The sequence below is a fragment of the Lycorma delicatula genome, chromosome 1 (genome assembly GCF_047948215.1).
Source record: "Lycorma delicatula isolate Av1 chromosome 1, ASM4794821v1, whole genome shotgun sequence".
Taxonomy (NCBI): domain Eukaryota; kingdom Metazoa; phylum Arthropoda; class Insecta; order Hemiptera; family Fulgoridae; genus Lycorma; species Lycorma delicatula.
In genome coordinates this window covers 132,492,665-132,544,323 of record NC_134455.1, presented here as the reverse complement: position 1 = coordinate 132,544,323, position 51,659 = coordinate 132,492,665, and the positions used below count along the sequence as shown (strand labels likewise).

At 33.7% G+C, this 51,659-nt stretch overlaps 1 protein-coding gene across 1 annotated transcript; it reads right to left on the bottom strand.

The window, feature by feature from the left end:
• Nucleotides 1–4,135: 4,135 nt before the first annotated feature.
• Nucleotides 4,136–32,699, bottom strand: LOC142322340 (uncharacterized). Its single transcript, XM_075361311.1, has 2 exons — nucleotides 32,622–32,699; nucleotides 4,136–4,972 (listed from the first exon to the last, which is right to left on the bottom strand). Exons 1-2 carry the CDS (start codon nucleotides 32,623–32,625, stop codon nucleotides 4,659–4,661), a joined length of 318 nt encoding a protein of 105 aa, XP_075217426.1. The 5' UTR covers nucleotides 32,626–32,699; the 3' UTR covers nucleotides 4,136–4,658.
• Between the last annotated feature and the right edge of the window lie 18,960 nt (nucleotides 32,700–51,659).

Below are 51,659 nucleotides of genomic sequence, written 5' to 3'. Positions count from 1 at the left end.
CTTTGAGTGGTTTAAAAAAAAAATTCAAAAGTGGCGATTTTAACGTGGAATACCACCGAAAATGTTGGAAGACAGCAAATTGCAAGCATTGTTGGATGAGGATGACGCTCAGATGCAACAACTACTCGCAGATCAATTAAATGTAACACAAGAAGCAGTCTCCATATGTTTGAAAGCCATGGGAAAGATCTAGAAGATGGGAAAATGAGTTCCACATGAACTGAATGAAAAACAGCAAGAAAACCGAAAAACCACTTGTGAATTGCTGCTCACCAGGTACAAAAGAGTCATTTCTCCATGAAAATATTTTGAGAATCGTAAGCGTGAAAGATCATGGGTAACTCCAGGCAACCCATCGACGTAGATTTCAAGATCAAATCGCTATGGTAAGAAGAGAATGCTCTGTGTTTGGTAGGATCAGAAGGGTATGATTTATTATGAGCTGCTAAAACCTGGAAAAACTTCATACTGAATGCTGTTGATAACAAATGCGATTTGAATAAAGCATTGCGTGAAAAATAGCCAGAATATCAAAAAAAGGACACTAAGTGAATTTACTTCATGATAATGCACCATCACACACAGCAAAATCGGTCAAGGAAACAATTGAGGTGTTCAGTTTGGAAACACTTTTGCATGCGGCTTACTTAACAGACTTAGCTCCATCCGAGTACTATTTATTTGTATTGATGGGACATGCACTTACTGAGCAGTGCTTTACTTATGAAAAAGTACAAAAATGGCTCAATGGCATTTGCCTCAAAAGAGCAACAGTTTTTTTGGCATGGCATTCATAAATTCAGAGAGATGGGAAAAATAGGTAGCTAGTGATGGACAATATTTTGAATAAAATATTTTTTTATCATTTTCATACAATAAATGTGTATTTTCTATACAAAAATTCTGGTTTCATATTTACACACCTGGTATTCTCCTAAACTGAAACAAAAAAAATAAAAAAGTCAGTTATTTTGGGTTAATTTTTTTTTAACAGCATTACAAAAACTTACTGTTTATTTGTCTAAAAGATTTTCTGTTTGTAAACAACGCGATTCCTTAAATCCAGATTCAAGTTAGTTACTCTTTTTCAGATAAAGTGTATAGGATTGAAAAAATTATTTGACTTCTGGAATGTTGAACATTAATGAGAATTGTGTAAGATGAAAATTAAATTAAAATTTTATTCTGAATTTTATTCATAAAACGAGGCCACGTTTGGAATATGTAAAACAAATTGTTAGGGATGTAGGATGTAGAGGGTATACTGAAATGAAACGACTAGCACTAGATAGGGAATCTTGGAGAGCTGCATCAAACCAGTCAAATGACTGAAGACAAAAAAAAAATGAATTTTATGGACCTCATCCTTCAATTGCAAACTTTATTATATTTTTTTTACTTTCTACTGCTTAAAATTATGAATAATAGTTTTTTGATCCTGCCCATCCTGTTGTACTTCCTTATCTGTATAGAATTTCTTAGATCACATTGTTATATCTTCTTTATCTTAGTAATTTGGCCAAATGCACCTAATTTTTAGTGCCCTCCAAATTTTCTTTTTTTGTATCCTATAATAAATACCTCAAATTTAATGGTATATACTTATTCATTACCTTGTCTGTTGTTTGTCCCATGTAAATATGATCTGTTTTTTGCCTGCCTCAAGCTCAACTTCTACCAAATCTACATCAGTCCTCAAAATGCCTCTGCAATTCTGTTTTACAGATATCACTTATAAGAAACAAAAAATGTTTTTTTCTTCTAAAATTTATAATACACAGAGCCATGTGATGACAGGACTAGTAATTAATTATTGTTGTAGTCAGGTGGAATGGTAAAAACTAAGCACTTTTTTGTTTAACCTCCATGACCACTGTTAGATGTAACTACATAAGATGAGATGAATGACAATTTTTGTAACGTGTGAAAATGCTATGCCTGACTGCGATTCGAACTTGGGACCTCTGGATGAAAGGCTTGGCAACAACTAAGCACTTGCTCACTGTATTCTTCATTTGCACCCTTATAAAAAATAATTAAAATTTATCTAAGTAAATATTATTATAAAAATAAGTAAATTTCATTATAAAATATGCTGGAGGGAGAAAAGTGAAGCAGAGGGAAATTTAATTTTACCCTAGAAGAAACTTACTTTGTAATATTTATTGAAATGTGAATATACAACTGCTGTAATAAAATGTTTATATTGTACTGGAAAAAATGTTTTAAAAATATTTTTGTGGTGGCCCTAACATTGATAGATTTGATTCCTGAAAATATATGGGAAGGAGCAGCTGAAATATAATGTACACTGGAATGTAAAGGAACAACAAATGTTGCATAAAGCAGTAGATATGCCCATCTTGTAGTTTCATTCCCTTCTACTAACTTACTTAAACTCATTTCATTTTCTGTTACCATGTTTATATAGTTGGTTATACCTGCTACATTGTTTCTATAACAAATGAATTTTTAACAGAGGATAAAGGGTGAGTCCTAGTGACATTTGTTATCATCTAAAAGCCATTTGTGGTGGTGAAACTATTGATTAAAGTAATGTGAGTATGTGGGCATTAAAATTTTCCACTTCAGAAGTTGTTAAAGTAAATATTGAGGTTGAACGATCGAAACTGCAGAAATAGTTTCTGTGACTGATAAGAAACACTAAAAAGAGAGCTGAATTGATTCAAAATGTCAATCACAATACAAAATAAAGCACTGCAACCTAGATAGGCCTATTGAAAGAACAAGTGGACACACAAATATATATAGGCTATTGTAAAATGTGTTAGTGGTGGGTGCCATAAATTTTTAATTTTTGTAGCAAATAAAATGTATTTTTATGCTATACTCTTTTCATTTGCGAATTATAATACAAGGCATGGCTTACAGTGTCAACCATAATTCTACCATGCCTTGTATTATAAACAACTATTAATTAAAATATATTTTGCTAATTTGATAAATTACATTGCTTTCTGTTTTATTTATTTGTATACCTGTACACTAACATTTCTTCTTTGGTACAATTCTAATTTACTGACAAACTCCCTTATATAGACATTTTCTTCATTTTACGCAATGCCTTTTCCTTAGTATATGTATACAGACATTAAAACTTGAGAATTTATATTCTTTAAGAACTACTTGTTTGTTTTATTTAATGTTTTACTAGGTGCTCAGCCCATATTCATCAAGCTTCACAGCCAGGCCCTCCGGGCGTGTTGCCTTGGTGGGCGGCATCTTGGAATGGGATTATTAGGTATACAAAATTGATTACCTCTTGTGTTAAAATATTTTTTTTTGAATGATGAAAAGTTATGTGGGGGGGTCCAGAACTCAGGCCACACTGAAACTTAAAGATCAAGGGGAAAATTGGCCACTTATAAGCAATGAGTCTGTGTGGAGTGAGCCGCATTGTCGGGCCGTGTGGGTGTTCCTTGATGCCGTTGCTTGCTCAACCGGCATCAGTAGATTATTTAAGGGAAAGACTGCTATCTCGCTGCTGTGGGAAGTTACCCGAGAGTTATGGCTGGCCATCAGCCAATTAAAGCTCCAAGCGCTTTAATATTGGTGGACAGGTACTTGCTGGTATTCAGCGACCTAGCCGTGGCAGTAAATTGCTGTCTTGAGATAAATTTAATTTATTGAATGCCATATATTTTAGTAGTTGACGGGATGCGCCTACCCATATTAGAATATGTGACAAGTGAGCGGTAGGATATGAAGCAAGTGGTGTGTGATACCACACTTAATTCGCTCTCGCAATTAGGTTAGCTCTAGGAGCTAGTTAGGACACTAGATGCTAAATTGTTTTGTGGCTCAGTAGCCGTTTGTGGTACAGACATTCAGTCTTAGATGATTTAGGGCGACCAAATAGGTTGGTGGTGGGAGAAATGCCATACAAATTAATAACGAAAGTTAAATTAGAAATTTAACTGCAGAAATTGATACTAACGAATCGGGATTTTCCGCTAGCGATCGGTATATTCCGGTGTCTACTTTTTGGTTATAGTTCATTATTTTATGAAGAAAAACAATCACATAAGTAAAAAAAATATATTGTTATATATTTCGCATATATATATATAATATAACAAGTTTATACCTGACCAACATGAGATGTACTAACGAATCAGGATTTTCCACTAGTGATCAGTACATTACAGTGCTAAGTTAAGGGGGATGGGCACACACACATACAAGTGCGTTTTAGTAGGGTTGATTTTATTGTTTTATATAACAAATCTCCAAGTTATAAATTTAAACAAAAACATTAATGATTTTTCAGAAACCATCCTTTATTTTCAAATTCTGCTGCACGTTGTATTTCTATGTATCTCTCATTTTTTGAAACATCATCCATGAAGTCATAATTTGCTGCATTTTTGAATTCTTCAATGGACATTTCCTTAAAATCAACTACTTCAGCATGTTCTCCTGCTATGAAAAAAGGCAAATAGAGAAACATTGATATAAATTACACAACCTTCGATAGCTTCTTTTAATTCCGTAATATTAAGTCGTTTTTTGCTACAGATTTATTACCCATTACATAACCTCTTACATTTAAATCTTCCAAAATCAATATTTCTTCTTCAGTGGAATAAAATGATTTTGGTACAATATCATCTGGCCATTTATTTCCAAATACTGATTTATATTTCATTATAAATCTGCATTTCTTTTTTGTAAACTCCTTTTTCTGCTACAAATGCATGTAATTCAGTTTTCATTGGTACTTTAAGAATTAAAGAGAATTTTAGCAAATCTTCTTCATCTTTTAATTTATATTCAGCTTGTACTCTATGTATTAAACAACTACCATTATTACCTGGTGCAATTGGATTATCAATTTTCATGGTTTCGATTGATATAATATCTTTTGTTTTTTCATCATGTTGTAATGCAGTTTTTATATAATCTTTGGTCAACCAAGTTGGTGTTTCAACAGTTATTTTATTCTTTCTACCTGAAAACAAATAAAATAATCATTTATTATATTATTTAAGCTTTAAAATTATATACTACTACTAGCAATTGCCCAGAGTTTTTGAATTTGCACAAGAATACATTTTCAAGAGAAGCATTAAATTTTTTCTAATCCAAACTTCATGTAAGAACAAGAGGTGATAAAATTCTGTAATATTGGTATGAGTAATGTACACACCCTTCCCAATGTGTGGTTCTTCTTTACATCAGGCCAACCTTTGACGTAATTTCCCTATTTCCTACTTTTGAATTTGTTATTCTTCCATACAAAATATATAGGAACTTCAGGATACAGAAATTTTTATAAAAGCTATCACTTTTTTGTTGGAAGAAAGCTAAGAGGGTGGTTTTTTGTGGGTTGTTCACTGTATCTGTCAAGTTATTGACGTTAAAATAAACCTGTTTATCATTTGCCAGGTGGAGAGCAAGATGGACAACAGTTGAAATCTCTTATGAATGGGAGACCCCAAAATTTTCCAGTCACTTTTGTAAATCTTTATTTCAACTTTATTTTTTAGGGGTAAAATTTGGCCTGATCACTTTCCTTGCTAATGTAGTGCAAATGTAGTAGATGGTTAAGCAAGCTTAACTAGCTTATTAAAAATAAATTGAGTGACTAAATAACAATACTTCACATCAAATTTTCTCATAGTTGGCCTCTGTGATGTGAGTGGTAGGGTCTTGGCCTTTCATCTGGAGGTCTGGTTCAAATCCTGGTCAGGCATGGCATGATCCTGAAGGTTAAACAAAAAAAAAAAATTTCACATAAAATTCTGGATCATCCCATGCCCTCAAATTGGGTGTTTGAAAATTGGTGTACCTTTATGTTTTAAAAAAAAACATAGAAATACCAATTTTTTAAGACTGTAACTGGGTTGGCTTCATATAGTTTCATGAAAACTAATATGGGGATTCTAATAAGGAAAGTGGCTCCTATTTTCCATCCACAACATTGGTTTTTTGAAAATATATTGAAAAGTTTGTCAATTGTATTTTAAATAAAAGTGTTTATAGTCTTAAATAAATGTCTTTTAAATAAGAGTTTTTACTGTTACACCTTTGATTCCTGAAATGTAGAATTTGTTCACATAAGACCATTTTTTTAGTTGAGTGGAAAATATCTAACAAAATTTATTTGACCATTTCTACGTAAACTAAATTAGCAGTTTTCTCTTCAGATACTAGAATGTTCAGAGAGTTACGTGCAATCATTCTAAAACAGGTTGTATAAAACCGTCTATGAGAAAAGCAATCCTTCCTGTAAATTAATTCCTGCTACCTTCAGAGTCTGTTGTGGACTTGTTAGTTGTCAAAATATCTGTTCTTTTGAAATTAAAAAAAGATATTCTGATGTTATAAGAGGTATTTGCAGCAGAATAAACATTGACTCTCTTGGACACAATCAGATATTATTGGATGATCATTGTCAGCTCCTAGAATACAATTATTATTTATTACATATTGTTGAGATTTAGATTTTTCATACAAAGTTTTGGTCCGTCCTTTTGCTCCCCTAAATTTTGTTTTCCAAAATAGAATTATGAAAAGTAAACATGAATTTTTTTGTTTTCAAAGAAAAGTTTAATATCAATTTTCATGACTGTAATACCTTTGGCTTCATATAATTTTATGAAAAACTTTGTCCTCCAAAATGGATTTTTTGAAAGATGGTGAAATATATGTAATTGTACTTTTAAGGAAGAGTGTAAATATCAGTTTTATGTCTACAAACATTCAATTTCTGAGATAGAATTTCCATTAAAAATATTTCACACCCTTCTGGACAGAATTTTCTAAAATACTTTGCTATTTGATGGTGCTTATAAAAACAATGAATCCTCCAGGATTCATCTACCAGGTTAAGCAATTTGAGCTGTGCATTGATGAGTTAGTCTTCTGCTTCTCCTTCTTCCATCATGGTATAGGTGATTCACCTTTTCTGGTTTAAAAGGGTTACCAGTGCTTTGTTGGCCATCCCACACTTCTTTTGCCCTTTGGTCGATAGTGTATTATTTTCCTGGGGAACCTTCCATCTACTATCCTATTAACATGGCCCTTCCACCTCTCCCTGTTCTCTACTATTGTGTCACCAAAGGTAGAACATTTAACTCTTTTCTGATATCCTCGTTCCTAAAACGATTTTGTCTAGTGCACCCCATTACCGAATGCAGGTATCTCATTTCCGCTGCTTGAATTTTATTGCGCTGTCTCTTTGATAAGACCCAACCCTCAAAGCCATACAACAGAGTAGAAACAGCCATCACTTTATAAAACTTCATTTGAATCTCATTCAGCACCTTCCTGTGCAGTGTTCTTATTGTTCCACAAATGGCTTGAAATCTACAGATCTTCTTATCAAAATCTCTTATCATTTTCTCCTAAATAACATCACAGTTTAAGTAATTAAAATAAGACACCAGTTCAAGAATCTATCTCCTAGAACGATTTTTGATCTAACAGGAAACTTTTTCCAGAAATGCCATGACTTTTGTCTTTGTCAGAATATCTTCATATTATATTGAGAGAGTTTAAAAATCATAATAAAAAATATAGTCATGGAAAAATCCAGATGATACAGCAAGGTATCAGATAGATTATATCATGGTTAAGCAAAGATTTAGAAATCAACTCGTCGACTGCAAAACTTACCCTGGAGCAGAAATTGATAGCAACCATAATTTAGTGTTAATGAAATGTAGATTGGGTTTAAAAACCTGAAGAGAAGGTGTCAGATGAATCGGCGGAATTTAAAGAAGTTTGAGGAAGAGGAGGTAAAGAAGATTTTTGAGGAGAACATCGCAAGAGGTCTGAGTAATAAAGATAAAGTAGAAAATGTAGAAGAATAATGGGAGAATGTTAAAAGGAAATTCTTAAATCAGCAGAAATGAACTTAGACGGAACAAAGAGAACTAGTAGAAAACCTTGGATTTCAGACGATATATTGCGGCTGATGGATGAACGTAGAAAGTATAAGAATGCTAGTGATGAAGAAAGTAAAAGAAACTATCGCCCACTAAGAAATACCATAAACAGGAAGTGCAAACTAGTGAAAGAAGAGTGGATTAAAGAAAAGTGTTCAGAAGTGGAAAGAGTAATGAACATTGGTAAAATAACGGAGCATACAGGAAATAAGGAAAATGTTGGGGGTACATTAATTAAAATCTTGTAATGTGTTAAATAAAGATGGTACAATGATATATAAATACGAAAGGCAAACTCGATAGGTGGGTGGAATATATTGAAGAGTTATACGGAGGAAATTAATTAGAAAATGGTGTTATAGAGGAAGAAGAGGAAATCGTAGAGGATAAAAAGGGAGAAACAATACTGAGATCTGAATTTAAGAGAGCATTAAGAGATTTTAATGACAAAAAGGCTCATGGAATAGACGGACGGAATACCTGTAGAATTACTGCTCAGTACAGGTAAGGAAGCGATTGATAAATTTTACAAACTGGTGTGTAATATTTATGAAAAAGAGGAATTTCCATCAGAATTCAAAAAGAGTGTTATAGTCATGATACCAAAGTAAGCAGGAGCAGATAAATGTGAAGAATACAAAACAATTAGCTTAACTAGCCATGCATCAAAAAAATTAACTAGAATTCTGTACAGAAGAATTGAGAGGAGAGTGGAAGAAGTGTTAGGAGAAGATCAATTTGATTTTTCAGGGAAAGTATAGGGACAAGGGAAGCAACTTTAGTGCTCAGATTAATAGTAGAAGGAAGAGTAAAGAAAAACAAACGAACATACTAGGCATTTATAGACCTAGAAAAGGCATCCGATATCGTAGACTGCAATAAAATGTTTAGAATTTTAAAAAAAATTAGGGTTCAAATACAGAGATAGAAGAACAATTTACAGGAACCAAACAGCAACAGTAATAATTGAAGAACATAAGAAAGAAGCCATAATAAGAAAGATAGTCTGACAAGGATGTTCTCTATCCCCGTTACTTTTTAATCTTTACATAGAACTAGCAGTTAATGATGTTAAAGAACAATTTATATCCGGAGTAACAGTACAAGGTGAAAAGATAAAGATATTACGATTTACTGATGATATAGTTATTCTAGCTGAGAGTAAAAAGAATTTAGAAGAAATGATGAACGGCATGGATGAAGTTTTACACATGAAAATAAACAAGAGCAAAATGAAAGCAATGAAATGTAGAAATAACGAAGATGGACCACTGAATGTGAAAATAGGAGGAGAAAAGATTATGGAGGTAGAAGAATTTTGTCATTTGGGAAGTAGAATGACTAAAGATGGACAAAGCAGGAGCAATATAAAATGCCGAATAGCACAGGCAAAATGAGCCTTCAGTCAGAAATGTAATTTGTTTATATCAAAAATTAATTTAAACATCAGGAAAAAATTTTTGAAAGTATGTGTTTGGAGCATAGCTTCATATGAATGTGAAACTTGGACGATCAGAGTACTTGAGAAGAAAAGATTAGAAGTTTTTGAAATGCGGTGCTGTTGGAGAATGTTACAAATCAGACGGCTGGATAAAGTGACAAATGAAGAGGTATTGCGGCAAATAGATGAAGAAAGAAGCATTTGGAAAAATATAGTTAAAAGAAGAGACAGACTTATAGGCCACATATTAAGGCATCCTCGAATAGTCGTTTTAATATTGGAGGGACAAGTAGAAGGGAAAAATTGTGCAGGCAGGCAACGTTTGGAGTATGCAAAACAAATTCTTAGGATTGTAATATGTAGGGGGTATACTGAAATGAAACGACTAGCACTAGGTAAGGAATCTTGGAGAGCTGCATCAAACCAGTCAAATGACTGAAGACAAAAAAAATAATATTGAGAGCTTAAACCATTCAGATAGAACACAGCGTGAGTTAGTCAAAATACTATATTTTATGTATACATGTAAAAAAGTAGAAGACAAAACTAAAAAAATTTCACAGCAAAAAGGACCAATCCCATGGAATTGCTCCTGTGTGATGGCATGGTTCATCAATGACATATCAAGTAATTTGCTTGGTGAGCAACCTCTAGACAGCACGTCTGCTTGATTATCAAAGGATTTTATGTAATGCCAATTGGTAATTGAAGTGTTTTGTTGAATTTCACAAACTCTATTACCTATAAATACTTTCTAGCTCAAAGAAAGTCCATGAATCCAGCAAAGTGCTATTGTGGAATCCATGTGTAAGTGTATCTTGTCAAATTATATCTTTAATGCTCAATTAAATTTTCTTCTTAAATGCTCAATCATTGTTGTCATTGAATTGGTTTTTTTACTTAAATTTACTTTGGTGGCATTCTATAGTAGAATTTAATTCATACCGTGGATGTAAAGTTACAAAAAAGAGACTTATTAGGTGATCAAAACACCATGTGAATCTCCTTAAATTATATAAAACTTTTAACGAATGAAAGAACCTACAATAGTTCTATCATGAAACGGAAAAGTAACTGGGAAGAAATGGGCTTGGAAAATGCTGAATTTCCAGTTTACAGAATACGCCGAATCAAAATAATGCCGGATAAAATTATTGCAGACTATCTCCGTTGTTTGGAATCACCAGATAAATATCAAATTGGTTATTACGAAACAATAGATGGAATATGAAGTGAATTTGAAGCTCGCGTCTCCGGATTTCAAGAGATTAATGAAGTTTTTGGATTCTTAGACCCGCAAACATTAACATATATGTCTTTAAGTAATCTTGAAATTTACGTTAACACTTATAATAAAATATGGAGTGCTGTTTACGACTAATCTGAAATATGAATTCAAGAGCTCTGCTGAATTATATTTCTCTGGTATAAACCGCAGGCCTACCATACTTCGTCAGCGTAGCCAGCCCCTACTAGCGGGAGCCCCAAATCGAATCTTATACAATACCAATATAACCGTGGCACGATACCAATCCTCCTACCTCCCACCAATCCAAAGCCTAAGCCGGAACCCTAGCCATCTGGGATCCTACCACGGTCGAGTACCTCGATTAAACTTCCTTGAAGACCTACACACCGCAAGGACGCGAAGAAAACCAGCCGCTCTAAACCATTCCTCGCAGATCATCCAGTTGGTACGGAGGTCCAGAAAGGAATGTATTCTCTCATGTTCCCTAACAGCTCGTGAACGTTCGACCTCGTATCGGGACAGACGTAGAGGACGTGGTCCACTATATCATCAGTCCCCCAATCCGGGCATTGACTCGAATCCACCAAACCAAACTCGCCCGAAAGGCACCATGCCCGGAGAGAAACTGTGTGATATACGAATTGGGGGAGACCCATCTAATCGCACCTAAATCAGACACTATAGGAAATATATCATGTGTGTAGCGACCTGTGGAGGATTCGTCCCACCTGACTTTTCCTTTTTTTTTCTGTTTTACCGTTCAGATAATACTTCAGAGGATGATATGTATGAGTGTAAATGAAGTGTAGTCTTGTACAGTTTCACTTCGACCATTCCTGAGATGTGTGGTTAATTGAAACCCAACCACCAAAGAAAACCGGTATCCACCATCTAGTATTCAAATCCGTGTAAAAATAACTGACTTTACTAGGACTGGAATGCTGGAACTCTCGACTTCGAAATCAGTTTATTTAGGAAGACGCGTTCACCACTACATCAGTCCGATGGGTTCGTCCCACCTGACCTGCCAAGACGCAAGGTCCCGGTCTTCAGTCTCCTTTGTTCTTACGTCAGTAGGTTATTTACCTTGGAAATTTAGCAGTCCTTACGCTCAGTAGCAAGATATCCTTTGTAAACCGCAGATCTACGTGAAGGCAAAATTTGATTTATATTTTACTGCTGAAAATGTCTGCCGAGGCATTTATATCGGTGGCATCCCGACCGAGGCGTGGTTGATGACTGTGAGATGTAGTCAGTTAGAGGGTCTAAAGACGACCTCTGGTAAAACCCCTCAGGGCTCGGAACGGAGAGCCACACCTAGGTCAATGAATGCCAGCAAGTACCTGTCCAACATTTTATAGCGCTTAGAGCCACAATAATTGGCTGCTGGTCAGCAATACTCAGGGTTAGCTTCCCACGGCAATGTGGTAAGAGTCTTTCCTTTAAGTAAACTTCGGATGCCGGTTGAACAAAGCAACTGCATCAAGGAATTCCCACACGGGCCGACAATGCGGCTCTCGCCACATTGACTCACCGCTTGTGAGTGGCCAAATTTCCCCTTGACCAAGTTCTAGGGTGGCCCGGTTTCTTCCCCCCTCCCCACTAAGAGAGGGCAGTCAAACATCAGATGTTCATTTGACTGGACCTCCACGCAGAAGCACAGCTCATCAGCTGCCAGGTGGCACCGCCTCTAAAGGATAAAATATTTATTTTTTGTCCTGAATAATAGACAACAAATTGTTAATTAAAACGTATCTCCTTGCCTAAGACACTTTGGCTGGCCTGCACGCAAGAGCGGGGAAATCGGGGTGCTTCCGATGATGGAACGGAGGACCCTGATGGTATGAGAGGGCGTTTGACGGGAAGGGGTGCGAAATGCATGCCTGAAATCCACCGGGTTTGTTCTAGTGGGTAACTCGTCTTCCCAAATTAACTGATTTGGAAGTCAAGAGTTCCAGCGTTCAAGTCCTAGTAAAGTCAGTTATTTTTACACGGATTTGAATACTAGATCGTGGATACCGGAGTTCTTCGGTGGTTAGGTTTCAATAAACCACACATCTCAGTAATGGTCCAACTGAGACTACAAGACTGCACTTCATTTATACTCATTACATATCATCCTATGAAGTATTATCTGAACGGTAATTACCGGAGGCTAAACAGGAAAAAGAAAGAAAGGTTAGGGCTGGGAAGGGCAGCTTCCCTGAGGAGAGGCATCTCAGCTATCCAGAAGCGGAAGTCGGGTTGTTTCTATGATCCAGGGGAGACCCCGATGGAGGTCTTTCGGGGGGGAGGGGGTTAGTCAGGGTGGGCAATCTGCTGCCATGGCACACCAGAGCGATCGAAGTGATGCTTTAAGGCTCTACCGGTCGCTCTGGGAATGTTTAAAAAAAAAAACTAATTAAAACATATCATTGTAAGTCTAATAATGCGTAATTTTTATATGATATGTATTAAATATAATATTAATTAATTTAATTAAGAAGCATAGTTATTAAAATTCTGAGGAAGGAAGTTTTATTTAAAAAAATGGATAAGTTCCTTTTTTTATTTGAACGGCTATCCGTCAGTCGAGTCGTTTAATGAATTGAACCTATAAAATATGTAATTTTTATAGTAAATTATATAAATACCTCGTTTTAAAAACATATTTTAGAAAGGAAAAATGTCGCTTATCTTAAGTTAGAGAAATCTACTAAATTTAAGCCGTTTAATTTTATTTTGTTAATAACATGAAACAATACTAAAAATTATTTTATTTTTTAATGTCGGCCGCTCCCGGTCTCATCAACACTACTTTTTTTTTGATAAATAGAAAGTAGATAAAATAGATATGATTTATTACTGTTATGTTATAGTAAAAAAAAAAAAAAATTGAATAAATAAATAATTCTAATGGGCTTTTGTATATAACTCAACAATTAATACTTAAGATAAGTTTTCAATTCGTGTCGATAACTGTAGTGCGTGTATTATCTGAAGGCGGGTCCGTAGTAGGCTGTGGCATCCTCTCCACTGCTCTTAACATCACACAGTGACTTCTTACACCAGCAGCCAATGTAGTGTTTTCCAAAAGCACACCAATTGATTTGCAATGACTTGCACCGTATATAATTATGACATCACTATTTTAGTAACGAAATATGTTATAGTAATTCGTTATTACAAATAAAATTATCTATACCTAATATTTTGGTTCAAGATATATATGAAGTAATTTATTTATTTATTTCTTGAAAGTATATGTTTTTTTTTCAAGTATTTTAGATTAAAGTTTTGCTGTAAATAAATAGTAACAATGACGTAATACAAAAGTATATGAAATCTGTTGTTTATTATAGGATATAATGATATATTAATTTCTTTTGTAATTAATTTGTGTTACGTACTAGCAGACCCGGCAATGCTAGATTTGAGTATATATATATATATATATATACACGAGTATATATATAACTTTAATATAAGTCTATAATATTAAGTCTACGAGTAAATAAGATATATATCTTTAATGATATATATATATCATCTATTATAAATGGAAGACCATTTAAACATTGATGGGTTCCCTAACCACAATACTGCTCCTATATATATATATATATATATATATATATATATATATATATATATATATATATAGATTAAATGAACACAATTGAAAGTTTAATAAAATATTAACAAAATAAACATTACGGAACTTCACCAAACCAAATTTTATGTTTTTCTTTTTTCCTTTTAAACGTTATCCCTCTTCTCTTTTTCCCTTTCTCTCCTTTCCTTACCCCCTTTTCTTTTTAACATTTTATTTTTCCCAGTTTCCCCTTCTTCCCTTTTACCTTTTTAGATTTTCCCTATTTCCCTTTTCCGAATTTTCCCTTTCTCCCTTCTTCCCCGCGTGTAAATCGGTCCAGTAGTTTTTTAGTCTATAGCGGACACACATATCGGAAACATTGAAATGGAATCGTAAAATATTTAGTATAGCGTATGTTGCTTTTACGTACGTTCAACAGATAGCGCTGTTAACACGAAATTTAGTTTTTAATCGATTTGAACCTCTTAAAATCAAAATTTCGCAAAATCCTTTCTTAGTGCACGCCTACTAAGATACGAAGGTACTCTGAAAATTTCAAGTCTCTACTTATATAGTTTTGGTTGTACGTTGATTGAGTCGGGACATTCTCTTTTATATAAGAGATACATACCAAATTTACAGAAGTAATACAATTCTTATGATTATTCCTTGTTTAACAAATGAAATGGAACCGGTAAGAGTTTTATTTAACATGTATTTTTTTTTAAAGAAAATTCTAAATTAATAACAAATTTTGATAACAGAAATTTAGTGTCTTCCTTTTTTATCAGTATCGTTCTGTTAAAAACGGTTTTATTTATATTACAGAAATTTTTGTTTTTTGAGTGGATAAATGATATCTGCGAGACTTTTATCGTACGGTTTACAATTTCATTGTAATTTGTTTGGATCTAGAATATAAACATATGAAATAATATTAAAATAATTATTTGTAGATATTAAATGTGAAAGATATAGTACAATTGGTAAACTGATATAAAGAATTTTACAGCTGTTAGACAGCTATAGGCTTTCCAGCAGATACAGCTGCTGGATATGTAAAAGCTATAGGCACAAGTCCAAAAAAAACAACAGTTCTTTATACTCCCGATGAACAGATATATTAGAAAAAAATTTTCTTTAAAATGATGTCACAACTTTGTCTTTTCAATGTCAAATGTTTGAATATTTTCTATATGTAGGTGTAGTTATCTATTTGGTAATTCTGATATAGTAATTTAAATTTTATTAATATTCTATATAATAATTATTATGATTTTATCAATTCAATGATACAATGTAATGCGCTCTAGTGGAAACTGAAATAATAAGTAGGTATTTAAAGTTTAAAAAAATCCTCTCATGGGTACTTATAATTTAATTTATCTATTCAAACATATTTTTCTTTTTTAAATTTTATTGCTATTTATTAAATTTTTAAATCATAAGACAATAACATTTGATTTATAGTATTTAGAATATCTTAAGTGTTTAACGTATTTAAAAAAAAATAAAGAAATGTAAATAAAAGATAAATGAGAAGTAAAAAGTTGAAAAAAAGATTACAACCAGAAAAAATAAACACTCATGGATGTAGGAGGTATACCGAAATGAAACGACTAACACTAGATAGGGAATCTTGGAGAGCTGCATCAAACCAGTCAAATTGCTGAGGACAAAAAAAAATTATACCTTAATGTGAGTCAAATGAATTATAGTCTGACTTAATGTAACCGAGGGAAATAAAGGCAAAATATTTCCGAAGGAAAGAAATCAGGGTGAAATCTTTTCCCCTGATTTTCGTTATGATGTTCGTTAGCAAATTGCTATTTTCTAACGAAGCGTTTTCGAACCTATGTTTATATATGAACTTTCTTCTGTCTTTCACCAGTAAAAAAATGTTCTTAAAATTAGTTATATTCTTCATGGCTAACTCTGTATATATACAATACATACACGAATTTGTATCTATTGTAAATGTTTTTAAAAAATCATACGAAAGATTAAATTCTTAAATTAATTCTTTTTTTAAGGACTATTGTTTTACACGAATGCCCAAAAAGGAGTGTAATGTTTTTAGGGTGAAGTATATAGTTTCTTTTCCGTAGCAGCTCAACGGCCGAACCGATTTAGATGTATGACCCCGCGTTGGAATCCTTACATTTCCGGGAGTGACATACGATATATAAATAGGTTTGTATATTTTGTATATATATATATATTTATATATATACACAAAATTAATTATATAAATCATTAATTCACTTCATTAAAGTTTGCGCTTCAACCGGCAAAACTCCCATTACTATATATATATATATATATATATATATATATATATATATACTAATGTAATTTTTCCGTTCCACGTCGAGCCGTCTGGTGCTGCGATCTAATGGGTGCTAGCGCTCACCGGAGAGTTCCGCCGTACTAGCATTCGGCGCTCGAATCTGATCCAAGGCGGTCACGTCATACTCTTAGTCCGGATGGACTCCATTCTTGGTTCTGATGAACATTAGCTTTAATATTTTATTTAATTTTATATTTTTTATTTTTATATGTCAAGTTATACAAGACAATAATTCATTAAACCATTATTCAACAAGCAACAAGGCGTTGTCTTCATTCATCAACTATAAACATACAGTCCAACCTCGCTCTAAAATCTACCAGTAATATATATATATATGTATAGTAATGTGAACTGTGAGCTTCTATCATTGTGTGAGATGGATTTGAAGTGAATGATACAAATCAATCGAATGAATAAAAACAATTATAAGAATTAAAAACACACGACTGCTAAAGAATAAAAAAGTGAAATAATATTGAACTAAAAAGACGACAATAAATCGAAATAAAAAAAAAAACAAGGTAAGGAAATAATGAACTAACATTGTTTTGCAGTATTTAATTAAATAAAAAAATAAGTGACTATCGATTAGAAAATTTTGCCTTTCAACCAAAGTATTTAAATGCAGTCGGGGTTTCTGAATAGTAATTGTATATTAAAGAACTCCTCGACTGCATTTAAATATTTTGGTTGAAGGAGAGCGATGTAAGATCTGGTGAGGGATTTATTCCTTAGACAACCTGCTATTTCTACAACATGAAAAATGTATTTAAACAAATTAAAACTGTCTGAAAGTTAAAGTCACTCATTATTTTATTTATATTTATTTCCAAACCTTGTTTTCTTTTTTTTTTAGTTTAATTAATTAATTTTTTTTTGCAGTAATGTTTTTTAATTTTAGTTATTGTTTTTATTATTATATATTATATAGTAAAATTAAGATAATCTATTACATTTTTTCTTCTTAACTTCACAACTTTTTTTAAAGTATATTTAAATACGCCAATTTATTAAAATAACCTTTCAGTTTTTTATTATTATAAAAAAAACAATATTCATTTTATCTACGGACATTTCTTTGTAATCAATTATTTAATTTTTTTTCGATTCGCTAATACAAAAGGCAAATAAATTTTATTCTGTAAGAAAAAAATTTCTGATGGAAAATTGCGTAGTCACAGAGAGCCCTTTTTCAATTCCATTATATAAAGTCTTTATTCACTTTTTTTCTCTGTTTATCTCCGGGACCACCTTTAGATATTGCTTCAGAGGATGTGATGAACGATTTTTTAGCGTGTGTGAAAATACCATGCTTGACCGGGATTCGAACCCGGGACCTCCGGATGAAAGACCGAGACGCTACAACTTGCGCCACGGAGCCCGGAAAGTCTTTATTCACTTAGAAAAATACAATAGCACAGAAAGAGAACAACACGTTCTCTCACTATAACCATCAACGATTGCTTATGCAGTGGCAAGAGAGGTGGCGTAGAGCAAAAGAGGGCAGCTGTAATTATATATTGATACCTGATGTTACAGCCCAGGTTACCAGAATGCATGCGGAAATGGACTTCTGGACGGCTCAGTGGCTGACGAGTCACGGGTCATTTGGGGTCTACCTCCGCAAAATTGGCGACAGACAGACGGATAGCTGCCAATACTTCGGTATGGTGAATTCTGTAAGGCATACATTTTTTGACTGCCCTAGGCGGCTGGAGGGGAAACAATGTTATCATTTAAATTGATATACGATAAAAATAAAAATCATTGAAAATGAAGTATACAATTTAAAAAAAATGAACAAAAAAACAGACATATCAAAAAGGATTTTAAAAAAGTGCATGAGAGAGTGAAGTGTGAAGACTTCAAGTGTTCTTGATGTTTGTCATATGCTTATATTTTCATCTTGAAATAGAAAAAAAAAACCATTGATAAGCAAAATATCAATTTAAATGAAATCGTTAGAGGATTATAAAATTGATTACATGATCAAATTAATAGTCACTATAACCATCAATTAAAGTATGCTTAAATACGCCAATTTATTAAAATAACCTTTCAATTTTTTATTATTATAAAAAAAATATTCATTTTATCTACGGACATTTCTTTGTAATCAATTATTTAATTTTTTTTCGATTCCCTAATACAAAAGGCAAATAAATTTTATTCTGAAAGAAAAAAATTTCTGATGGAAAATTGCGTAGTCACCGAGAGCCCTTTTTCAATTCCATTATATAAAGTCTTTATCACTTTTTTTTCTGTTTAATCTCCGGGAATGTTGGTTTTTTGCAGGTTGATGGTTATAGTGAGAGAACGTGTTGTTCTCTTTCTGTGCTGCTGTATTTTTCTAAGTGAATAAAGACTTTCCGGACTCCGTGGCGCGAGTTGTAGCGTCTCGGTCTTTCATCCGGAGGTCCCGGGTTCGAATCCCGATCAAATTAATAATCTTTGAATTTTTTTATGAAGCGAATAAGGACATTTTAAACTCATCGGAAATGATATAATGCGGCTACTGTGGAGATGTATCTTTAAATATAGAAATTTATTTAGTGTTTAAAATATATTAGTCGTGAAATACCATTACTAGTGAGTTTGAATATCAATAACTAGCTTCGTAATAGCAGTAAAAAACCAAGCCTGATCTTATATTATTCCTAAATCAGCTTATTATTTATTTGCAGCGACGCGTAAGACAAAGGAGATGCAGACAAATTGCTCCTTTAACCCATCAGGTTGGTCTAGTGGTGAACGTGTCTTCCTAAATCAGCTGATTTCGTAGTCGAGAGTTCCAGCGTTCAAGTCCTAGTAAAGTCAGTTACTTTTATACGAATTTGGATACTAGATCGTGGATACCGGTGTTCTTTGGTGGTTGGGTTCAATTAATCACACATGTCAGGAATGGTCGAACTGAGACTGTACAAGACTACACTTCATTTATACTCATACATATCATCCTCTGAATACCTGAACGGTAATTACCGGAGGCTAAACAGGAAAAAAGATAGAAAGAGACAAATTGCTCCAAACAAAATTAAACCAAAACCGGATTGGAGAGAAATGTTTTTATTTTATTTTAATGTATATAAATATATATAAAAAAGAATGTTTGTCTGTCTGTATGAATCTTATGCCTTCCTAAAACGTTCATCCGATTGCGATGAAACTTTGGTAAGTTGTTGTGGGCACGCCTGCGAAGGTTTTTGAATTAGTTTGGACCCGCTAGGTGGCGCTGGGGTCGATATATTTCGAAAAATTTTATTTATGGTCCGATTTGGCTCATATTCAGAATATATATTACTTACATGGAAAGAAATGCTTCTGCAAAAAATGGACCCGCAGGATGGCGCTGGGGTTGAGATTTTTGGAAAAATTGTATTTATGGTCCGATTTGGCTCATATTCAGAATATACATTAGTTATGTGAAAAGACAAATTTTTGCAAAAAACTGTAACCGCTAGGTGATGCTGGTGTCGAAATATTTACGAAACAAACAAATATACAAACAGACTTTCTTCTTCTATACATACGAGGTGCGACAATAAAATAATGAGACTGATTTTTCTTTGCAAGATGTGGCAACCCTGCAGCTTGCGTAGGCACACCATCTTTGACCTTGGTCTATAAGCTACTTCTAGTCCAAGCGGCACATTGATGTAACTGCTCAGTTGTGAGTTGTGCTGTAAAAGTGAACACGTATTTGTGTCTCTCGTCACAGAAATGAAACCGCAAAATATTGCGCAACGGTATGCCATTTCTTTTTGGCAATTGGGTGAAAACGCGACGAAAACTTATGGTAAGCTTCAGTAGGCTTTTGGAGAGGAGGTTATGTCAAGAGCTCAAGTTTTTCGGTGGCATAAAATTTTTATTGAAGGCAGAACGAATGTTGAAGATGAAGACCGCGGTGGACGACCATCAACCTCACGGACAAATGTCAACTTGACCAGGGTGCGTGAAATCGTACGATCTGATCGAAGATTATCCGTGAAAATGATTGCAGAAGAACTCAACATCAATCGAGAAACGGTTCGTCTAATATTAACTGAAGATCTTGGTACGAGAAAGATTTGTGCAAAAATGGTCCCCCAAAAATCTCACAACAGCAAGATACACGGAAAATGTGGCAGCCGATCTGTTAGACCAAACGGAAATCAATCCAGATTTGTTGAGCCGTGTTATCACTGGTGATGAAGGTTGGTTTTTTCAATACGATCCAGAGACAAAACGCCAAAGTTCGCAACGGTGCTCAAAGGGATCACCCACACCAAAAAAAGCTCGCATGTCAAAGTCAAAAGTGAAATGCATGCTTGTGTGCTTCTTCGATTCCAAGGGAATTGTTCATAAAGAGTGGGTGCTTCCTGAACAAACAGTTAACCAATATTTCTAATAAAATTTAGAAAGACTTCGTAAACGAGCTCTTCGTGTCCGTGCCAACATTGCTAACAATTGGATTCTGCATCACGATAATGCGCCATCCCATACTGCTCTGTCAGTACAGCAATTTTTAACCTCAAAACAAATTTCAGTACTACCACAGCCATCTTATTCACCAGATAACGCTCCGTGCGATTTTTTTCTACTTCCAAGAGTCAAAATGGCGGTCAAGGGACACCATTTTCAAACAACACAAGATGTCCAAAAAGCTGTGACGAGGGACACAAACACGTGTTCACTTATTACAGCACAACTCACGACTGAGTAGTTGCATCAATGTGCCGCTTGGACTAGAAGTAGCTTATAAACCAAGGTCAAAGATGGTGTGCCTACGCAAGCTGCAGAGTTGCCACATCTTGCAAAGAAAAATCAGTCTCATTACTTTATTGTCGCACCTCGTATAAAAGGTGATGTTCGTATATATGTCCGCTATAAAATATAAATTGCTGGACCGATTTACATGAGAGAGAGAAAAAGGAAAAAAGGGAAATAGCGACAAAGGGGAAAAAGAGATAAAGTGAAAGGTTAAATTTTGTGAAGTTCCGTAATTTCATTTTTTTAATGTTTTATCAAATTTTCAATTGTGTTCATTTAATATATATATATATATATATATATTATATAGCGAAGCATTGCCGGGTCTGCTAGTATATATATGTAAAAGTGAATGTTTGTTTGTCCCGTATGCGTTCCTATGCAATTCATTCGATTGCGATGAAACTTTCGTGAGTAGTTGTGTGCACGCCCGCGAAGGTTTCTGAATTAGTTTGAACCCGCTAAGTAGCGCTGGGGTCAAGATATTTAGAAAAAAATTATTTATGGACCGATTAATTCATGACAGTTACTCTTTTAAAATAAAGCTGATAAATCTACAAGAATCATCCCAAAAATGTGGTGGTATTCAATCTCAAATTGAGGAGCTCGGGTTTGAGTCCCAGTCAGGCATGGCATTTTGACACACGCTACAAATCATTCATCTCATCCTCTGAAGCAATACTTAATGGTGGACCTGGAGTTTAAAATAAAAAAATTGAGGAGCTGGATGGTGATGAAAATGTTTCAGATGACAGTATTCAGATTGAGAATAATTCATGCAATTTAGAATGTAAATTAAATACAGAGTGTCCCATATAAAACGCAATACATCAATCACTCATCCATGAAATTTCGAAAAGTCAAGCTTACTCCCTTACTCGTTACTGAAATGGACTCGTCCAACATCTGAACATCGCGGCGAAATCAGTGGTTGCAGTGCAAGATTTGTTTCGCCATAAGTACCCAGATAAACCAGCTCCTAACAAAACATCAGTATTAAGGTTAGTTTAAAAATTTAGAGAGACCGGGTCTGTTAATAACAAGGAACACAAAAGATCTGCGTCAGTGTTGAATACAGATACAGTCACTGAAATCAAAGACCGGTTACTCGCCTCGCCAAATAAATCGATCAGATGTTTGTCTGCTGAAATTAATTTGTCTAAATCAACTGTTCATCGGGCGACCAAACAATTACAATTACGACCTTATCGCATTCAAACGGTTCATCAACTTCTTGAGCCCGATAAAGAAAAACGGCTACAATATTGTCAACGGTTCCGTCGATTTCTGCGTGAGGGAATTAATGTTATGGATTCGTTATTTTTCACGGATGAAGCACGGTTTCATTTGGATGGCTACGTGAACAGCCAAAACAGTAGAATTTGGAGTGCTGAAAATCCCCACGTTTATCACGAAAAACAATTACACCCGCAAAAGTTGGGCGTGTGGTGCGCGATATCGCGGAAGAAAATAATCGGTTCTATTTTTTTCGAGTACACCATTAATGCAGAACGACATAGGATATTTTATTTCAGTTCATTGCACTCTTAGAAGAGGAAGACAGACACTGCTGGCTACAACATGACGGTGAGACATCGCACTACGCAGGTTCAACTTCTGATTTCGTTGAGGAATTCTTTGGTAATCGTGTTATCGGTCGAGGCTTGTGGCCACCAAGATCTCCAGATTTGACTGCGGCGGATTTTGTTCTATGGGGTTACCTCAAAGAAAAGGCCTACAGCAACAAACAACGAACACTTGAACAATTGAAAGTCAATATTGAACAAGCTGCATTAAATATCCAGCCACAAACTTTGAAACAAGTTGCAAGAAACGCTGTAAAAAGAATTGAAGCTTGTATTCAAGAAGATGGCGGCCACTTCCAACATTTACTCTAAATGTAAGGTAATGGATGGTAATAATAAAAATTACATTTACATTTACGCATGCCTTTTTATTATTTCAATACCTAGCAATATAAGGTTGGGTTGCGTTTTATATGGGACACCCTGTACATTAATTAATAATTGTTTTAATTTAAATGATTCAAATACAGATAAAAATATAAGTCTCAGTGCAATTAATCAAATTCAGTTATCATTCATTAAATTGCCATCTTTTGATGGAAATATTTTTGAGTAGAACATTATTTTTCACCATTCATCTTCAATGACTTCGAGCATTCCAGAAATGATTTTTTTTTTAGAGTTGGAGGAACTCCATTTACAGGCGCCTAAGCAGTGTTGAGCTTGCTAACAGGTTCTGCAAGATGTTATTAAGTGCGTATGTATACCTGCACACTACCGACTAACCTCCACCTCTGGCAACCCTCCCCCCCTGGAACAGTTAGTAGAGCTTTACTTCAGGGAGAGGTTAATGCCTTCACACACACAATTGGTCACCAGAAGGAAACATCAAAGCCATATCATCATACACATCACAAAATACAGCACATCACAAAAGGACATCAAACACAGTTTCTACCAAACACAAACACTCCCACAGGCACATGAGACCTCTTCAAAAACACACAGCACATGCCCACACACACAGGTACAGATCCTGCCAATGCGCAGACACAGACATCACAAGAACTCAAGTAGAGAGAAACACCAAGCTTGAAAGGCACCCTCGGAAGAGGCGCCCATCAACCACACATGCACTCGCCGCTCACACGCCTAGCAAAACATGCATTCAATTCACATAAGTACTTCTACCATAGATTTGCTTACGGCATGAATTTACCAGTGGATGTCTTTGAACCTATTTTTAGACAATCGTTAATTTCCAATCTAATTCCTATCAGAGGTAAACAGTGGAAGGAAAAATTGGTGTCTGTCACAGAATTTCCTGATTCTCATGAAGCTAGAAGACAATTGATAGAAAATGTGGATGGTAAAATGGAAATTAACAATTATGAGTATATCTCATTCATCAGTCAGTACTTCATATAAGTTTGGTACTAAATCATCAAATATTCAAAACAGCCCATAACAATATTCCAGTAAAATTCGTAAAAACAATTCACTTAATTATCATATATTCAAAAGGTATTTTTTGTGACATTTGAAAATCAAATCATTACTTATGTACATGTGAAAAATTCTTAAACCTAAATAATGACAAATGTAAAGAATTTCTGACAAAAAATAAATGCTATTTAAACTATTTTTATCCTGATCATTTTGTTAAGGACTGTATCAATAAAAATCTGTGCAAAACATCATTCATTAATCCATGAAAAATTTACTTGTCAATGTATATTCACTTGTCAATGCCAAACAAAGATTTGTAAGTTTGGAACATAGACTTAATCGTAATCGTATTCTTAAGTCTGATTACTCTCATTTTATTCATGAATACATAGATTTAGGTCAAATGTCTGAACTTAATGTAAATGACTGGTCAATTTCTGATTCTAATGTGTTTTATCTACCGCATCATCAAAAATATATGCCAAATAATTTTATTAAGGCTCTCTAATTGTGAATTATTTTTTATATTTAGTATTTACCACAACATTATATCATGTGTTTAGAATTTTAATCACATCTACTTTTTATAAGCTTTTATTTAACTTGCTTTAGTTATAATCAAATCTTGCAACTGCTATATCTTGTGATCTATCATATGAAAATCAATGAAATTTGGAACACGTATGTAACTTCGATGACAATACAATATTACGGTGTTAGAATTTGGATATGACCGCCCCTCCCCCACGCTATACCCCTACGCTAAATAAAGGCATTTAGTTAAAAAATTTTCATTTCACATGAACTATCGTATGAAAATGATTGAAATTTGGTACACGTATGTAAATTCTATGTGTAAAAATAAATATTTTTACTTTTTTTAGTCTTAAAAAAGATACAAAAAACAAAAGAAATTACAAAAATATATTTGATTACATATAAAAAAATATATTTTAAAAAAGCTTTTATTTAACTAATATTAATATTAACATTAATAAAAAAAGGAAACAAATTAGAAAAACCCTCTAAAAAGTAAAAAAAATAAGAATTAAATCAAATTGAGAATTTTAAACAGAGAAATATAGTATATTAACAAATATAAAAATGCACTGAAAAGTAAAAAATAAATTATATAAATATCGATAAATAAATGTAATAATTATTAAATTTTAAAATTCATATTTAGTTAAATAAAAGCGTGGCGCAGTTTTTATAATTTATTTAAAACAACACAACATTTATTTTTACAATTAATCTTCATTTTCATTTTCAATAACGACGCGAGGAGACGGAATGGGAGAGGAAAAGGGAAACGGGAGAAAACGGGTAGGGGCGAAGTGAGCCATGACCCTCTGATCGTGACAAGAAGCTCAAGTAACCATAGAGCACGGGCGAAGCCGCAATGGGGATGCTAGAATTGTGATTATAATGAATTTGTTGTTTATCTTTATTGGACTTTTATATTGAACTATTTTAATTCATCATAAATTGGATCGGTCTAACAAATATTGTTCAATTTTCTTATCTTCTTTTTTTTGTTTTCCTTTATTTAAGTTTTCGGCAACAATTGATTGTTTATCGTATATTCCTTCAGTATTTTTCATAAAAATTTTTATTTACCGTTTTATCAGGATTTAAAGAAAATCTAAATATAATATTGTTGATTAAATATTTGTTATTTTTAAAAAAAAAAAGCATTACGAGTGAAGCTACATCTATATTGTGGGCGTAGTCGTGACGTGGTACGCTAGTATATATATATATATATATATATATATATATATTGATAAAAACATAATGTATATTTTTATACATGTATACTTCTATTGATAAAATACAAGTAATAATGTCTACAATAATGAAAAATATACGATATATTTTAGACCAGTTTAGTAAAATATTTCAATCGCGCTAAAATTTATTTATGTAGTGCAATTAAATTATTTAAAGTATAAAAAAATATACATTTTGCTGGTAAAATTAACATATATGAACTTTGAACTGAGATATTTAAAACATTTGTGAACATAATCTGCCTGAATATTCATACAATTAAAAAATGCAGAAAAGAATTTTAATTATTAGAAATAAACAACAAACATGAATATTTAGTAGAATATTACATTTACAAATATAAACATAAATATCGGAAAATAAACGGAACGGAACGCAAGAATGGCGGGAGTTTCAATATTTCTCCCTACAGATCGCAGAGCCTGGACAATGTCCCTTGCTGCTGTATCTTTCTATTATCGGGCGGATTTCATCGGTTATTTAGTGGCGGTTATAAATTTTAAGTTTTATTTATGGACGGATTTGGTAATTTGCGTTCCTATCCGTATGGACCAGCGTGAAATTTATTTACTGGTTCTGACCGTGGGAGACTAAGCTTTTGAGTCTAGTACTTCCGGCGTGATTCCCCTTCAGTCGATCCGCTGAAGTACCCTCGGTACCAGCACCTATGGGCCAGCAGGAGTGCGCCTACCGGAGCTCTAGTTATTTTGAGGGAGAAATGCGCCCCGAACTCCGGAGCGAGTCGCATATGCTGACTAAATGAAATTGTGGTCTATTTGTGGGACGGTGTGGGGTGATGTCTAGCTTTTTTAGTTTAAAAACAAATTTAATTGCGAAAATGGTCACTTTCGCGGCCGGAATTTTTGTGCGGTTTCCATTTATAGGTTACGCAATATAGAGGCTCCTAAGTCTGGTTTGTCATTTTTTGATTCTCGTACTGCCTCTTCACGGTGGTTCGTTAAATACGGCATGAGGGCGTTTTCTTATACCCTGTGGAGTACGGTCCTCTCGGCAGATGTCCCGGAGATGGCCGTGTTCGGACAGGGCCGCTCTTCCGAACAGTCTTCGTGCCTGCGCCGCTCCCACCTCGTCGGATATGGTGTGTACTCCCGCATCGTAGCGAAGAGTGTCGTTTTTGACAAAATATCACTTATAAGTGAAAAGGTAAATTTTTGATAATGATGAATTGTTTAAATTGGCACAATCTTTCATAGTTGGCTTAGTTTTAACCAATTTTAATTCATTTGATCACAAGTGTTATGTAAATAATAACAAAGGCAATGCATTTTCTAATTTTACATTGTACATGTTATATGTTAATATTATTGGATTTATGATTAGGTTTTGTTAGTAATTATAAGTTCATTATTTTTTTTTGTCTTCAGTCATTTTACTGATTTGATGCAGTTCTGCAAGATTCCCTATCTAGTGCTAGTCATTTCATTTTGGTATACCCCCTACATCCTACATCCCTAATAATTTGTTTTTCATATTCCAAACGTTGCCTGCCTACTCAATTTTTTCCTTCTACCTCCCTCCAATATTAAAGCGACTATTCCGGGATGCCTTAAAATGCGGCCTATAAGTCTGTCTCTTCTTTTAGCTATATTTTTTCCAAATGTTTCTTTCTTCATCTATTTGCCGCAACACCTCTTCATTTTTTCACTTTATCCACCCATCTGATTTTTAACTATAGCATCACATTTCAAAAGCTTCTAACCTTTTCTTCTCAGGTACTTCGATCGTCCAAGTTTCACTTTCATATAAAGCGACACTCCAAAGATATACTGTCATATACTTTCAGGTTCCTGACATTTAAATTAATTTTTGACGTAAACAAATAATATTTCTGACTGAAAGCTCGTTTTGACTGTGCTATTCGGCATTTTATATTGCTCCTGCTACGTCCATCTTTGGTAATTCTACTTCCCTAATAACAAAATTCTTCTACCTCCATAATCTTTTCTCCTCCTATTTTCACATTCAGTGGTCCATCTCTGTTATTTCTACTATATTTCATTAATTTATTTTGTTCTTGTTTATTTTCATGCGGTAGTTCTTGGATAGGACTTCATCCATGCCGTTCATTGTTTGTTCTAAATCCTTTTTATTCTCAGCTAGAATTACTATATCATCAGCAAATCGTAGCATCTTTATCTTTTATATCTTTTAGCATATAAAATGCCGAATAGCACAGGCGAAACGAGCCTTCAGTCAGAAATATAATTTGTTTACATAAAAAATTAATTTAAACGTCAGGAAAATATTTTTGAAAGTATATGTTAGGAGCGTAGCTTTATATGGCAGTAAAACTTGAATGATCACAGTACTTGAGAAGAAAAGATTAGAAGCTTTTGAAATACGGTGCTATAGGAGAACTCTAAAAATCAGACGGGTGGATAAAGTGACAAATGAAGAGATGTTGCGGCAAATCGATGAAGAAAGAAGCATTTGGAAAAATATAGTTAAAAGAAGAGACAGACTTATAGGCCACATATTAAGGCATCCTGGAACAGTCGCTTTAATACTGGAGGACAGGTAGAGGGAAAAAATTGTACAGCGGACAACGTTTGGAATATGTAAAACAAATTTTTAGGGATTTAGGATGTAGGGGCTATACCGAAATGAAACCGCTAGCACTAGATAGGGAATCTTGGAGAGCTGCATCAAACCAGTCAAATGACTTAAGATAAAAAAATTAAATTTAATATTTATTTTTTAATATTTTTGGGTCTAGTCCAATTGATAAATAAATATCACACTGATACAAGACTAATCTTCCAAGGTCGTGAATTACTAGCGCACTCTATAAGTACTAGAGAGTAAATTATTGAGAAAGAGAGAGATAATCACGTAAAAAGTGATACAATCATCTTACAAAACATTGTAATAAAACAAAGTTTTTATTTATAATTAAAATTCATTTATATAATTAAATAAATTAAATTATTTTTAATATAATTATTACAAAGCGTTTCTTAAAGACAATAATGAACATTTTAAAATAAATATTTAAATTAGAAACGACTAAATATAGTTTTTAAAGGAATCACTTAAAAAAGGATTGTATAATGGATTATTTATCAGGTGAACATAATGTACTAGTGACGTCATTTTTCATATTCAAAAGTACAGTTCTCAAAATAATCAGTTTATTAGTTTGGTATTACCAGTAATGCTGGATTCTGTACTACTTTAATTGGTTATTCATACAATAATAAAATAATTTTTAGTGACTCACACATCTACATAAAATATAATATAGAATGTTTACTTTATTTACAAAATTTCGAATATATTCTTTGTATCAAACTGAAAAAAACAATCATTAAACAAACATAGGAAAATTGTTTCTTTATCAGTATATTGCCTTTGCTTTTATCTTTATAAATAATTAATAGATTTCTCATGAAGTAAGATAATGAATCTTTTTAAGATACAAGAAAGAGCTTGAATATTCAAGCAATATCATTGCTTGAATCAAGTGACCAACATTTAAAAAATTAAAAACTTTTAACTTATTCTTCATGAATTATTAATGTAATACATTATGAATTTTCAGTTGTAAAATAAAACATAATAAATATGAAAAAAAGTAGTAATTTATTATTTAACAACATAATGATATTCATTTTCTATAAAACCAGATAATGGAAATGTTTTTCCTATAAATCAACGTAATACTTTGACAGGAAGAATAGGATTTATTATGCTACGTTATCGTTTTTGATAAATTACCGGACGATTAAAAATTAATCTTCCAATCAGTTTGTGTTACAATATAATTAAGAAATTATCTTTTACATAAACATTATAAATCATTCAATGAATATTTAAATAATAAATTTTTTTTAAAAGACCATGAATTTTCTGCATTTCATTCGATATGTACTTAAATAATTTTTATTAACATTTTCTAAATTTGTGATTTATTTTATAACTATTTTTCAGAACATATTACCTTATTATGCATGTATTTACTTAATATTGTTTCATAATCTATACCATTATTTAAAAAGAAAGACTTATTTGTTTGGGATAAACAAAAAACCTACTCAATCAACCCCAACCAAATTTTTACTTATGTTTCTTGGCATAATCGAGAAAGTTTTAGATATATTTTATCTCTGACCTGCTAATTGCTCACAGAAGGAAGCGTAGAGAATTAAGGATGCTTCCTTCTTCGGAGAAGAAGAGATTGATTTTGGCCAATCTACAAGAGTTGATGAATACTTGGCAAGAACGTTGGGATGCGGGAGAAAAAGGTCGATGGACTTACCGTCTGACTGGGAATATAAGGAGTTGGGTGCGGTAGGACTCACGGATCAATTGATTATAGTCTTAACCTGGGCGGGTATGGTGGTTACAGATCGTATCTGTTTAGGTTTGCTCTTGACCACTCAGACCGCTGTCCGGCCTGCGATGTGGAAGAAACTCCGAACCATGTCAATTTCTGTTGTACTAGGTTCCAGGATGCACGGAGGTGCATGATGTACGTCCCGGGTCCGGTGAACGTGTTCAGACCTGAGGATTTTCAGCAGATAATGTTTCAGGGTATGAAGCAGTGGACTATTATTGAAAATTATAATAGAAAAATTTTAGAAGAACTTAGTAAAACAGAAAAAACTCGTTGGCGAGCATTGGCACGGCCTGCAAGGGAATGAGGGGTCGGAGGGTGCCGGGTTGGACAGGTCTGCGGCTGAGTGCCTTGGGGGCCCACTCGAGCATGAGGGGGGTTGCTTTGTTGTGGTGAGGCCGTGTAAAGATGCTACGATTTGCTGATGATATAGTAATTCTAGCTGAGAGTAAAAAGGATTTAGAAGGAACTATGAACGGCATGGATGAAGTCCTACGCAAAAACTATCGCATGAAAATAAACAAGAACAAAATGAAAGTAATGAAGTGTAGTAGAAATGACCAAGATGGACCACTGAATGTAAAAATAGAAAGAGAAAAGATTATGGAGGTAGAAGAATTTTGTTATTTGGGAAGTAAAATTACTAAAGATGAACGAAGAAGGAGCGATATAAAATGCCGAATAGCACAGGCGAAACGAATAGCATATTCCACACCCAGTGCCTGAGGGCATTACTCACGTTTTCAATCATTATAGCTGACGGTCGCGTGGGTGAGTGATAACTTGGTAAATAGTTGAGTTGTGTGTGTATGTGTGTGTTAGATGGTGGGTATGTATTTTGTGTACTCTGGATGAGATTGTGGAAAACCTTTACCCATCACAGTGATCCGCGGTTGATTAGCGCTCCGAGAAAATGTTGGTATCTGATTGCCTCCCTTCATAGTCTTATGCTACCCTCTTGTGAAAAAATTTTCAAAAAATTACAGTATATTAAAGAGATTTAACAGATTCTGACAAAAATAAACCGTTACGATAGGATATTTTTTATGCCTATAACAACAACAAATATTGAAACAGCACAAAAATTACGATAATTTAATTGCAGAATTTTTTTGCGCATTTCTACCGCGTTTTTTATTAGCGAAATTTTTTTTTTTGCTTTGTGTTTATCAAACAATTTGCTGATTTTAAAAATAATACTTTCAAGCAAATCGGTTAAAAATTGGGCAAAATATGATGAAAAACCCGTGTCATAAATCACAGATTAGTAACATATGTTAGTATAAATGAAAGTAGATTCAGAAAACTACGTTTTATAAAAATTCCCACCACTCAAAAGGCTATTCAGATTGACAAAAAAGTTTTTTACTGTATATTGTTATTCATTACGAATCGATGTGTGTTACATGTTTACCGATATCATTGGTCAGAAAAGATATTTATAGACCTCAAGTAAAAGTGACGTATATATGACCACAAATTCCTTTTTTTTGTGTGCCGTATATCATAATTTATTATGTGTTTCAATACATCGATATGTTACTACTAAGATAAGCTCCTCCTCAAGATCCGTAATCCTCATAGCAATTATAATACACAAGTCACACATCCACACACACACACACTCACACGCGTGCGCCCACACACACACACAAAATTTCTGAGAAAAAAATGGTCATATTCTTTCTAGTCTAAATAAGACATTTTGCATCGTATAAACGTCGTTCAAATTGTCTAATAAAACTGATTCCTTTGTGAATATAAAAAAAAATAACCGACTTAGATCCCATATAAAATGATTTTGTAACAGCGTTTTAAAACTGACGCCGCACATAACCAGTTCCAAGGCTACATGATCTGAAAAGGTTTTAATTTTTTTTTGAGAGTGCTTTGATGGATAAGTTATTCCTGTGACCATGTCTTCTTGATTATTGTGCGCTTGTCTTATGTTGTCTTGATTGCATGAATGTATAAATGTGTGTGGTACGTCTTAGTACCTGTTAGGTGTTCTATTTTTTCTGAATGTTTTCCTCTTTAGGTATTTGTGGTGTGCAGCAAGTGCGTATAGTGGCCTGGTATGGCTGATGTTTGCTTGTGGAGACCGAATGTGTGAGTGGGCGCTTACCCCCTCCTGAAGTAATGCTTTATTAGCGGTTTCCCAGGAGGTGCGGTTGCCAGGGGTGGAGGTTTAGTCGGTAGTGCGCAGGAATACATACACATTTTCTTTAACAGCTTGTGGAACCTGTTAGCGAGTCCGAAACTGCTTCAGCGCCCGTAAATGGGGTTCCTCCACCTTAAAAAAAGAAAAAAAAGATATATTTCATCTTGAAAAAAATATGTATACTAGCCGACCCGGCAATGCTTTGCTATTGTTAGATTTGAATATATATATATATATATAAATTGAATGAACACAATTGACAGTTTTATAAAACATTAACAAAATGAACATTGCGAACATCACAAAATTTAACCTTTCCTTTTTTCCCTTTTACCCTTTCTCCTTTTCCCATTTTCCCTTTCTCTCTTTTTCTCCGATTTCCTTTTTCTATTTTTCCTTTTTCCCATTTTAATTTTTACCATATTTCTTTCCCTTTCCGGCATTTCCCCTTCACTTTTTCCCCATTTTCCATTTTCCTTCTCCCATTTATCTTTCCCTTATTTTCTTTCCCCTCCTCTTTCCTCCTTTCAACTTTATTTTTCTGCTTTCCCCTTTCCATTTCCATTTCCCATTTTTATTTTCCTGGTTTTCCATTTTTTTAAATATTTTTCCATTTCCCCCTTCTTCCATTTTTATCTTTTTTTCGATTTTTCCCTTTTCCAATTTTTCTCTCTTTTCCTTTCTCGATTTTCCCCGCTCGTAAATTGGTTCAGTAGTTTTTTAGTCTGTAGCGGATACACATGTAGGAAACATTGAAATGGAATCGTAAAATGTTTAGTATAGCGTGTGTTGCTTTTATTTCCAACAGATAGCGTTGTTTTCCAAAAAAAGTATGTTTTTACCTGTCACAGGTGTGACATCTTAGGTATATAAGTAGTAGGTATATAAAATCACGCGCGTATTCGAATGCAACGTTGTGTCAAAATTTCAAAACAATCGGTGAAGAACTTTCGGAGATTTAAAATTTTGAACAAACGAACATTTAATTTTTATTTATATACATGTAGTAGTGGAGATTTTTCGGTCGAAGCAAAACTTTAATGAATTGAATTAATAAACTGTAAACTATGAGCCTTTATCACGGTGTGAGCTGGATTTGAACTGAATGATTCGAACAAATCGAATGAATAATATTATAAAAATAATACTCGTAGAATTAAATTGCCGTTAAATAAAATAATATTATATAAATTAAAAAAAAAAAAAATCTGTTTAATAATAATGAGTTTCCCGTGTGAATTGCATGTGAGGTTACAGTGGAGAGGTATGCGAACACCTCGTGGGAGATTAGTCCGATCATCACCATCAACTGATAATAAACAGTTTCGATTCCAGTTGGTTTCGATGAATTTCGGTGTAGGTTCACTTTGCCGCTAAGCCGAAATCATGGTAAAATTCTTTGTTATTCCTAATTTAAAAACAAATCCTTTTCCGGATACATGTTAATTAAGAACTTTTTTCATTATTTTAAACAGAGAAATACAGCTGTAAAATTTAACGGTATTCTTCACGACTCACACACTCATTCTGTCGCTTTGCGGGGCACACGATGTATTATTAATATTACTTATTTGACAGATGTAATGGATTACTTCATTTTCATACTCTTTACCTACGCCTTTAATCCCAACCAATTTATTCGCGTATTCAATTATTTGCTTTACATATTCTAATTTTTAATTCCATTTTAATTTAATTATTTATTTTAAATTAAATTTAATATATTTTATTTCATTTTAATTAAATATTTAATGCTCTTCCTCTTCTCTCATTTTCCTTTCTCCTTTCCTCTTTTATTTTTTCTGTTTTCCCTTTCCATTTCATTTTCCTATTTTTCCTTTTCCCCGTTTCCCCTTTTTTCTGTTTTCCATTTTCCCCTTCTTCCCTTTTACCTTTTCCGATTTTTCCCTTTCTCCCTTTTTCCCCGCGCGTAAATTGGTCCAGTAGTTTTTTAGTGTAGGAAACATTGAAATGGAATCGTAAAATATTTAGTACAGCGTATGTTGCTTTTACGTCCAATAGATAGCGCTGTTAACGCGAAATTTAGTTTTTTATCGATTTGAACCTCTTAAATCAATATTTCGCAAAATCCTTTCTTAGTGTTCCTACTTAAAGATACCTAATCCTACTTATTATGTTCCTACTTATTAGGATGTTTCCTAATCCTACTTAAAGATACGAAGGTATCCTGAAAATTTCAAATCTCTACCTATAATAGTTTTGGTTGTACGCTGATTATAAGTCAGTGAATCAGTCAGGACATTCTCTTTTATATGAGAGATGCGATATATGTTTAAAAACAAAATATGAAAGGACCCCCTTAAAATTAGAAATTAATTTAATTCCAAAAGCTAATAAACCATTACAAGTATTACGTATGGATAATGTTTCGATTGACAAACAACAAGTTTAAACAATTATTGATAGCTTTTCAAGATATGCTGAAGTGTATTTAATTACAGGTCTACAAGCAATGGAAGTAGCAAATAAATTATTATTGAATTATTTTACTCACCTTGGAATTCCCGAAATAAATATTCCAGATAACGGTACTGAATTTAATAATAATTTTATTAAAGAATTGAAGAAGTCACATAAAATAAAAAAATATATTTTACAAGCACACAGCATCCACAATCGAATAGCAAATATGAGAGATTCCACGCCACATTAAAAGAAAATATTAGAATATTTAATAATAAGGAAGAATTTAAAAATGAAAATATAAAAACTAAAGTAAAAACGCTGTTCAATATAATAATTCAATTAATAAGCTGATTCTTTATGAAGTTTTGTATGGCCATATTAATCCCAACTCGTTATTAGAAATAAATATACAACAATAAGTAATGAATGAATATGTGAATACGCTCAAGGAAAAGGTTAAAAAATTATATGAACATGCAAAGGAAATAAATGAAAAAACAAAACAGAAGATATAAGAAAAAGTGAACGTTAACAGAAAAGAATTACCCGAAATACCACAGGAAGTATATGAAAAAACGGTCCAAAAAAAAGTAAAACGAAAAATAAATATAATAAAGAAAAAATTACGTCGATTAATGAAGAAAGAAAAACAGCGGAGTTTGAAGGAAGACATAATAAAAAAAATATTTATCAAATATGAAACGTCCTAGAAAAATTAAGAAAATTCGACGAGAAAACTAATCTTCCAATACAATAACTAATCCTTATTTAAATTCTATTGCTGGTTCTACCCATTCCTAAGAGCAGAATCCATATCATAATTATATATAGTATTATTATGGAAACAAGTTGTTTTATAATATAGAATTTGGATAATATTTATGTGATTAAAGGGATTTATATGAACTTGTATTGAAATATCAAGTAGAAATGAACTGTATAATGTTAATAATATAGAGTTATGTAATAGACGTTAGGAATATGTGAAAAAAAAAAAATAATATTGTTAAGCAAAATAATATGGTTGCCAAATAATAATGAAGTTAATATTGAAATAAAGTGATAATGAAATAATGAATAATAAATAATTATGAAATAATTGATTATGCATTTTAATAAAACGATATATATATATATCGGTTTTATATATATATATATATAAATAATAAAATAAGTTTTAATACAGATGATTTAATAATGTGAAGATATATATTGATTATTATGAGAATTGTTTAAAATATTTTAAAGTATGTATTAAAATAAGATGTATTATGTGTTGTTATAAAGAAATATTACTATAAGGACTATTTAAAACATTATGTATTATTTGTAAAGGAAAACGGATGTAATAACTATTAGTGACATTGAATTTAAACCACACTAGATATATTTAAATGTTACTAACTGTAAAATATATTATTAAAAAAAATACAAAAAAAGATTACATATAAAAAATTATTTTTTAAAAAAGCTTTTATTTAACTAATATTATATTAACATTAATAAAAAAAGGAAACAAATTAGAAAAACCCACTAAAAGTAAAAAATAAATTATATAAATATCTAATAAATAACCGATAAATAAAAAACAAATAAATGTAATAATTATTAAATTTTAAAATTAAAAGTAATGAAAATATTTAGTTAAATAAAGCGTGGCGCAGTTTTTATAATTTATTTAAAACAACACAACATTTATTTTTACAACAGTTAATCTTCATTTTCATTTTCAATAACGAGCGAGGAGGCGGAAAGGTCTGCTGGAACCTCTCCAGTTGAGACTGACTAGCTACAAGTAACAATCTAAGAAAATGCACCCGCTCGCTTTCTTTGTACGTGTTATCACATAGTTGAAGTTCATCTTCGAATTCTGCTTGTAATCTAAGCCACATTGAACGCACTCTTTCCGTTAAAAGTTTCATTTTAATTAATTATGAATTTTTATTTAATGAATTCATAATTACGATTACGATTATAATAATGATAATAATTAATAATTTTTCGGATTACCGTCAAAATGTAATAACTTTGTGCAAGATTTCTAAATTTAATTTTTATTTTTAATCTTATTAACCCTTAAAGGTCATCTCGGTGCAAATTTGAACCGTCAAAAAATTAAAATTTGAGTTATTTTATTACAGAAAAATAAAGTTTTATACATATACTCTAAACTACCTCATTAAACAAAAAATATATTTTAAAATACAGCAAATGTCTATAAATACTAATTCGAAAAGATTGTTATAAAAACTGCGCCACGCTTTTATTTAACTAAATATTTTCATTACTTTTAATTTAAATTGAATAATTATTACAATTATTTATTGGTTATTTATTAGATATTTATATAATTTATTTTTTTACTTTTCAGTGCATTTTTATATTTGTTAATATATATATATATATATATATATATATATATATATATATATATATAAATGTTAAGTTCGTTTGTGTGCGGCTTCAAAAACTCAAAATGTTCTGCACCGATTAAGCTCAAATTTTATCACGATATATAACCCGCATCAAAGATTGTTTTCATCTATTTTTAATAAATTTATCTATCTATTTTTAATTTGTACATTTTTAATTTGGAATTGTAAACAAAGGAAAACCAATCAGATCAATGCAAGATGGCTGCTGTCAAACACAATGACCAATCACAAAGAGCCCGTATGGCCGTTGCCAATGTAAACAAAATCACAACTGATTAAGTAACAAATTTCTTTGAATTATATTTAACAGCTAAAACATCTGTATTTTATTAAAAAACAAAAAACACCAAAACAAGAAGAAAAGCCACCAAGAAGGATGACTTACAGTAAATAAATTAAAACACCCAACTTTCTTATAGCCCAGATAGACTTAAGACTATGCAAACAAAAAAAGTCGAAATGACCAAAAAATCCTTTGTTAGGTTATTTTATATATATATATATATATATGACCAAACAATCGTTTTTTGGTCATTTAGCGTTCTTTGCTATGTAAAAGCAAAGAACAAAATTCAGAAATAGTAACACTGAAACCACACAACTAAGTATTCGGATTTTTTTGTATTTTCTAACCTACGAAACCACCGTTATGCATTGCTTCAGATGATGATGTGAATGATTTATAGCGTATGAAAATGCCATGCCTGACTGGGATTCCAACTCGGAACCGCCGGATTAAAGTCCGACACGTTACCATTCGCGCCACGGAGGCCGGCAAACATATTCGTTAGGAGCCGAATAAAAACACGACTTACCAATATGGCGTTGTGTGTCGAACCAATTTTATACGGACTATAATTACTTTTAATATGCGAAACCCTTTGCAATGATTGAACATTAACTTAAACCTCTTCAAAAATTATTCCTTTTGAACTAAGCCACATTTTGATATCATTCTATAACACGGCTGGAATTCTTTTCGTTTAATGATAAGAAGCGTTGTCGAAGACAATAACCGAATTCTCTTCCAAAGGAGATAATACACCGCTTAACTATTTATAAATAATTCAAATTCGTGTAATTTTTTTACGAATCGTAAAAGATTTTTTTTCTCAATTGACCTGCGGGTTTTTTTTTCTTTGGAGACCGTAATTCATTAGTAGATTCATACTCAAGAATCACGTTGTACACTGAAGCAGCACAACTACTACTTACGTTAGCAGTTTATTAACATCTGAAATCAACGCCGTTTGATTATTCTGTAATTTGTAAGCATTACTCTGCTTTTGTAAGCATTTAAAATGTGTTTTTTCGCACGACTTAAGGGCTTTTTTATTATATATAAAACACACGGCCCACAAATCTTTATTATATATAAAAATGTTAAGTTCGTTTGTGTACGCTTCAGAAACTCAAAATGTTCTGCACCGATTGAGCTCAAATTTTAGCACGATATACAACCCGCATCAAAGATTGTTTTTATCTATTTTTCGCATCAGTCACATACCCGTGACCGCGAGAAAACAGTGTTTTTACGGTCAGCTGTGTACCAGTGACCGCGCCATCTGCCGGAAGCGAGGGGAACATTCGCCATACTAACTAACGACAACCGCAGTCACATGTGAAACAATACCTGTTCCCAATTACATTGTTTATTAAAAAAAACAAAAAAAACGTATCCACTTGCATCTGATTCAGATTATTATACAATCTGAATTAAATATTCACTTTAATCGAGTTACTTTTGTGTGATCGTGTCGTGATTGAGCTGCGCCTTTCACCAAGCTCTGAATTTATTAGAAAATAAATTCCAACAGTGGGATATATGTATTAATGACGCTTGCAACACTGCACATCCAAACCAAATTCGCGCATTATTCGCAATTATATTGATCGTTTGCTTCCCTTCATCTCCCACAGAGTTATGGAAAAGATATCGATCGCATATGGCTGAGGATATTTTGCATAGAGTACGCCTAGAAAATACCAATATGACCATGGAATTTACAGAAGGCATTTACAACGAAGCATTGATAAATATTGAAGACAAGTGCTTAGCTATTGCAAATAAAGTTCTTAGTGAATTGGGAATGCCAGCACCCACCCGAGCTGCGATTGCTTCATTTGATGTGGATTTACGCCGTGAACAGAGTTACAACATTGGTGATCTTCAGTCATATGTCCAATCAAACATTCCCAAATTAACGCGTAAACAGAAAGGCATTTATGATCGCATAATGCAAATGATAAATGACGGAGTTGGGGGGACCTTCTTCTTGGATGCGCCAGGAGGAACTGGGAAAACATTCCTCCTCATTAGATTGATTCTAGCAACGGTCCGATCAAAAATGACAATTATCCTGTTGCAGAATATTAATCAGCCAAAACTCTGGAACGGCACGCGACTTGCATTTAAGAAATTGATGAAGAAGGTAGTGGAAGCAACGATTTTAACGGGGCCTTTCAAAGGTGAAGATGTCCTCATTCTTTGAATACCCATAATTCCGAACGATACACCATTTTAATTTAAAAGATTGCAATTCCCAGTTCGATTGGCATTTGCAATCACAATCAATAAAGCTCAAGGTCAATCTTTAGAATTGTGTGGTTTAGATTTAGATGCGGATTGCTTCTAACATGGGCAACTGAATGTTGCGTGTTCCCGAGTCGGCAAACCAGATAGCCTTTATATCTACGCAGCCAGTGGAAAAAAAAATTGTATATCCACAAGTATTGCAAAATTAAACTTCTATGAAACGTATGCTTTGTTTTGTTTCTCATTTCTCATCCATGCAACCACAATGTGCCACAGCGAAGCGTGGCGGGTAGAGCTAGTATATTATATTTTTTTGTTTAAAATTGGCAATTTGATTTAATTCTTACTTTTTACTTTGTAGAGGGGTTTTCTAATTTATTTCCTTATTTTTATTAATGTTAATATTAATATTAGTTAAATAAAACTTTTAAAAAAATAATTTTTTATATGTAATCAAATATATTTTTGTAATTTTTTTACTTTTTAGTCTTAATGAACAATAAACCTTTTACATCAAAAAAAAAAATATTCTTAATAATATTTATATCTCAATATTATTGTTTGTTTATTAAGACTAATATTTATTTTTACACATTGAAGTTACGTACGTGTACCAAATTTGAATCATTTTGATACAATAGTTCATGAGAAATGAAAATTTTCAAGTAGGGGTAGCGCGTAGTGGCATGGGGTGGTTCATATCAAATTCCGAGACCGTAGTGCTGTATTGTCATCGAAGTTACATACGTGTACCAAATTTCATTGATTTTCATACAATAGATCAAAAGATATAGCAGTTGCAAGATTTGATTATAACTAAAGCAAGTTAAATAAAAGCTTATAATTAAAAAAAAAGAAGAGTGGATTAAAGAAAAATGTTCAGAAGTTGAAAGAGAAATGATCATTGATAAAATAGACGGAGAATACAGGAAACTTAAGGAAACTTTTATGGTACATAAATTAAAATCTAATAATGTGTTAAACAAATATGATTTATAATACGAAAGAAAAGGTCGATAGGTGGGTGGAATATATTGTATATGGAGGAAATGAATTAGAAAATGGTGTCATATAGGAAGAAGAGGAAGTCGAAGAGGATGAAAGGGGAGAAGTAATACTGAGATCTGAATTTAAGAGAGCATTAAAAGATTTGAACGATAAAAAGGCTCCTGGAATAGATGGAATACCTGCAGAATTACTGCGTAGTGCAGGTGTGGGAGAGATAGATAGAATAAACAAACTGGGGTGTAATATTTATACGAAAAATAGGAAGTTCCGTCCGACTTCAAAAAGAGTGTTGTAGCCATGATACCTAAAAAAGCAGGAGCTGATAAATGTGAAGAATAAAAAACAATTGGCTTAACTAGTCATGCATAAAATATCATGACTAGAATTCTGTACAGAAGAATTCAAAGGAGAATGGACAAGGGAAGCAATTTTAGCGCTCAGATTAATAGTACAAGGAAGATTAAAGAAAAACAAACCAACATACTTGACACTTATAAACCTAGAAAAGGCATTTGATAACGTAGACGGGAATAAAATGTTCAGTATTTTAGAAAAATTACGGTTCAAGTACAGAGATAGAAGAACACTTGCTAACATTTACAGAAACCAAACAGCAACAGTAATAATTGAAGAACATGAGAAAGAAGCGGTAATAAAAAAAGGGAGTCCACAAGGATGTTCCCTATCCCCGTTATTTTTTAATCTTTACATAGAACTAGTAGCTAAATAAGAATTTAGATCCGGGGAAACAGTACAAGGTGTAAAGATAAAGATGCTACGATTTGCTAATGATATAGTAATTTTAGGTGAGAGTAAAAAAGATTATAAGAAACAATGAACGACATGGATGAAGTCCTACGCAAGAAAATAAACAAGAACAAAACAAAACTAAGGAAATGTAGAAATAATGTAGATGAACCACTGAATATAAGAATAGGAACAGAAAAGATTACGGAGGTTGAAGAATTTTGTTATTTAGGAAGTAGAATCACTAAAGATGGAAGAAGCAGGAACTATATAAAATGCCGAATAGCACAGGCGAAACGAGCCTTCATTCAGAAATATAATTTGATTACATCAAAAATTAATTTAAACGTCAGGAAAACATTTTTGAAAGTATATGTTTGGAGCGTAGAAAGAGTTACATGGGGATTACACATACAAGACTTGAGTGTTAGATGCAAAAAAGCCCTAAACATTATCAAATGTTTATCGAATATCAATTGGGGCTCAGATAAAGAGATATTATTGAGACTGTATAAGGCATTGGTTCAATCGAAACTAGATTTCGGATGTATTGTATATTCATCCGCTAGGAAGTCGCATTTAAGAAAGTTAGACGTAATTCATAATAGCGGAATTACATATGCGACAGGCGCTTTTCGCACAAGTCCGGCGACAAGTCTAATGTCCGAAGCCGGAATAATGCCACTACATTATAGAAGAGAGATCCTTTTGTTAAGATATGCAGCAAACGTATGGGCTTTTCCTGCCCATATAAACAATAAACTTTTCATGAATCATCCAATGGCTGCAGTATATGAACGTAGTGCTACCTATTCCAGACCAGCCGTAATTAGGTACCACGAATTAAGAAGAAAATATGAAATTGCTATTCCAGATACAATAACAATTTCCACAAGGAGAAATACCGCTATGGTTTTTGCCAGCGGTAAATACAAGGTTGGATCTCTCTCAAGGAGAAATAAAAAAGAAGCCAGCAGTGATCATTCAACAGGAATTTTTGGCAATCGTCATTAGTTTCGAAGAACATATTAGAATTTTTACTGACGGTTCGAAAACCGAACATGGTGTTAGATGCTCCATATATGTAAATGGAGAAGCCCATTGTTGGAAACTGCCAGATATGGCCAGTGTTTATACGGCAGAACTTACTGCCATTCAGCAAGCTCTTCGCTTCACAGAACATTATTGCGAAGAGAGAGTGCTAATTTGTTCCGATTCCCTAAGTGCACTTGTTGCAATTCGGAACAAAAACATTAAGGATGTCCTAATTTCAAACATCCTGTCTATTTTATACGTTTTAAATCAACGAGGACAGCGATGCGTATTTGTATGGATTTCAGGGCATGCTGGTATTACAGGTAATGAGAGCGCAGACGAAGCTGCCTGAAAGGCAACAGTCTGTGATGATTTGGATGCATTTCCTGTAAGAGTGGCAGATGTTAAAAACTGTCTAACTAACGTAGTTAAAAACAAGTGGAATACTGAATGGAGGAGTTTAAATACAAAATTAAACTCAGTTAAAACTTCTCCATATAAATGGAAAAGCGACTTTAAGCTAACTCGCCGAGAACAAGTAGCTGTGACCAGACTTAGAATCGGTCACACGCGATTAACAAATTCATATTTATTAACCGACGAAGAGAGACCAATGTGCGGTATTTGTAATAAAACATTGACAGTCAAGCATCTAATAGAAGAGTGTACCATATATGAGGACCTCAGAAAGAGGTTCCGTCTTAGAAATGATATTACTGCTGATCTGGATAATGGAAATGAAGAAAAGATAGTTGCATTTTTACACGCCGGTGGACTCCTTAAAAGTCTATAAAAATGAAAATAAAGCTGCGATAAAAGAATCTCTAAGCGGTAGTTGTATATATATATATACAAGAGAGTCTCGAAGCGTGGCACGCATAGTGACCGGAGGTAGCCCTCTTGCCTAGGCCATCCTGGCTCGTCTGAATTCAAGAGCAGTGAGTCGGGGTGTGTCCAATGATGGCATGGGGGACCCTCAAGGGTAAACTGATGGCGCGAGGTTATGGGTAAGTGCAATGGATGCCTGTAGCCTGTTTATAAGAAGGATTCAACTGCCACGGCACCCTGGCGCGACTGATATACTGCTCAACGGCGGTTTTGCCCCCCCCCCCCACGAGGGTGCTTAAACAAACTATAAAAGAGACACGTAGAAAAAAAGGAAATGGTATTAATATCTTGTATTTTTAATTTCATGGTCTTTTGATAACCTTATCTCAAATTTTAATATCGGGGCCCTTTTCACCCCGTAAGTGTTGTGTTGTCCTTGTCTTTTGTGTCTTAATGTTTCTGTGTAGTTTGTGCTTTTAAATAAAATGTAAGGGCCCTTTACACCCATACATATGACGATCCTCATGGTGATACTAATTTCCTTTGAGAAATGTGACGAGGGCTAATGACCTTAGTAGTCGATGCTCGTAAAAACTCAAGAAAAAAAAAAATAATTTAATTTAATTTGTTTGTATTTTTTTTGTGCAATAGGACAGCTTCCTATAGCCTTTGTATATTACACAATACTACATAAAAAAATATATACACATTAAATATAAATTAATGATTTCAACATAAATTAAAAATAAAAAATTTAATCATTATTTCATAATAATTATTAGTCATTAGTTCATAATAATAGTTCATATAATCATTAGTTCACAAAAATAAGAGTAATACTGGTGTTTTTATTATGTTACACAATTATATTATTATGTCTTTGCATAAATACAAGATTACAGATAAACATGTATACATAATTAAAAATACACATAATTCAGGAAAAAAATTTAAATAATATAGTTTAATAACAATAATAATAATATTTATAAATTCAAAACTTTACATCGTATCTCCTTCATCCAATTACATTTAATTAGAATTTCAGTTACTTATACAACACTGTCAATATATATATGTGTGCAGGAAAAATAGACACAAAAGAAATTTACATCATTGTCATGCAATATTAATTGACTTTAATTATTAAAATATTTATTTATTTATTTATTTATTAATAGAAAATTGTTTTAACTTATATAACGTAACTGCGGTCTAGCAGACGAGGGTTTGTGAAGTTCTGTAGTAATCCAGTATTATAGGTTTATATGCTTTTAATATCTATTTCATACCGTAGTAAAACCTACTCAGTTCAAAAACAAAATTCTTCCTCTGTTAGAAAAAGTCTTTTTTGTCATATTTGTTTACAGTAGTTGAATCGCATCTCTCTGTGGGTGATATAAGTTGTGTAGAGTATGCAAGAGGATAAAAGTTTCTAATATTGCGTCCGGGTATACGTAACTGTATTTCGTTTTCCGTAGGATTACACCCGTGTAATGCTTTATGGAAAAACAGTAAATCAAAGTATTCTCTTCGACATACAAGAGATGGTAAATTATGTAGTAATTGAAGCTGTTGTTTGCCAAGATTATGTTTAAATTTGTGAGTCAGCCAAGATAGAAAGTTGTTCTGAATGGATTCAATGTTATTCAATGTATAGTCTCTTCGAAAATTGCAGGTTGAGGTGGAATATGCAAGCTGGCTTCGAAAAAGTGACTTGAAGAGTAAGACACAAGTTCGAGGCTCAACAAAAGGTTTCGCAATCCATTTCAACAGACCAAGATTTCTCTTCGCTCTGCTCACAATCATGTCTGCGTGTTTAGCAAGGTATAGCCTAGAGTCAAGGAGTATGCCTAGATCGGTGATGGAGTTTACAGTGTTAATAGGAAAAGAATTTATTGTATAATTATAGCAAGCAATGTTAGTTTTTCGGGAGAACGGAACATGTTTTATTTTTGAGAAATTTAGCGACATGTGATTATTTCTCATTGCCCATTGGTAAATATGGTTAATATTATGTAGTAACATTAGGTGATTTTAATCTGGAGAAATATTTTAAGGTCATCGGCATACATACTCAGACCAACAGAGACGGATTCAGTAATATCATTGATAAAAAGTAGAAACAGCAACGGGCCAAGGTTGGAACCCTGTGGAATTCCAGAGATTGCAGAGAATTCTCGTTGGGAAGTGCATCCAGCATACCTAACAGCAAAATTTCTGTTATTCAAGTATGAAGAGATCCACTTTACAAGACGCTCACTGAACCCAAATACAGCCAAGTTCTTTTGGAGCAGATAATGAGGCATTTTATCAGCTTTTTGAAAGTCAAAATAGATAGCGTCCACCTGGCCTCAAGATTCAACAACAGGACCAATTTTGTCAAGGAAACAATTGAGGTTTGAGGTTGTGGAACGGGACTGCATGAAGCCGTGTTGAGAAGCGGAGATTTTATGTTGGATGTTTTGAGATATATGAGATGATAGGTGTGATTCAAAAATTTTAGAAAAGGAGGATAGGACGGCAATAGGGCGGAAATTAGAAATATGGGGGACACCAGGCTTGGGAATCGGGGTAATGATCGCCTTTTTCCATAGGCTGGGGAAGGTACTGATTTCAAGCTTCAGTTGCACAATGAGGCCAATATACGAGCGATCACGCTGCTGACGCCTTTAATAATAAATGGTGGTATGCCATCAGGTCCAATGGCTGCCTTGTGATTAATTCCGTTAATGGTGGTTAATACTAAATCGACGCTGACATAGGGTATATCAAGCTCAGCACATTTTATGATCTTTGGACGTTGAAGATGTATCCGCTTGTGCATCCTCCGGAAAAGACTGAAACACAGATTGAAAGTATTCCCCAAAACGAGTACATAGCACTTGAGGATCGGTGACTGGTTCATTATCGATCAGAGGTGCAACTACTCTTTCTGGGTTAGATCTATGTTTTGAGACGTATTTCCAAAACCTTGAAGGCTTGAACGTTAGATCGCTTTCGATGAACCTTGCATGGTTATAATTATACCTAGAAAGCATCAATTTAACTTTCTTCCATAGCTCTGAAAACGTGTGATAATCAGAAGTAAGTCTCGTTAATTTAAATCGACGATGTGCTTTTTTTCTTCTTCTTAATCAGCGCTATAGGTTCGGCTGAAACCAAAACGGAAATTTAGAAGATCGATGACGAGTGATAGGAACATTCTTGGCTATAGCTTTACTGATCACCCGATGGAAATTCGTCACAGCTTCGTCAAGGTTAGATACAGAAGAACATTGGCCCAATCTGCATTCGTCACGTCTATAAAGAGAGATTTAAAGTCTCCCTTTCTAAAATTATACATGGGACGATTTGTAACATGATCATGAATGAACGAAAAAAAATGAACGAAAAAACACCGTCCGAAGAAAGAGTTGACAAAGTTACATTCGTCAATACAAGATCTAGGTTAGTTCCTTGTGTAGAGTAATGGTTATAAAATCCTAGGTTCAAAAAATCTACGAGATTGAAGATGCGCTTAGATCGACATTTAGAATAATAATTGCAACCGGAAAGAAAATTGCGATCATTCCAGACCACACCGGGTGTATTGAAGTCACCAGTTATTATTATGTCGTATTTTACGGAATCTGTTTCTAAAATTAAATCATTAAAATAGTGTTCCAAAACAGATGGGTGCACAGATTGTGAAAAATAATGAACACCGAGTATTAGGTTTTTGGATGCAGTTCTTGGTACCTCGATCCAGACCGATTCGGGAGTCATCTCCAGATCCTTGCGTCGAACACATCTAATATTGTCTTTAACAGCGATTAAAGTGCCTCCGCCACGGTCAGCAACGGAAGATTCATAGTTTCTGTCTGAACGAAACACTTTATATGATTCCGGGGAGAAGTTTATATTACTGTGGACGTCCGATAGCCAAGTTTCCGTCAGTGCAATGAAGTCATAATCAGAATCGGTAAAAGCTGCGTAAACCTCGGAAGACTTAGTACGTAGACCACGAACATTTTGATACAGTATTGACACTTAAGCCATTAGTATTAGTGTTACCATCCTTCCCTGGTGAATTCGTATTTGTGTTAGTTTTCAAGAGCCCAGAAAAGGGGGAAATTAAAATAACTTCTGGCCAAATACTAGTATCGTTTATTTTATTAAAGTCTTGGCTATACACCTCAAAGAAAAGAGTTGTAGGAAGAAAACCGAGTTTGCAATTTGCTGCATTTGTTGTAGTCGAGGTTCAGATCACTACAAAGATTCTCCACTTCGCCGACGGTAACAGAAGTATTGAATCTGGTCACGAATAGGGCTTTTTCTTATTTGAATGGGAAGAGACCAAATTAATTTTGCTTTTTAAACTACTGGATTTTATTACTTTTTTTTACTTTTGTAAGGGACTTTAACTGTAGAATCGACAGCCTTGGAGTGACCAGCACTACTTAAAGAAGAAATTTTCCCGTTTTTTCCAACACTGATCCATGGGTGATTAACTGTTTTGTCATTGTCAGTTTTGTTTTGTTTTTGATTTTTCAAGGATACATCACTGCTAACATTATTACTAATATTGGTGATAGGTAGTGGAACCTTGGCACTAGAACCCGAAGAATCATCGTCCAAACTGCAGCCCGTGCGTACACTTATAGAAGGACTGTCACTCTATGTCATCTTATTACGACGACGATTTTTCTTATGTCTCTTGCGCGTTCTGAATTCTTGAGTAGATGCGCGGGCAGACTCAGATGTGTGCGTCGCGGGTGATAATAATAATAGATATTTTATTAATATAAATGAATTAAATATAGACAAGGTGCAGCATTCAGACTTGTTGATTAATCTAAAGACTATTGAATTAAAAAATATAAATTTATTAATTTGTCAGTGATCAGGAAATATAATATTGTCACAGGCGATATATCAATTTGGGTCATGATATTATATTGCATATTGATTGTAATTATTATTATTATTGAAATATTGTATGTTATAATATTTAAAAAAGAAAAGAAAAAAAACACCTGTGGCCACTGATCGACCCTCGAATTTTTACCTGGGGAGGGGGGGGGGAGGAGTTATATGATTGAGAATAGCCTGAGAATAGATGATGCATTAAATTTCATATTCGTAACCCACGTGTGTTGCAATATTAATAATTAATATTAATCAAGTAAATTCATGTTATCTGTAAACTAATATATTAATAGAAAGCAAAGAAGTGAGAGAAACGAGTGAAGAGAAAGATGAGAGAAGAAAGGGAAGAGAAAGAAGTCCTGAGAACATGTTCTAGCAAAGTCATGTAAAAAAGCCATGTAGCAAAGTGGTTTAATAAGGAAATAGAGGAGTAGAGAGAGAAAAGAGAGAAGAGAAAAAATAAAAAAGAGAGTTAAAGAGAATGAAGCCCTGAATACAGATGAACTGGCCGGTGAGCGAAGGGACAATAGACAGCCCTCTTCGGAGCTGTCGTTCGTCCGCGCTTGAGTGGATGGGCGATGGTGATGAGGCACGGGGACTCTTGACCCCCGAGCTCAAAGGTACCTCCGGGGGTCACGTATTACTTAACTGCGGATCCGACCTATGGTGGGGAGGAACGGTGAAATAAAAGTTTTAGTCAGTAGCCCGCACCCTACTCACACATAGCCGCACACATAGGCTCCTAATAACAACATTTAGCTAAACCCGTGCGAGTCCGGCACTCCCCAACTTGAACGGGGGATATGTAAATTATATATTTACGCAACACCGTTAACAAATAGAAAAAAAAAACAAAAAAAACGTGTGTTGCGTATCGCTAGGAAAATCCACGGCGTGAAAGAATGTAATACAGCTGCAACCTTTGTCTCTTTATTTTAATTGTAATAAAATTATTTAGTACTACTTAAGATCTTTCTAAGTACGAATGTATTTTTTATTGTAATCGTTCGTTAAATTATTAAGTCCTATTTTACACTATTACCTTGTATACCGAATAATGAATAATTGTACAATTAATATTAATCAAGTAAATCCATATTATCTGTAAAATATTAATTGAAATGTTTGATTTGATTTGCATGGCATTTATCACGCCACTACCCCATTCGGTCGCCTAAAACCGAATGAGACCGAATGTCTGTGCCACAAACGGCCACCGAACCTCGAATAAGTTTAGCAACTAGTGTCCTAACTAGCTCCTAGAGCTAACCTAACTGCGTGAGCGAACTACGCATGGTGCCACACATCACTTGCTTCGTGTCCCACCGCTCACTATTCATACATTCTAAAATGGGTAGGAGCACCCATTAATAAAACTACTTGACTTAATACTAAGTCAACTACTAAAATGCATATGGCATTCAATAAATTAAATTTATCTTGTCAAGACAGCAATTCTCTTCCACGCCTAGGTCGCTGAATGCGAGCCAGTACCTATCCACCAATATTAAAGCGCTTGGCACTTTAATTGGCTGATGGCCAGACGTAACTCTCGGTAGCTTCCCACAGCAGCGATGTAGGAGTCTTTTCCTTAAATAAACTATTGATGCCGGTTAAACAAAGCAACGGCATCAAAGAACACCCACACGGTCCGACAATGCGGGTCGCGCCACATTGACTCGCCGCTTATGAGTGGCCAATTTTTCCCTTGACCTCTAAGTTCCAGAGTGGCCTGAGTTCTGGCCCTCCCAAGAGCTGGGCAGTTGAACATCAAGTGTTCGTTCGACTGGAACTCCCCGCAGACCCACAGCTCATCAACTGCCAGGCGGAACCGAAACAAATATTGGTTCAAGTTCGCGTGGCTGGAACCACCACCTGGGCACCCGTTGCCCTTAAAAACGAAGGAAAGGCATACTATTCCCCCAGATCTGTATAAATCTATACAAAGACCTTACCTTAGTCGTGGTGTGCCATTCTTGCTGCCATGCATCCATCGTGAGGCTGTAAAGCATCCTCTTCAGGCGGGAGATGGGCAACTCTTCAAAATGTAGAACCGGTGCATTTTGATCACCGTTCCGCTCCGGTACAGGACCGACTCGAAACCGCATCCCATATACCTCAGTCTTCCTGCCTCTTCGCAATTTCCACATAGCCGTCCGAACTTTCACCACTAAATCAATTGGGAGAGCCTTTCCCAGTACGGGGGTAGCCTCGTAGGAGGTTGTTATAAAAACACAGTACACATTATTAATCCTCTGCGCTGGGCACTCCTTAAATTCTGAATAAGTGCTCTATTTCTGTCCAACGAATGCGTCCAAACGGAGGCAGCATAAGAGGTCATACTTTCGAAGACACCTGGTACACCATGTACAAATGACGGCCCGACAGCCCGTAATCCTTCCGAGCAATCCTCCTAAGCTTGTGCATCACAGAGACGGCGTCCGCCGCTACTTGCCTAATGTGGCTGCTAAACAGCTACTTCTCATCAAACAAAACACCTAGGTACTTATGAACTTTAGCTCGACTGATCACACAGGTTTTATTAAATGAAATAAATAAATGTTCGTTTTTTTTAAAAGAGAACATCATTGTATTTAATCATATATATCTATAAAATCTGTCTGTTTGTTATAGCATCACACGAGAACCGACCGACCAATTACTCTCAAATTTGGAGGATACGTTCGTGTGTAATTTAGTCTCTTTTTTATGTTTCTAAATGCCTGAATACTATAATTATTATTTATCAGTATTGTTCTTACAATTGTGAGGATAACGTACATTCAATTATGACGTAACGTATAATTGGTTCACTTGGATACGTAAGTATGAGGATAAGTATGAGGATAATGTGTGGGTAGATGGAAATGGCAATTTTTGGGTAGAAAATATTACTTTAAGACATTCTTATTTTTGGGTATTTTTCTGTAAACAAAGGGTTGACAATTGTAATCATACAAAAACGTAAATTCAATTTTAATGCGAAATAATTATTTCCGCTGTTTTCTGTATTGCTGAAAGTGTATTGCTTAAATTATTTTAAAAGGAAACATACGTTTTTTGTACTACGTTTTTATAAATAATATTTTCAAAGTTTGAAAGTTAGGTGAAATAGAAAATAAAGTAAAGGAATGTCTTGTTTTTTAAGGCCATGTGTTTGTATTCG